The sequence below is a fragment of the Balaenoptera musculus genome, chromosome 6 (genome assembly GCF_009873245.2).
Source record: "Balaenoptera musculus isolate JJ_BM4_2016_0621 chromosome 6, mBalMus1.pri.v3, whole genome shotgun sequence".
NCBI classification, from domain to species: Eukaryota; Metazoa; Chordata; class Mammalia; order Artiodactyla; family Balaenopteridae; genus Balaenoptera; species Balaenoptera musculus.
The window spans coordinates 33,518,766-33,590,854 of record NC_045790.1 but is presented as its reverse complement, the minus strand read 5'-3'; the positions used below and the strand labels follow the sequence as shown (position 1 = coordinate 33,590,854).

The 72,089-nt window shown below is 37.8% G+C and overlaps 3 protein-coding genes and 1 pseudogene across 15 annotated transcripts in view; 1 reads left to right on the top strand and 3 right to left on the bottom strand.

The window, feature by feature from the left end:
* C6H9orf64 (chromosome 6 C9orf64 homolog) overlaps positions 1-7,241 on the bottom strand; it is a 13,550-nt gene extending 6,309 nt beyond the window's left edge. The window contains exons 1-2 of one of the 2 annotated variants that reach the window (XM_036856756.1): positions 6,441-7,241; positions 5,641-5,900 (exon numbers count right to left, since the gene is read on the bottom strand). In XM_036856756.1, the coding sequence (XP_036712651.1) occupies positions 5,641-5,900; positions 6,441-6,777 (597 nt within the window). In that variant the 5' untranslated portion in view covers positions 6,778-7,241. The remainder of the gene's footprint in view (positions 1-5,640; positions 5,901-6,440) is intronic. The other variant, XM_036856757.1, reaches the window with a different exon arrangement.
* A 6,865-nt stretch (positions 7,242-14,106) lies between these two features.
* On the bottom strand, positions 14,107-18,065 carry LOC118896339 (annotated as a pseudogene).
* A 3,802-nt stretch (positions 18,066-21,867) lies between these two features.
* On the bottom strand, positions 21,868-34,213 carry HNRNPK (heterogeneous nuclear ribonucleoprotein K). Of its 12 annotated transcripts, none has more exons than XM_036854106.1 (17): positions 34,075-34,213; positions 32,065-32,143; positions 31,873-31,976; positions 31,332-31,429; positions 30,601-30,657; positions 29,097-29,140; positions 28,149-28,221; positions 27,543-27,614; positions 26,926-27,039; positions 26,446-26,574; positions 25,522-25,829; positions 25,350-25,404; positions 24,961-25,044; positions 24,668-24,683; positions 24,509-24,591; positions 23,940-24,109; positions 21,868-23,225 (listed from the first exon to the last, which is right to left on the bottom strand). In XM_036854106.1, exons 3-17 carry the CDS (start codon positions 31,928-31,930, stop codon positions 23,192-23,194), a joined length of 1,395 nt encoding a protein of 464 aa, XP_036710001.1. In that variant the 5' UTR covers positions 31,931-31,976; positions 32,065-32,143; positions 34,075-34,213; the 3' UTR covers positions 21,868-23,191. The 12 variants fall into 12 exon arrangements, with proteins under 12 accessions (XP_036710001.1, XP_036709997.1, XP_036710004.1 ...); XM_036854102.1 differs by having other exon boundaries at positions 31,873-31,957; XM_036854109.1 differs by having other exon boundaries at positions 21,868-23,165; positions 31,873-31,957.
* A 35-nt stretch (positions 34,214-34,248) lies between these two features.
* On the top strand, positions 34,249-50,827 carry RMI1 (RecQ mediated genome instability 1). The gene is made up of 4 exons (XM_036854101.1): positions 34,249-34,453; positions 39,489-39,549; positions 47,858-47,954; positions 48,727-50,827. The coding sequence occupies exon 4, from the start codon at positions 48,763-48,765 to the stop codon at positions 50,644-50,646; it is 1,884 nt and encodes a 627-aa protein (XP_036709996.1). The 5' UTR covers positions 34,249-34,453; positions 39,489-39,549; positions 47,858-47,954; positions 48,727-48,762; the 3' UTR covers positions 50,647-50,827.
* Positions 50,828-72,089: the final 21,262 nt, after the last annotated feature.

Below are 72,089 nucleotides of genomic sequence, written 5' to 3'. Positions count from 1 at the left end.
TCCTAAATTCACCTCTGAAGAGAATTACAACATCCATTTTTTTTTTTTAATGCTATTCTTGTCTGCTTACATTCTTTTTATGTATGTATGTATGTATGTATGTATGGCTTTGTTGGGTCTTCGTTTCTGTGCGAGGGCTTTCTCTAGTTGTGGCAAGCGGGGGCCACTCTTCATCGCGGTGCGCGGGCCTCTCACTATCGCGGCCTCTCGGTTGCCGAGCACAGGCTCCAGACGCGCAGGCTCAGTAATTGTGGCTCACGGGCCGAGTTGCTCCGCGGCATGTGGGATCTTCCCAGACCAGGGCTCGAACCCGCGTCCCCTGCATTGGCAGGCAGATTCTCAACCACTGCGCCACCAGGGAAGCCCACAACATCCATTTTTTAACTGTTTCCTTTCAGATAAAATGATTAACTTATTTCAGAGATAAAGACAAAACTGATCAACAGCTAGAATTTATCAAGTCTACCCTTTTTGGAAATGGTCCAAGTTAATATGTAAGTTCATATAACAAAATTAGTTACCAATTATATTTATACATGGAAGAAACAAATTTAACCAGACATTATAAGAGAATGGGTCATAATTTAACTCAAAAATTCTCTATAGGGACTTCCCCTGGTGGTCCAGGGGTTAAGACTCCATGCTCCCAATGCAGGGGGCCTGGGTTCAATCCCTGGTCAGGGAACTAGATCCCACGTGCCACAACTAAGACCCCGGTGCAGCCAAATAAATAAATAAATAAATATATATTTTAAAACTCTCTATAAAACTACAAATGCTCATTAGCTTTCACTATGGAAGAACAAAGATAATTACAGTCTACTCCTAGTCCTAACACCACTGCTAATAACCTCAAATCATCTTTTATAACTGCTAGTCTGTTAAATGTGAATAATCAGTATCACTGGCTCCCAAAATATATTCTGATCACCTCGGAGAATGTTTTAATAAGTAAATGACATAAAGAAGTAAATTAAAAATGAAATTAAATTCTTCAGGGAAAGACTCCATATAAAAATTCTTTAAGATGATAATATAGATTCCTATATTTACTAAAAACAACTCCAATGCTACACTGTCCTAATGAGAAATAACCTAATATTGCTTAACCTTAAGGTATACCTCTTACAATCAATCCAGACTTACTTTTACTAAATAAACTAAATTTCATTTTTTTTTTTTTAAACTAAATTTTCTAAGGCCACCACTAAAAAAGCAGGTATCTTGTTTTCTCGGGCAAACACATACACTCATTTTTTGACATAGTGCAAAGACTAAATTATACTGAGTGCTGGGGGAACAAATCACCACTAAGAAATATCCCTATATCATTTGGGAATAATCTATATTCTCAAACCTATCAAAATATGACAACCTGGCAGCTGTTCCTCTATATACGCTGGACTTATATATGGTAACTAGGTTTCTAATTCAAGTCTACTTTATTAAACAGCAAGGCATAAAACTTAATTTGCAAAATAAAACTGTTTCAAACAAAATTATTACATCATAATATTTACTATGATAGAAGCTATTGTCTCCTATTTCTAACAAGATTCATAGAGCAAACTGGAAAAATCTAGGAACCAGACTTATATAACAAAATCAGTGCTAGTATCTAACAAAACACAAATTGTCACATCATGAGCACTGTTTCCATGGTAGCCAACTAGTATCACAAAGATTAGATTATAATACCCTAAAATGAAAACAAAAACAAAAACAAATTCAAGTGAGGAATCTAAAAATAAACTCAAATCACCTATAAAACATTTTCTTAACAAGCTGATATGGTTTTTAGTAATGAAATAATTTTAGTAATAAAATTCTACGTCTCTAAAATATTAACTGATATCACTGAAAATACCAGTAAATCCCCAAATAACAATTACCATATATGTTCCATAATATTGCTTTGTGAATAAAATATTTTCAAAATAGTACCTTTATAAAATAATTATCAGTGTAAAACTCTATAACCATGAGTTGATTTTCTGCAACAAACTTATTATGAACAAACTGGAAAGGTCAAAAATTACAAATGCTTAAGAGTAACATAAAATGTTATCAATTAAAATATCAGAAAAGCTCATGCTTTTCATGTATATTTATCAGTACATCAGCGTAAAGAAGCCAATCTATTAATTAGAACTTTTATATAGCTACTGAATAGTCTAAATCAGAGTCACTTGAAGAGCTTAAAAAAAATAGTTCTTTTACCCATAGATCAGAATCTTTGAGGATGCTGCTTTGGAAATGTATCTGAATTCTGAAGCTTCCTAACTGATTCTGGGGCATAGCCAGGTTGGGAAATCACTGATCTAAAACTGTCTCATTTAGACAAATTTTCTAATTTCATTTATTTGTTCATAATGTCTAAAAATGAATGATAATCTCAGTAACTAAATAAACATTAAAAACAATTGTAACTATTTTTATGTAACTTGCTGAAGATTTAAAAATACAGCAACCAATACCATGACCATATTACGAAGGAGCAGGGAAAAGGGCATTCCAATATGCTGCGGCTGATCATCTTTCTGGAGAAGAGTTACCATTTTTATGTATCACAAGCCTGAAAATCCTGGCCATGCTCTGACTCAGTAATCCCATTATTAGGAATCCATCCTAAGAAAATATTATGGGTGTGAACTGTTGTCAGTATTGCTTATTATTATATAAAACTGAAAACAATAAGATACAAAATTCAATTTAAAAACTACAACTGTGTATCACAATTATTGTGGTAAAATAGTTCGGGCAAATAATTATGGTAATGTACATCCATAATGTACATCCATACATCCATTAATGACTTTTAATGTGAAGTCATTAAAAATAGTAGTATGAAAAAAAAGTGTGCTGTGAAGAATTTTTATTGACATAGATGCTCATAATATGTTAAATTTTAAAACAGTTTATATAGCATAACTCTCCCCCGCTCATATGTATACACGTTCACACACACAGAGAAAAAGACCAAATTGTGAACAGTGGTTACCTCTTGGCAGAATAAAGACTGCTCCTCTGTACCTTCCAAATTCTGTATTAATTTGTTTTACTTCTGCAATTAGAAAATTTTTAAATATGGATTAAAAGACATTTGATTTTAGCACTTTCTGAATTCAGAAGCAGCGCCAAAACTTCATTAGAATTCCTTTAGACTTGGAATTAATTGAGCAAAGTGCTTTAACTATTTATATATCTTTTAAATGAATATGCAAAGGTAACTGTAAATTAACTAATCAAAGGGTTAAGTGAGCACCCACTACATGCTCAATGTTATGTCAGGAATCATATGGCTTTCAGAAATATAGTGCTTTTGAGTAACAATAATGATAAACTTATGAAAAAATATAATACTCCTTTAGGAAAGTGTTAAAAGGTTTAGGTTTGATTTTTGTTACATTTTGGGGATATTTCTGTAAGAATGTATTTTAGAAATAAATACTGATGGGAAATGGTTCAGATACTAATCTGCATTTAAAATGTATCAGCCTTAAAATTAATCTATATCCTGGTACAGTTTTTAACTGAACTTTTCAGCATACATAGCAAATCAAAAGAAAGCACTATGCTGTAAATAAAAGAGAAATTCAACAAATGCTTACTAAATCAATATCATAATCTACCCAAAAAATCACTGCTTTCTTTCACAAAGACAAAAATTCAGAACAACTTGAAAGTAAATAAACTACATGGTGTCCTGAATTCATTCCATCCTGAAGTCATGTTAGATTTAATCTTAGCCCTCCTTCTACAACAACCATGTCATTTCTGGAATACACAGATTCTTAGCCACATTAATGGCAGTTTGATTTATTTTATACACTGTTTAATATATTTATAAATGGTCGGAATGATGGACCAAGGAACTTGATCCAAATTTCCTGAAAACAAGGTTGAAATGACATACTTTGAAGACAAAGATAAATCTCAAAGTACCCTCTGCATTAGTAAAATGGTTCCTCAGAAGAGAATAAAGTTCAACAGTGGCCTAGGGCCTCTTTTCTAAGAACTGCCTCTGTCCGGTCCATTCAGTCCTCGCCCAGGAGTTTCAGAACCGAGAGGAAGTTTCTCCCTCTCTCCCTGATGGCTGAAGCGATAAAATGCAAAATTCATGGACCTTTTCTACTTCATGGAGAAAGCTGGTCTGCAGTAGGGAAAAATGGAGTCAACAGAAACAAAGAAGAGAAACTGAATCCTGATGGCACTGAGTCCCTGATCCTGGATGTCTATCCCCAGTACCTATCCCCAAATTCTTTTTGCTTAAGTTTTTTCTTGTTTTGTGTCTGTCAGTTGCAATTAAAAGAATCTTAACATACATAATCAGGCATCTCTCACTTTACAGCAGAATTGAAAAGCTAGCTATTTCTTGACTAAATGACCTAAGACACACTAGTTAACCTTTCTTTTTTTCAGACTTTGGTTCTTGGTCTGCAAACAGGACTGTAATGTTCCTTGTCCCTAGGCCCCACAGAGTTGTTCTGTGGATCAAATGAGAGTGTCTGTGCAAACACCTTGTAAATCATAAAGAATGATTTGAACAATATTACTGGTAATTTTAGTTGTTGAATTGTGATTACAAAAGGGTAGCTTCAAAATTTTAAGTTGACACAAGTATTCATTAACTTAGTCAATAGATTTACATTATATGATCCCCCTGAAGTTGCTTTCAATTCTACATCACAGTTAAAATAAACAGTGATAACGAATTCTAAAAGAATTATACAAAAGCAAAATCCAGGTGTACACTGGGAGAGTACACAAAATGTTCACCATTTTAAAAGAACGCCTATTTAAACTTCTTTGTACCATAAAACAAATAATACTGTTAAAGTACCCTGTGCATGAAAAAGAAAACACATAGTATATATACATTAGAACTCTGCAAGAAATATTTTTTATTAGAGAGAATTTAGTATACATCCTGATTTTCATCCAATGAAGTAAATTTTTTGAAGTACTAAAAGGACCTCACTATCCCTAAGTGACAACATCATGTTGAAGGTCTAGTGTTAATTCAGGTTTGAAACATTTTAAAGGACAGAAGAATAAAGAGAATACACTGATTAGAAAACAATAAGAAAAGTAATATCTCTGAAACACTACTTAATAATTTTGTTATTGTTCCTTTGTTCCACATGGAAAAAAATTCCAAAATTAAAATTTTTATTCTCAAAAGGAATTCTGGAAGTAAAAGAGTTAACTATGAGAAGATAATTAAAGAACTCTAAAATGGCCAACAGGGGCTTCCCTGGTGGCACAGTGGTTAAGAATCCGCCTGCCAATGCAGGGGACACGGGTTCGAGCCCTGGTCCGGGAAGATCCTACATGCCGCAGAGCAAGTAAGCCCGTGTGCCACAACTACTGAGCCTGCGCTCTAGAGCCTGTGAGCCACAACTACTGAGCCTGTGTGCCACAACTACTGAAGCCCGCGCGCCTAGAGCCAGTGCTCCGCAACAAGAGAAGCCACTGCAACGAGAAGCCCGCGCACCGCAACAAAGAGTAGCCCCCGCTCTCCGCAACTAGAGAAAGCCTGCGCGCAGCAACAAAGACCCAATGCAGCCAAAAAATAAATAAGTATATTTTAAAAAATAAAAACTAAAAAAAATAAAATGGCCAACAGAAGCAACTCACCTCAAACTGACTCACATCTCTATAAGAAGGAAAGCTTTCAACTACTAGGTGCAATAACTTCTGAGCACTTTTATCACTTTTTCGGACACAATTAAGAAAAGAGCCTTCAAATTTCTCAAGCAGAATTTTCCCGGTTTCATTGAGAATCCGATGCCTCTCTTCTATCAAAGGCATGGGAACATCTGTGTCAGAACGGAGTATATGCCGAACCTCATCCAGGGTCACTGTGGCATAGTACGAAGCACTAGTCATTGGTATCCCTTGGGGAGAAAAGAAAAGGCATTGGAACAATGTCATACTTGTATATTCATTAGGCCCTTGCTATTGCAACACAATTAAAATGAAACCACATAATTGTTAAAGGAATGCATAATTGTTACAGGAATGCAGTAAAAGTGGACGAGTAATTAAAAATCAGAAGCAGATCCCTCATTCTCTATTTGCTTGTCTGTATTTATTCATCCACTTCTAACAATTGTAATATTACATCAGATGTATTTTGACCGTGTAAAATGTGTTATAATTTCTGCCCTTTGTTCCTCAGATGCCATCAAAGTGGCATTCCTTAGAAAACTGACTTTGACTTAGCTGTGACAATGATAAATATTAGAATCATTTCCCACTGAATAAAGATTTCATGCCAGCCTCTTCTCATACTTTTAAGCAGAGGTACCGGCAGTGAAGATCTTCAATTTCGCCTTATCAACACATTATTCCATCTCCCAACCCGCTCTGTGGGACCCTCCCACTAAACTGAAACCTCAAAGCTGCTGGGTCTGACCGGAAGAAGGGGCACCAACCTTCATCCAGGGCTCTGTTGACCGCGGCGCACAGGGACCAGTACCCACTGTACGTCTTCCCCCCGTACCCGACCAGACATTTGTGCTCGTCACTCTCCGACCAAAAGGAGAAGTTGAGCGTGTCTGTCACGAACACCCAGTTAACGGCGGCCTCGTCGGCCGCCTTGGGGTTCAGCTCGTGAAAGGCCTTCCAGGCCCCCACGCGCAGCTCCGGCCCCGCGGCCTTGGCCAGCAGAAGCTCGGCCACCCTCCGCACGCCTCCGCCGTCAATGAACACATCTCGACTGTTCTCGGCAATGAATTTTGCGGACTCCCTGGGAGTCAGAAGCCCGTCCATCCGCCCCTCCCCTGTGGAAAGGGAACCGACGCTTTCGCCCGCGGGCTGGCCAAACTCTCTTCCCTCTCTAGCTGGGTCAAGGGTCAGGGTCCCCTACGACTCCCCCTCCCTTCCCACCGCGGTATCGCTGCCCTAAAAAGCTCCCGCCCTCTCAGAGAGGCTAGCAAAACCGACTGGGCCCAGCCCCGACAGCCGCAGCCGTACCACTGGGGAACTGTGCAGACTGCTGCGCTGCGTCGCGCGCCGGCCGGAGGCCACAGGCATTTCCGGGAGGGCGGCTCCGCCCACTTGTGCCGGGGCGCACTCCCGGGACCCGCTTCCGCTTTTGGAGGTCTGGAAACCGCCTCGAAGCGTCCGGCGCGCCCTTGCTGGGAGTTGCCCACTCCGAGACGTGGGGCTCGGCCGTTTTGCCCGTGCTCCCCACCGCCTCCCGCGGGCACGTGGGCCTGCGTCCGCCGCCGTGGCCCGAGTCGCGATGATTCCAACCGGTGTACTGCGTTGCCCTCCCTCGGCTCCCGCCCTCCCCTCTCCACGGAGGGCGAAGTCTGGGCAAGATACCATTGGCGACGCCCTGCATCCGGGTTCCTGGAACGCGAGCTTTCTGGCCGCGGGTCTCGGTGCGGGGGGCCGAGCCACCCCTAGACTACGACACGGGTTGGCGGTCCCGCCACCCCCACCCCCATGTCCCAGGCAGGCCACTTCTTCATTTTGCTGAATCCTGGCCCATTTGGAGGTTTAGGATTAGTTGGAATGTTTGGAGAAATGGATGAGGAAACAAGTGTATTAAATCGTTAAATTAATATTATGTGCCTGGGTTTGTGCTTAGATACCGAATCCAGTTTAGTCTACGGCCGTGTCAAAAGCAGCAACCGTAATCCCCATTTGTGCAAGAGAAGCTGAGTGGTTCAGTGCTTACTTCCTGGTCACAGCAGTGGTCTGGGCTGAGATTCCATCTCCAAGTTAAAGGCACTTTCTTCGAACCAAGCTCACCAGTGCCAACCATCCTGGTCAAGTAAGGGACTATGTCAGTGGCTCTAATCAACTGAAGAGACATTAGTATAAAATATAAGTATCACCTTACAGCCCCAAACTTAAAAAAACAAAACAAAACAAACGCACACAAACCTTCTAGTAGTATAAGGAGAGAGGTTTAGGAGTCAATTTAGTGATGATCCAAGTTTGCCTCTTGATGAAATTTTAGTATAGAGGCATGTATTTTTTTCTCCTTCAGAGACTTAAATCTCCATGGATCATATAAAACGTTCACATCTTTGAAAATCACCTATTAAAAATAATCATCAGCAGTCATCTCTAGTTATTGAATTTGGGGAGTATTTGGAACTTTAAGTCTGACAACTGTGCCTTTAGAGAAGCAGAACACCTTCATCCCTGCAGTTTCTTCATTTGGATAAGAAAAAGGAACTTTAAAAGCTTGACTACGATTTGCTCTCCCAGAAAAAGTCACTAGTACAGTAATACGGTTGTTGAATAAATGTCAACCTGTTGACTACCCCAGCAGTTGTAAGTCTTGGGAGTCAAAGAAGTTGATTAGTAGGGAGTTCCCTGGCAGTCCAGTGGTTAGGACTTGGTGCTTTCACTGCCACGGCCCCAGGTTCAATCCCTGGTCCGGAGCTAACATACTGCAAGCCATGTGGCCAAAGGAAAAAAAGAAGTTGATTGATTAGCAAGAAAATTTAGCAATCTACAAAAGAATCCAAGAGGTTAAATAATTTAGGCCATTTTCTTATACTGAGGCTTGTTGACAAAAAAAAAAATCAAAATTCGACTATGTTCAGGCTATTGAGTGAGACATAAGGGTAGTATAAACAAAAGTAAAACATGCTTCCTTCTCTCAAGGAACTTAAGATAAAGCATAAACTTTTCGTGTATAGGAGGAGTTTTTTTTTTTAAGTATGTTTGCAAGATGCTAGGAATAGAAAAAGTGAGTTCTTCACCTACTCAACATCCTTTCCCTCTTTCTTCCTTCTCAGCAGAATTTTTTTTTAACATCTTTATTGGAGTATAATTGCTTTACAATGGTGTGTTAGTTTCTGCTTTATAACAAAGTGAATCAGCTATACATAAACATATGTCCCCATATCTCCTCCCTCTTGTGTCTCCCTCCCACCCCTCTAGGTGGTCACAAAGCACGGAGCTGATCTCCCTGTCCAGCGGAATTCTGATGTTGTTCAGGAATCCCTCTCTCTTACCCATAGTTGGTGTAGCACAGCATCCTCAGCTCCAGAGGTGGTCTGGACTGGTCTAAGGGTAATATTACCCTCTTGCCAGGGATTGGATTAGGATCATGCATGTTCCCCAGTTCACCTCAATGAGTTGCAAGGATAGGTTTGCAGGATGCTTCCAGAAAAGCTTTTCCAGGAGAAGTGATTCATGCTCCTTCTGGACATGGTTGTTCTTGGATATGAGGCTTGAAATTGCTACAGTCCTTTTGATGGCAACCTGAGCATGAAGTTTACACATGGCGGAAGCCAAAAGAATAGCAGAGAAATGGAACTGAAGCTGAATCTGGCCTCTGTACCCTGACACTGCATTAAATCTCAGAGACAGAGTTTTGGATGAAGTAGAAAAGAATAGCTTTGTTGCTTTGCCAGGCAGAGAGGGCCACAGTGGGCTAATGCCCTCAAAACTGTGTGTCCCAGCTTGGAGAGGGTAGTGAGAAGTTTTATCGTAATGGTTCAAAGAGGGCGTGATCATCTCTTGGACGTTCTTCTGATTGGTTGGTGGTGAGGTAGGTGGGAGTCAGCATCATCAACCTTCTGGTTCCAGCTGGTCTGGGGTCTACAGTGCTTGTGGGCAGCACACCATACCCACCTGGTGAGGGTTTCAGTATCTGCAAAACAGCTCAAAGATATTGTTATGTGTATCCATTGGTGGGGAACCAGGACCTTGCCGCAAGGCTGTACTATTGTTTCTCTTGACTGTTTCTCCCTTGTCTCACATCCCCTCACTTCTCTAATTAACAACTTCTTGAATCTGCCCCGTTGGAACTCAGGGAAGGTCATGGAAGCTGAATGAAGTCTGTTTCCTGTAATCAAAGAAATGGGGGACAGGCTTTTGTGCTCAGGAGCCCCACAGGGCGCTCCTCAGTATCAGAACTGGAGTCATGGGATTATGTCAACTCTTAAATTTGTCTTACTTTTGGATTCCAGTTATCTGAGTTAATAAACTTCCTTATAGTTAAAGCAGTTTTGAGTTGGGTTTTCTATTATTTGCTATGAAAGCTTCCTATCTTAAGTAGCAAATACAGGCATGCTACCTGACATCTTATGATCTAGTGGGGAAGGCAGACAGTCAAATGTCTGGGTAGAATTATGCTTCAAGCAACAGAAAACCAGATTCTAGTGACTAAACAAAAAGGGGATTTTTATTCTCATAAAATAAGAAGTCCAGAGGTAGGCACTCCAGGGCTGGTGCAACTATTTGAGAATGCCAGCAAGGAGCTAGGCTCCTCGCTTTCTGTCTCACTATCACTAGTATGTGGCTTTATGGTTGTAAGATGGCTCTACCCTTACAAGGCATTGTGTCCACAAAAAGAAGGAGGAAAGTAAAGGGGGCAAAGGGCAAAGGAAACATGCCAACTGAGTATGTTTCTTTTGAAAACCTTTGCCAGAAGCTCTACCACATAGGCATAGGCTTTTGAAGAGATCAAGGGAGGGAGGCATCATCAATGATGTTGTGTCCCTATCATTTTCCACCCCCCGAACAGTAATCAAGTTAGATTATTCCAGTTATCAAGAGAGCCATCATTCTGAATAGCTAAATTAAATGTCAAGCATTGGCAACAATCATTGCTACATCTGCTGTTTTCTGTCATGATCCGCTACGGCAGGTACTTAAAGAAAGTGGGTTAAAATGTATTCTTGAGCAAAATTTGCAAAAGTTGGCTAGAGCAATGGATGGACAGTAGACATTGCTAGAGAGCAGTAGTTTCTGATATATGCAGAAGGAAGAAATCAAAGAAGTAAAATGGATTTTGTGAAGGTAGGATATCTGTTATTTTCATTTCTCCTGACTCTCCCGAAGTGACCAATATACTAAAGCCCCAAGAAGGCTTAACAGAAAAGAGATATGGTTCACTACTATGTAATTTTTCTGTTCATTTTCTCCTTGATTTATCCATATATAGCATTTAAAATTGATCACTTCCTTAAATTCACTCTTGGCTTCTAGGGCATTATATTATATTATCCTAGTTTTCTTAGTACCATTGAAGGCTCCTTCTCTTCCTCCTCTCTTCTTATTGTATGTAAAATGTCCCATCTACAGGCTTGGCTTAGGGACAGAATGGACTCTTTTTAGTGAAAACTCTGACTCTTAAATACTTCAATTTCTATTTAAAAATATGCAGCTATAATGGAATAAATATATCATTTCCATTATATATCATTAACATTCTCACTACAGTTCAAAACCAATTTGAATTTTTTTGAACCATAGTTTGCTTTTAACTAGTGAAATATTAATATTAACATTTCCTACTTTGGAGGAAGAACTAAGTATTATTAAAAAAACAGTACAGAGCTTCCAGACTGGTGAGATTCGGGGAGAGTAACATGCTGGGAGAGCATGGACACTCCACGCCCCTTCCCACATACCTTGCCCTATGTGTCTCTTTCATCTGGCTGTTCCTGAGTTTTATCCTTTTACAGTAAACTGATAATCTATTTGTTTTCCTTCCTGTCTAAAAAACACAACAAAGTTCTGGAACAAGCCAGACAGTCCTTGAGAGGTTTGCTGAGTTCCAGGGATGTTCCTTTAGCAGATTACAAACAAGACTTAAATGTCATTGAAGAAGTGATTTGAATGATATTAGAGATCATCAGTTCCTGCCTGCCAACTTCTCTTCACCACCCTCCAAACTTGGTGTATGCACTGCTTTACACATGAGATCTCTTTGAACAATTTTGAACTCACCCTTCATTTCAGGATATAACACAAAATATTGATCTGGTAATCACCTTCTTTAGCTCAAGGATGCTACAAGCTGGAGCTGAGCTGTCAGTGGAATGGGTTCTGGAAATCATCAAGCAAGGGGTTGTTGCACTGCCCAAAGACAAGCTAAAGAAATTTCCATAACTGACATTTAAATATGTGGAAGCAGGGCAGGGGAAGGGGGAATTGGATGAAGGCAGTCAAAAGATACAAATTTCCAGTTATAAGAGAAATAAGTACTAGGGATGTAATGTGCCACGTGATAAATATAATTAACATTGCCAGATGTTATATATGCAAGTTGTTAAGAGAGTAAATCCTAAGAGTTCTCATCACAAGAGAAATAAATTTTTTTCCTATTTCTTTAATTTTGTACCTATATGAGATTATGGATGTTCACTGAATTTATTATGATAATCACTTCATAATAAAATTGATGTATGTAAATCAAATCATTATGCTGGGGACTTCCCTGATGGTGCAGTGGTTAAGAATCCACCTGTCAATGCACGGGACATGGGTTCCATCCCTGGTCCAGGAAGATCCCACATGCTGTGGAGCAACTAAGCCCCTGCACCACAACTACTGAGCCCACGTGCCACAACTACTGAAGCCCATGCGCCTAGAGCCCGTGCTCCACAACAAGAGAAGCCACCACAATGAGAAGTCCGTGCACTGCAACGAAGAGCCCCCGCTTGCCACAACTAGAGAAAACCTGCGCACAGCAATAAAGACCAAAAACAACAACAAAAAAAAGTAGCCAAAAAATAAAAAAATCATTATGCTGTACATCTTAAACTTATACAGTGCTGTATGTCAATTATATCTCAATAAAACTGGAAGAAAACAACAAACGAACCAAAAAAACGCAAATGTGGGAGAGGTTCTGGGGAACAGAGGTAGACAGATTGCCTGGTGTACCTTCTAGTAAAGAGGATCACATGATCATGTTTGCAATGCACACTTTGATTTGCAGAATTGGTGCCAGTTGGCAGTAGATCACTTAGTAGTGAAAAAAAAGGTGTGGGTGGAGTGGGGATTCACAGTAACATATGTAAAAACCCTACTTTTAAAAAGTGCAAAAATAAACAGACACAAAGGAATATTTATCATGACAGAACCTGAGGCAGGGATTAAGTGCTGATGTTTTATCTGTGAGGTGCAATCTGAGGGCATCGACAGTGAGGGAGAGGAAAAGAGGAAGTTCGGTTGGCAAGTAACACAGGGGGACATAGTATGTGTGCTGGCTACTGCTTCATGATGAGCCTGGAAGAGACACAGCTAATCACTGTGTAGAAGCGTTGGCACAGCCTGCACTACCCTGGACAAACTATGTGAAGAAACTGTGCCTCAGAGCAGTCTGTGGTGGGAGAAAAGAAAGGAAATCCTCCTCTCTCTCTGTCTCTCTCTTTTTTTAGATGTTTTAGGATTTTAATGTTCTTCACCTATTCAACATAAAATACTGACAATGTATAAACAATAAGGGAAAAGACTCTTCAGCAAAGATCTTCCAGAACTCACAGTTTCCCTCTGGTCAAACACTATAAAGAGAACATTCAAGTGAACAAAGGATAAGGGAGTTTAACAGAGAATTTTTAGTTCAACCGCATAACCAAAAAAGAGCCAATCAACCAACCTTCTCTTCTACTCTTTGAAAGGAAAGCAAAAGTGAACCTGAGAACTTCTAAATCTTTTTTGTAAAGCAGCTTTAAAAGGGAGGGAGGGTGGAAGTGGGGAGCGCAACTGTGGCTAATGTAATGCTATAATGCAGGAAGTGAAGGATTCTAACAAATTCTAGAAGTCTCTATGTGTATTACTGAGAACCACATCATTGGAAATATAAGCGCATAGAGATATAAACTATTTGGTACTAAAAACAGACCTTGCTATATAAACATGTAGTATGTCACTTTTATCTCTTTATGAGAATAACAGTATAAAGAAAGATCTCCAGTTTGCCCTTTAGTCTGGAACTTCTGAACACTCAGCACACGGTCAGTGCAGACCTGAATTAACAGCTGCGGAACCCAGAGACCCCACTGCTGTCACTTTGTAAAGGATCAAGAATCGAGTTTCTAGAGGACACCATCCACCCTCCTCACTGTGTGTTTGTGTGCCTCTAGAAACAACTGCAGTTTGCATAATTAAGTCCACAATCAAGTGTGAATACTGAGATCTAGCTAGAAAAAGTAGCAGCAAAGGCAACATAAGCTAGTTTTTGTTAGAAAAGCAAAGAGGAAGATTTTTAAAATGCTTCCAGTTCAAGTCAGAATTAAGGTGTCTAAGTCCCACCAGCTGTGAATGTTTTGCTATTGTTCCTTGAAAAAAAGAAGAGTCTATAATAAATATGTCCATTCGAGAAAAATGCCATGTTTGTTAAGTTTTTGGTAGCCATTCCCAAGTTACTTTAAATTGTGTCCGATGTTCAAGGACAGAGTACGTATTGGTTAGGATGTGTTCAGAGATTATCTCCAAATAATTTTTCATGAAGGCTGCCAGCTTCTGAACATCTTATCTCCTGTTGGCATTGTACAGAGAAGCCATGATGCCTGCCACAGACCCACGCCCTTTCAAGGAGATTATATTGATTTCAAGAGCTTTATTGAGAAATCTTTTAGTCTAAAGCATCATCTCCTTTGGCATTGCCAATGCAGAATGGAATATTCGTCTTGCTTCTATTCTGGGCTTCACTGGATATACATAGGATCCTTGAGAATTATCAATAATATCATAAATCATTTGAAATTTGACAGAGCTAAGCTTCATGGTTGCTTCACCACTGTTAGTCTTTTTTTTTTTTTTTTGCAGAACTTCCCCGACCAGGGAACAAACCCTCTCCCCCTGCAGTGGAAGCATGGAGTCTTAACCACTGGGCCACCAGGGAAGTCCTTCACCACTGTTATTCTTAATATACTCCAAGACCAAGCCAATGCCATAGAAGCTGAAACAGGGAGCTGTGTTGAATAGAGCTGTTTCTGGCTTGCACTTTGTATTCCAGGATGGAGGGGAACTTTCTGAGGGTGAACCCTTGCAGGATATCTTGAAAGATCACCACTGTGACCCCTGCAGAGCCAGCATTCTGCTGGGCACCATCAAAAATCACACCAAACTTGTTTATATGGGAAATTTGAGGACGTGTCAAAAAACAGCAGTGCTCCCCTGACATCAGGGATAAAGTAAAATTCTACTCTGGACCTGGTCTCACTTGTGCAGTAATACATAGAGGAAGTGACCTGATTGAAGTTCCAGGGGCTTGGATCCAGAATTTTCCTACAACTTCTAAGTTTAGAATGGATGACATTCACAGTTCCCAAACTTCTGGGCTTCTGGGGGTTTTCACGTCAATCAGGTTTAAGGGGACAGCACTGAACAGGCCCAACCAACCCTCCTCTTTGCATAAAAATCATTATCTGGAATGGCTAACAATTTCCGCATGAGATTCTATGTGTCGTTAATAATCTCATCTAAAGCTGATGGCCTGTGGCTCATTTCAAGAACACTAATGCCAACTCCTTTGTGGTCTAGTAGTTCTTTTTGTATCTCTAACAACACAGAGCTAGGCAGCTTGGTGGCCTGAGCTAAAACTGACTGCCTACCTCCAATTGTTCGCAGTGCATCCCGAGCGGCATGGGTGGAGCTGGCCGGAGAGGATCCATCACGGGACAGTGCACATCTCTCTCCTGTCTCTTATTTCCCTTTAGTCAGAGTTTTCCCCACTGGGAGTTAACTCCTCCATCATCCCAGATTGCATCACCCAGCCCCTTTGGTGGCTGTTAGGGAAGTCAGATTCCTTGCGTGTGAGGTGTGGCATTTTATCGCAGTCTGAAAGTGGAAGAAAAAGCCAGAAACTCGGGGCACATTGCTAGTTGCTCTGGATGTTCAGTGGCAGCCTTGAGATAGGGCCTGGCACTCTCCTATAAAATGACTGATTTATGCCCCAGATGGCATAGCTGTGAAGGCCCAACTGACATTGGTTGCAGCAATGGCTGCTGAGGTGGAGCAGGAAGCTCTCACCGATACTTTGTGGCTCTCCTCACTGAAATTAGCCATGCTGCCTGTACAAGAAAAGCCTCTTCTTGCAACAACATGGATGGACTTGGAGGGTATTATGCTTAGTGAAATAAGCTGTGCAGCGAAAGACAAATACTGTATGATATCACTCATGTGGAATCTAAAAAATACAACAAACTAGTGAATATAACAAAACAGAAGCAGACTCACCAGATATAGAGAACAAACTAGTGGTTACCAGTGGGAAGAGGGAAGGGCGGAGGGGCAAGATCAGGGTAGGGGATTAAGAGGTACAAACTACTATGTGTAAGATAAAACAAGGAATATAGTACACACAGGGAATGTAGCAAATATTTTTATAATAACTATAATGAAGTATAACCTTTAAAAATTGTGACTCACTATGTTGTACACCTGCAACGTATATAATATTGTACATCAACTATACCTCAATATAAATAAATAAATAGAAAAGCCTCTTCATTTGATGGGCTGCATATAATAGCAACTAGCTAGCTAATTAAGGAAAACGAATTTTTAAAAAAGTTATGAAAAAGCTCTCAGGATGGAAGGGAAGGCTGGGGAATGAAACGTGTAAACAGAAATCAGGCAGTCCTAGAGTACTGAGAGCAGAAACTACCCAAAGTTCTCTTCTACTGGTGCTGCTGACAAAACTATGATAATTTTAACTTGCTTCCGTTATTTTGTTCAAGGTTCAAAGTCCCAGGACAAAGTGTCTGGTTGGGCAAGGCTGGGTCAAATGCCCACTCTTTTGGATGATAAGGAGTCTCTAATGACCAAGATTTCTATCTCATCAAGTCTACGTACAACCAGGAGAGAAAAATTCTAAAAGGAAAACTGGGTTCTGTTAGAAAGGAAAAACTGATGCTGTGTTGTTTAACAAAATTCACCCCTATGGCTGTTCAGCATCCAAACAATTTTATTCCCATATATATACTTTCAAAAATACTCCTGACTAACAGAATGCAGCTATGCCTCATAAAGTAAAAAAATTCTCACTCCTTCCTCAGAAGGAGATAATTCAATGTATCATTATTTACTGCATCAAAGTCTATGTCAAGGGTGTCTAGGTGAAATAAATTTCTGCTCTAGCTCCAGCTCAGCTGTCTTAGATCAAGTGCCTAGAAGCAGAGCCCAGCCCAGGGATTCTTGTGCAAATGATTTGCTGGGGAAATGCTCTCAGGTGAAAGGGAGTGAGGGAAGCAGGATAGGGCAGGGAATCAGTCAAGCCATGATTTGATCTCAGCTGAAGATTAGTGTCAGCCTCATCCCACAGAATTATGGAGTCTGGACCGTACACAGAATTGGTGCCAGTTTGAAACACAGGTATGAATAAATGATCTAGATAAAAAAGGCCACGTGATTTACCAAATGAAGGCCCCAACCCAACTGGGGCCACCTCCACCTGGAACATATAGTTTGGTAGTATTAGCCTTACCTCTCTTGATTTTATTTATTTATTTTTTATTTTTGGCTGCATTGGGTCTTCGTTGCTGCGTGTGGGTTTTTCTCTAGTTGTGGCGAGCGGGGGCTACTCTTCATTGTGGTGGCTTCTCTTGTTGCGGAGCATGGGCTCTAGGCACACGGGCTTTAGTAGTTGTGGCTCAGCAGGCTCAGTAGTTGTGGCACATAGGCTTAGTTGCTCCGCAGCATGTGGGACCTTCCCCGACCAGGGCTCGAACCCGTGTTCCCTGCATTGGCAGGCAGATTCTTAACCACTGCACCACCAGGGAAGCCCCTCTCCTGCTTTTAAAATGGGAACTTCTAGAGGTCCCAAATTCCCTTATACCCTCCTTCTCATTAAGTTTCCATTTTCCATTGAGGTTAGAAAAAACACATAAACTTGCCAAGTAAAAGTAAGTTGATCTCTTCCAGTTTAAAATGATCTAATTCAAGGTAGATAACTATTCAGTTAACTTAAAGGTCAGACCTATTATTAGGGCTGTTTGTTTTCGCTAAAAGCTCTTTCATTTCCACCTTTCCAAGACTTTCCAAGGTCTGGGTAAGCTCTTTCATTTCCACCTTTCCAAGACTTTCCAAGGTCTGGGTGCAAAGGGTTTAGGTGTTCTGATAATGGAAGGAAAGGGCCTTTGTTAGTAAACTCTGACCTCTGAGGCGTAGTCTGTCTGGTGTCTGAATTTTGGCATCTACTCTCCCTATAGTTACCACTGAATGACCAAAGCTAGAGTTAACTGCTGGTCTGATTTCTCAGCACTCTGCCCAGTGGTCTTCCTTGACCAACTTGATCTCACTTTGGCTTTCACTGGTATTGACAACCCTTTGAAATTCTGCTGTGTCTCCATCCAGTCCCTGGGTGGGCTGTCTACCTTATAGCTCCTGTTATGCAGTAACCACCCCCTTCATCACAGTGGCCCCGTGGCAAGCCCCTTAGCACTTAACTAATGTTCCTCTTATGCCATATAGGAATCAAAGGGAATTGAGGAGAGAACAAGAGCGAAATCTCAGGTTCTCTCTGTGCCCAAACGTGATATGTCTCAATGCTGCTGTGCTTTACTAGCTTATGTGGTCATAGGGACACTTTGCAGTGTTTCAAATAGGTGTCTTGAGCCTTGCTTCTGTTTTTGGCTTCTTATTCAACCTACCTGGAATTTCTGCTCTCACTTGCCCAGCCCCATGCTGAACCCTAGGTCAGTCTCTGAGGGACTTAGCTGGCACTTTCTACACTATTTCTGCCAAATCTGTCTCATTACTATCAAAATCACTTCTCCCACTTTTGGTCTGATAAGCAGGTATCATATGCTTTCCCTTGCTACTCTATAGACTTTCTTCATACTAGGTGAACAAGGTGGCCCTTCCTTTCCAATGAAGCCTGTCCTTAATCGTAGAAAGACTTTAGGGAAAAAAGGGGCAAAGGGAATAAGATGTCCAAAAGGGGAAAATGGAGAATTCCCTGGCAGTCCAGTGGTTAGGACACTGCGTTTCCAATGCCAGGGGAATGGGTTTGATCCCTGGTCCGGGAGCTAAGATCCCGCAAGCCGTGTGGTGTGGCCAAAAAAAAAAGGGGAAGTGGGGAGAATGTTTGAGATTTCGAAAAGTGTGAGGTTTTGGTGACCAAATGTTTATTTCCTTCACAATTACAGGTTTGGGGGTTACAGGTCTAAGTTCGGGGGAGGAGGGAGAAATAGGGGGAGATCTGTAGAGAGGGAGGATAGGAAATTCTTATGGGTTCTGGACAGAGTGAGGTGGATAGAAAGCTTTGAGGTCATAGGATACCTGGCATATCATTTTACCCCAACACTGTTGCTAGTGCCTGTTGCTCAGTTAGCAAACAGGGAAGCCCAACCCTACAAAACACTTGCCATTTTACATTTTTCAATGTGTATTTGCACATTCAACCACCTTGACTCAGCAGATGAGCTCCCCATTTTTAATATAGACAAATGGATAACTGCTTGGGCTTTAATTTTTCAGGTATTCCCTTCTCTCCTTTTCCTCAGGTCAGATTTCTTCCCTGACTGGAAGTGTTGAGGCCTGGCTTGGGTAAATGATGTTAATCTGTGTATATATGCCCCATGTCTTTATTTTTTCATCTGCTAAGAGGAGCAGAAGGCAGAATTTTAGTCAACACACTGGGATTTTCCTAGTGCAGTTTTGTTTCAAGCAATATGCTTGTGAATGACTATACATACGTGTACACACATGTATGCTGGTTTCTGCTTTCTTAAACACATCTCACAGTACTATGAAGTTTCTTTTTCAGTATCAGCTTGTTTTAATTATTGGTCTCTCCAAATACTTTTTGCTAACTACTGCCTCTTCAGGGCCTACCACTGTACACCTAGGAACTAAGTATGTATTTGATGAATGAAAAAATATGGAAACTTGTGGTCCTCTTAACTACATGTTGCTATATTACAGGTCTTCAAAACTATTTTAACTCGAGGAATTTGTTAAATATGCAGATTCCTGGCACCTCTCTCTAGAGATTCTGGTTCAGTAGAGCTGAAGTATGGTCCAGAAATTCTCATTTTTAACCAGCACTGTTGATTTTGAAGGTGGTCCTAAGAACAGTTTGAGAAACACTGCAATATTGCTTCCCAAGAGTTCAATGCCACCATCAAGAAGTTGGGTTGGGACTTCCCTGGCTGTCCAATAGTTAAGACTCCACGCTTCCACTGCAGGGGGCACAGGTTTGATTCCTTCTTGGGGAACTGTGATCCTGCAGGCCACAAGGCGCGGCAAAAAAAAAAAAAAAAAGCTGGATCAGTTTCATTTCAAACTTGCCAACAATGGGCAAACCTTGGTAAGTGGGAGATGTAAAATGTAGCATTCAAGGTTACTTTTACGTTCAGCCATCATCGAGTCCCTTTTCAATAAACATTTTGATGGCACTCAACACCTATTAACAGAAAAGTTTCCACTGGTCTAAAGAGACAAAATACAGGTCTCTTTATCTAACAGCAGTCTTAAGCAAACCACAACCTATCATTTGTTTGTGGAACAGTAATTCCATTTTGAGTACCAACAACATAAGGCATTTTAATACAAAACCACTAATATGGTTAAGAGAAAAATTACTGTCCATTTTCCTAAAAGATTCAGTCTCTATGTGTTGCAGTGGTTATCAGTGATTAGATTTAAGAGTAACTGACAGATCATTCAATAAAATTCAAGTACTTTATTATCAGTTTCATTATGCAAACTATTAACATTTTAATAGTAGAGAAAAGATTTAAATTCCTTTCCTCGCTCCTGAAAACACTTTGGTGCAATCTGGTTTCCACCATTGTTTGCCTATCAGTTGATTTTCAAAAAGTTAAGCTAAAAACATTTTTGAAACTACATTTAAACTTTTAAAACTTCAATAAATCAGCCTAGTATTTACTTTTTACAAAATAGGTTCAAAATTCCATTTGTTCAGTGAATTTTAAGCTTACTTCAGAAAATTTTCTCAAATTGCCAGCCTATGTTCAGACACCATTTACCAGGTAAGAGTGGAAATGAAAAAGGCCCCTCCCTCCAAAGTTGTATCCCCAATTTACCAACGTCAGATAGTTTTTTTTTTAGTACGTTGCTTCAAGGTCTGATTTTTAAAAGGCAAAAATAAAAACTTTCAGCCAAGAGTCTATTTACGTAACTAATTTTTTAAAGATTTTTTTTGATGTGGACCATTTTAAAGTCTTTATTGAACTTGTTACAATAATGCTTTTGCTTTTTGGTTCTCTGGCTGCAGGGCATGTGGGATCCCAGCTCCCCCCGACCAGGGATGGAACCCGCACCTCCTGCATTGGAATGGGGAGTCTTCACCACTGGACCCCCAGGGAAGTCCCTACACAACTAATTTTTGAATGACAAACGAAAACTTTGAAAGCCAGTGTTCTCTCCAGGGATACTTTCCTCCAACAGAAGTTAACAATTTGACTAAAATGTCATTACCAACAGTTTTTCTCTAGGGGAGGGGCACATTTCAGCATGAGTACACTATACTGACACTATGCAACCCAAACTTACCCATACTTAAAATACCCAAGAGGGAAACCAACACCCAAGTGGCAATTCAGACTAATTTCACCTTTGGGGAAACCTTATCACAGATAGCATTTTAAGTGATGCTGTGATATCACTGTCACTTATCAAGAGAACACCCCAGCTCCCTCCCTAAACTAAAAGGGGTATCACTGAAATGTTAAACACCTTTGCGTGCACTAGTCATACATAGTTCAGAAAATTCTGTTCACTTCACGTTCTCCTATCATACACAAGTCTCTTTTCTAAACTTAAAATTGCATCCATGAATTCTCTTCCATGTAATTGCTGAGTTGTTCTCAGGCTTTCTGAACAGTTGGAAGTTAACAGGTAGCATTTTAAGGATTTACGAGCCAAGAACCAGAAAAAAATAGTTTACATTTATCTATGAACACTCTCACAACAAACTGGAACTATTTTAAAGTTAAACCTAAGAAACTCAAAGCAGCTCACAGGTTAATGTGAGAATACGAGGACTTGTAGAATTGGAATGACTCAGCTCTCATTATGCTGGACTTCCCTTTAAAACTAAGAGCCCAACTACTGTAATTTTTAACTTAACACCCCTATCATATCTGATTTATAAATGCTAGAAAAACACTTCACACGAAAAATACATAATTTAAGATTATTGTATTTCCTTACAAGAGGAATGTTTTAACAAATTTTACAGGTGTCAATCAACCTTTGTTCGAATTGGGCACACATCAAATCTAGCATTTTGGGAGTTTTATTTGGAAGTGAACTTTTAACTATCAATACAAATGCCAAGATACTACACAAAACATCCACAGGAACTTTTTTCATCTTTTTTGAATTGTTCACAAACATTTCCTACATAATCCAACATACAACAGAGAAATGGTACATCTTTTTCTTTCAATTTGCATACAATGGAAAAACAAGAATATATATATATATATTTTACAGTTTAACTAATAGATACTACCAAGCTGACAGTTTAGTCTATAGGTGAGAAATTATCTAATAAAAAATAATCAATTTATTTAGCATCAGTCACTTCCATAACCAAGTATTATTCTGATTAATAAAACTTGCTGCCATTAAGCTTCTGGTATATACTTATACCAACTACTCCATCTGTTGTATTGCTCCCCACCTTGGTTCTTCACAATTACAAACAGAAAATCGTTGCAAAGTAGGGGCAAGCATTTGCAAAAACAAACAAAAATCCCCAGCTTATTATAAGCATGAATGTGTGGTGGAATTTCCTCCCAAGCAATGGACTTTCAAATCACTTAAGAAATCACCAGAACTGAATGTGTTAAGATATTTCGCCTAAGTCCAAGAAGAGATGCATTTATTTATATCCAACAGAGGACTGAAAATTAAACTTAGTGTTTAGTTTGGGGGCAGGTTGGGGGGAATTCAGCCATTTGAAAAATGACCGTCTTAAAAAAAAAAATGACCACCAAAAATAGGTTCACTAAATTTATTTTAAAAATCATAAAACGTTTCTTACAAAAGAGCATTACATTCTGCACACTGCTCTGAATAGATGCCAGGGACATATGGACTATTGTTACTTTTCCTCCCTGTCCCACCCCCCCAAATGTTACAGTGATCACAAAGTAAAGTGTTCACAATAATTACATGGGGGGATTTTTTTTTTAAACCACCAACAATGAACAAAAATTAAAATTCACTCACTCTGCTGCTGTTTCAAAATTTCAATGTTAGTTTTTGCACACCCCCCAGCTCCCCGCCCCTGTTTGTAAGGAACTAAAACATTACATCTGGTGAACAGCAAAGATTTCACTACACCTCAAATGCAGAACACCTATGAAGCAGAGGAATGTTGGCTTTTTAAACAGAAGCAGATAAAAAAAAAAAGATGCAGGACTCCTTCAGTTCTTCACTAGTCTTAGAAAAACTTTCCAGAATACTGCTTCACACTATAAAAAAGAAAAAATATCTTGCATTAGAATCCTTCAACATCTGCATACTGCTTCACACTATAAAAGAAAAGAAAAAAAAGTACGAATTAGAATTTTTGTTCGTAACATCTTAATCAACATTAAGACAATTTCAATGCTAAATTAAAATGATAAACATGTCCATTACACAGAGATAAGAATTAAAACATTAGCAATTACAAATTAGAGCAATGTAAAACCCAAGAAAAAAGATTAACAGTAAATCAGACATTAGTGGAGCAGAATTAAGAAAATCAAAAGTTGTTAATATTTGGTAGAAAAGACAAAGAAATGTCAGTTAAGGTGTGAAATGCTGCATTTTACAGCACCAATCATTTGTCCTGTAGAGGCATGGCCTGTGCCATATGGCAGACTGTGATTTGTTGTCGATTTAGTTATCTAAAAACAACAAAATCACTAGTCTTCCACACAGAACTAGACCAACATCCATTGAATCTTCTATATTTTCTACAGGCTCTGTATAATTTATAACAAGTGGTTTTGGCAGCAGTTTTCACCAGAGAAATGAGAAGTTTGCTTGGTTAAGGCTTCTTCCAGCAAGATTAGTATTGAATGTCTTCTTTTTTTAGTAAGAAAGCAGAAGAAAATTAAAGCAAAGCTATTAGAATGTTTAGAAGTTAGGTCCCCAAAAGGTTGAGACACCATGGCTTCTAAAAAGAAAAATCAGTTGAGAAGAGAAGCTTTTTAAGGTTTTAGTATGTTTAGGCTAACATGAAAGCTAAACAAACTGACCTGTTCTGCAGCAAGTACTGTGCATTCTGTATCTGGTCCTGTGTTCCTGTAATGGTAATGATCCGGTCTTCGGACCCTTCTAAAGGCTCATCAATTTTGATCGACGCTCCTGACTCATGACGGATTTGTTTAATCCGCTGACCACCTTTGCCAATAATAGATCCAGCCAGCTGAAAAGAATTTTAAAAAACAAGTGTTTATTACATACTTTCAAAGTATTATCCTGTATGTTCAGTGACCATCAAGAGTATTTACTTTGTACAACTTATTGACTATGCTGTGCTAATTTAATGCCCCCCACTAGTCAAGGTTTGAATTACAATGTAGCTACATCAGCCATTGACATTTCCTTTAATAAATGAACCAGGGGCTCAGAACCCTCCTAACTGCTTTTTAATGGTACTGAACATCTTTTGACAAGGCTTAAACTGGAGAATGACACCTCAGCTGAAGTCCTTGAAACACAATTTTAATCCTAAAATGGAATATTTTTGTTAAAACCTTTTATTAAAAGCCAGGGAACTTATAATGACTCATTAAATGTCCCTTATAATATTAAAGATACTTACATCTTTGGGAATAGTTACTTGTGTAGTAATAATAGGTCCACCAAGATCACCATATGAGCCACGACCCCCTGCGTAGGAATAATCTGATTTAAATAATGAGTATTAAGTTCATTTACAAAGCATGAAATAATATTTGATTTCACAAAGAAGAAAACTTACCATATCCAGAGCCACCCTAAAAACAGAACAGAAAAAAATAGAAAATTACTTCGCCTTCAAAACTTCAGGTACTTTAACATTAAATCCCCCAGAGTTTAGGAAACCAAAGTCCTCCCCTATCTTCCCTAGTAAGTAAATTTCAAAGACAATCCTCAGGGGAAGAAACCATTCAGGTACACAGCATCCCAAGAAACAAAAATGTTATATAGGGGGAAATAAAACACTTATCGATGAGTAAATGAGAATCTTAAAATTATCAGTGACATGAATAATAAACACCCATGATACTCAACCTGTGGTTCATAAGCCATCTGCCACTCTGATGGGCTCCATGTATCTATGGCAGAGTCCCAGGTTTCATCAGCACTGAAACCAACCTGTGTTAGAGATAAAACTATTAACATGAACCTGCACTATATTTGTCTGAGCCATCATTTTTATATGACCAATTACTATTTCACATCTCTATATAAACTGGCAGTAATCATGTATTTTGGGGGAAAAAAAGATGCAACAAGTCTTAAATATCCCAGCAAACACCCGAAACAATGATTTAAGTGGCTATCTACAAAAGCCCGTTTGTAAGACAAAACTCCTGTTAATAATCTTGAACAAAATGTTAGCTATCTGAAGACCCCTTTTAGCACTCATAAATACACTGAAGAAATATCAAAGTTCTTACCATGCCATCGTAACGGTCTCCAGGTCTTCCTCTTCTGTCATAGGCCATTAGATCTCTGCAAGCATAGTACTTGTTGTAATCTCAGCTGGTCACACTATCAAATAAAAACCTACCCCCTCTACCCATAAAGTGTAGCTTCTTGTACATTAATGTGTGGATGAAAGAAACTTACCCCCCTCTAGGTGGTGGTGGTGGAGGAAGAGGAAGATTCCGAGCTCTGCTACCACCCCGGCCACCTCGTCCAGGAGGAGGTGGAGGAGGTCCTCGACGAGGGCTCATATCATCATAATCTCTTCTGGATGGAGGCATGGGACGCCCACCCCGACCAGGAGGCATTCTGTCAAAACCACCTCTTCCCCGCATGGGAAATCCCACAGGACGTCCACGGCGGTCATCAAACATCATTGTAAAACCACCATAATCATAGGTTTCATCGTAAAAATTGGGATCATAAGGCTGAGCACGTCCTTTGATGGGAGACTGAAACAAAAACATAGCAACTTTATAGACTAAGGAAAAAGCCTTAGTTCACACCAACCATTCTTTTAACAAACAGAACATTTCAAGCCCTTTGTATTTATCCTGGGAGGTACTCGAGATAGGGATAGGGATATATGCAAAGATAGGAAGGATTTAAAAAACGCATTTCTGGTGAGTTTCAAACAAAAAAAAAATTGAGTTTTACTGCTTGCGAGGTAAGGATTAACAGCTTAATTTTACCCTTAGAGCTTAAGTAACAGACTACAAACTCCTTTCACATTTCACAATGGGGATTTTATGAAGAAGTGACCACCCCAAGGGCTGAGGGGATCAGTATCCTGGGTATGCAGTGTAGTACTATAGAGGAACCATAGGAACTTCTTTTGAAAGACCAAAAGCTATTAAAAACCTCACCAACAATGTAAAGACAACTCTCCAGATTCTCCCAAAGTATTTCTAAGTTAAAGTGATAGCTAAAAGCAGGGTGACAGAAAATTGTTAGGTGAAGGAAAAGGAAAAGTAAAAGCCATTTGTCTAAACATTCTCAAAGTACTTTTGAACAAGACATCTGTTTTACAAAATTAAACGCAAGTAAAATAAAGAGTTCTGAAGGTACCTCTGATATAAGATCAAGGATGATCTTTATGCACTCTACAACCCTATCAGGTTTTCCTCCAATAAGAACGACTCTGTCAGTGGATTGAGGACAACATTCCTGGAAAAGCTTGATTGTTGTCTGAGTGTTCTGTAATAGGTTTACAAAAAAAGCATTAATCAATCAGAAAAAAGGAAATGCAGTACAAAAAATTTTCCAGGTTTAGACATATTTAATTTGTATTTCAGTAAAATTTTCCCCCATATAAAAAGCTTGTTAGTAACACTAGGACTTTGCATGATAAATTTTTGGCAAAATATCTTGTCTAGCATGGCCAGGCCTTTCTGTTTTATTTTCATTAGCAAACTAGATAAACTTAAGGGAGGAAACTCAAAAAGGGGAATGAGAGAAGCCCACGGAACCAAGTCCACATAAAAAGCTATTTTCTAAAGCTATTTTCTAGTAATACGGCAGGAGGAGAAAACAGAACTATCACTTTACCTCTCGAAGTTCTTTGATTTTAGCACCTTTGACCCCAATAATTCCTCCTGCCAGACTCTGATGAATCAACAGTCTCAACTCGCAGTCAAAGTCGCTTCCTTTATAGTGTTGGTACTGCGGAGGGAGAGTTATAAAATTTTAGTCCCAAATCAAGGATTCCCCAAGAATACACACTTATCTGCTATAAGCATACCAATATACTGTTGCAGTCAGCAACCTGAATTTATATTTCAATAACTTTACCAGTTATGTGCTTATTATCCTCAATAGCCAGGCCCAAAAAGGACATTCTGCACCACCTTAAAAAACTATTTTATTTTCAGGTCCTGCAACACCATACCCACACTGCAGCCATTTAGCATGTCGCTGTTACCACAAAATTATTATTAACATTCAAATAACACCATAATAAAAATGACTGCAAAGCACTTTGCAAATGTAGTTAATTCCCACTGCAGCATGGAGCAGGGTCAACAGTGAGTTGTAAGACCATTCATTTATCATGTTTTTAAGCCTTTTTTCTATAGAGATGGGAAAAGTACGCTATGTTGAAAATAAAATTGATCCTATGGGCCAGGCTCCATACTTCAGTGGGGTTCAATGGCACTATGACATACATTTAAGCATTCCACAGCATCAGATTCGAGCGGGAGCTGGCTGGTTGCAGTGGGTGATGGCAACTGCAGGCCCTGAAAGTAGAAAAATAAGAGTAATAGGTTAAGTGTCTAGTGTGATCAGGCTATTGTCGCATATATTGGTAAAGCTACTACAACATATTTCACATCTATATCGTTAAATAACAAGAAACTGCTTATCTACATTAAGAATCAACATACATTGCTTTTCTCTGTACACGTAGTAAATAAATGATTACATAAAATTTAAAAATCCTTGAACTAGATCAAACACAGTCCTTTCTGACACAGTCCCACAATCAATATTCTAACTCAAAACCTCCTCTAAAACTAAAGCCCATAAAATATATGCTAAACCTCATGAAAGTGCATGGCCACAGGTAGTTCCTATCTACTCCAGTGGCTAGACTACATTTTCAAACAAGTAATATCGGTTAATAACCCTGCACATTAAGTGGCAGAGTGTAACAACACATTGCTGCTACAAAACTGTTATAGCCAATGTCTCTCCGCCTCCCAAATTTTGCCTCATTAAAACATCCTTTAAGCACCCCCCAACTGCCAAATACATTTTAAAAATGAGCCTACCTCTTCCAAGGTAGGGATGATTTTCTTCAGAATTTCTCCAATTGTTTCAATGTCAGCACTGATACTCAATATGCTGTCAAACATCACAAATATCAGATAGTACAAAAAAAGGTGGAAAAGAAAAATGAGTTTTGTGGTCATCACCAGTAGTCAAACAACTTTTACAGAGAAGAACATACAATTATTTAATCCTCCCCATTTAAAGTAGCCTATTTATACATTTTCACATGCATTTTGTTTTATGCCCAATACAAACATGGTAACATTATTAGGAGACTTGCAGAGAGACAGAGAATGGGCTCTTGGAAGGGCTCAGATTAAGTGGGCAATAAACTGACCAGAACTGAAGCAGAGTTGAATACTTATGTTCCCCGCCACCACTAAGTTAATTAAGGATACCCTCGCTGTTACATTGGTAAAACTGGCACACCTTCTCTTAGGCAAAGTGGGGGAATATGCAAGTGGTGAACATTATATTTGGAGTAAGGTTATGGATACCAGTTAGAAATTAGATCACTAATGGGCTCTGCAAGAAAACAAATACAAATGCGAGACAAAAACAAAGACAACACAAATGAGAAGTGAAGGAAAGTGAACCAGAGTTAGCATTTCATCAGAAAAAATTATGAACAGGCAATGTTGGGAAGCAAGGTGGGCCACAAAGACAGAGCGAGAGACTATTTCGGTAACAATTTGATTTACAATGCAGCAAATATGCAACACTTGAAGCTGTGCTCCTTCCATCGAAATAAAATTAGTGGATCGTTTGGGTGGGCAACTCACGGTAAAAGTTCAGTGACAAAAAGACTTAATGGGGAAAATAAGACAGAAACTTGAAAAACAATACACCGTCTAAAGGGGATACTATTTAATTATATAAAAGGCAGGTAATAAAATACATTTCTCTCTTTCTAATCAGGCAGTGAGGCATAAACTGTTGGGACATACCGCTCGGGGCCACTGCTGTCTGGGACTGAAACACTGGCATTGTACTGCATTGGTCATTGGCGTTCGTGGATGTTGGCATTGGGCATGGGCATTCAATCAGAAGTTGTCAAGTATGGTACCCGTTTGGCAACGAGCACATTTTTGGGCATAGCCAACCAGGGTTTTCACATGGGCGTTCAGGGGCGGATGGGCCAACGTCATGGTGGGCAACGCAGGGGTAAGTCGATCCAGTACATGGGCAACGGAGATATATGGCCAAAAAAACAAGGAGAGGGAAAAGGGGGAAAAGCAATAAATTTTAATTTAATACAAACTATACTCATACTCTCAATTAATGAAACAAGCTTAAGTTGTTCTGAAGACTAACACAATAATGGACTTCTCTATATCTGACTGTGGCTTAACATTTAAGGACCTTTAATGATGGTACTTTTTTTTTTTTTTTTTTTTTTAAAAACAAACAATGTTTCAGTAGCAGGCTGGCTCATGAGGGTAGACACAAAACCTGTCATGACTCGAATTCTTGAGGAAATGGGGAAATTATTAACCCAGATAATTATACAGAACATCTGGATTAAAAGGAAAGAGGTTTATAAAAGACAAAACAAAAATTCCCACACCATCAAAAACCCTAACTCTTAAAAGACTGTTTGGTTTCCCGGAGATTTAAAAACGCACTCCTAGATCCTAACAGGCAAGTTTGTAAAATTTAAACAAATTTTCAAGTTCAGTTTACAGTAATCAAGAGGAACATACAAAGATCTGTGACCAAGAGAGAAATGAAAAAATACCAAATAAGTATTCAACACAGTTATTATTTGCCTCAACTTTAGCAAGGAAACATCAAGAGTGTGTACATGAGAAAAAAAATTTAGGAAATTTGGTGTACCCAAGTCCTATAAATATGCTCACTTCTGGTGATACTAACATTTAATGTGTCTAATCACAAGAGTCAACCCACTATAAAATATGAAGACTCAAACAAATCATTGGCATTGACAAACAGCTTCCCAGTTGTAAGATTAAGTGCCTACTCTATTCTTTACCCGTATCTTAATCATGCAACCTTAATTTCTTTGTGCTCCATGTGCAAGCTGTTAAAGAACAGATGGGCAAATTGGGAAAAAAAAAGGAATAAAAATTTTGGAGTTTTATCAGCCACCTGCAATTGTTTTCAGTAATACTGTACTTGATTCATACACAGGAAATGGTACAATTAAGGAATTTTATATTGTTATTTCTAATTAAGATGTTATCTTGCTTGAAGTGAATAATTTGGTGTAAAGTTATTAGAAAGTGAGGTGGTTTAATATAGAACCCCCCCCAACTCAATATGGGCTTTGTTAAATCAGGAATGTCAAACCTTGAAAATCATCTATGTAACCAATTATTATAAAAGGCTTGAATCTAGACTATTAAATGATTTCTATGATGCAATTCTTTAATCCTACAAACACATAAACTGAAGCTTCCTGTGTAGTAGTTTAAACTCTTTAATACTTACGTCTGTACGGAGAGCCTTAATATTCTTGCCTCCTTTTCCAATCACTGCCCCAGCATTCTGGAGAAAATAAAAAGAAACTTATTTTGTCTTTTCCTAGAATTAATGTGTCTTCCTACGCTCTTAAGCTTTTAGCCAAAAACAAACACCACACGTCTAACCTCTTTTTTGGTTATAGAGCTGAAAATCTATTTGGGGATATCAAGACCATCAGGTTACCAAAAATTAAAGAGTCTATGTGCTTTGGGGACTAAACACCAAGGCAGAGCTTTGAAATACTGAGAATGCCAGAAATATACTGAGTCTAAAACTTAAGCAATAGCACTAACTTTACAACGCTTTTCTGCAAGCCAATTAAATAATTTAAACGCTAATAGATACTTTCACGTTGTGAGGTGTATTATCAGTCGGGTAAGCTGCCAACCAGGATGTTTCCTAATGAACTCACAATGTAATCAGACACAATCTTTAATCCGTTAATGCTTTAAGGATCATCCACACCCATCTCCTAGTTCAGCCCTGTAGTAGGCTCACTATGTTCAGGGCTTTCTTTTTAATTGCTGGCAAAATAACACAATTACCATAGCTTAAAAAGTCTGTTTAGGAAAAGCCACACAAATCTTTTATATTCTGCAGCCTGTAAGGTTTTGCAAGCTTCCCAGAAGGCTCAATCAGAACTTTTCTTAATTCCTACTTAAGAACCACTTTCAAAGTTTCAAGAATAAAATTTATACCTTGCTCTGAAGCAGAATGCGTAATTCAACCATCTCATCAGTGTTTCTAGATCTTTTAAAAGCTTGTTCCTCTTCCATATCTTCAGCAGGGCGCTTACCTAAAAATTAACAGTTCAGATTTCAGAAAGCACCAGCATCTTCAAGAAAAGTTATGTTTAATTACATTTCAGTTTTAACCTACAGATCAGAGAAACTTTAACTCCACTGTTTAAAGGGATTTGTTGCTAATCTTAAGTATGTTTTAAAAAGGCCAAAAGGCACTGGTTCTTGGACTAAATTTAAGCACTCCATTCCAAATGGTTTTCCAAACAAGATATTGTGACAACACTTCAAAAGATAAGAAACTTCAAAATGCAAGAAAAAAATTAGGTTTACATTTACTGGCTTTCTTTTAATCACTTTACAGTTACCTATGCAAATGACAGTTACTTCTGGTTCATAAATAAACGCTCAAATGTAACTGACAGGGATCTCAAATTAAACAAAGTAATAATGAAATTAACAGAACAAAAAAAATGAAATTGTTAAAATGTCTTCTCACCAAATTCGCCATTGGTTTCGGTGTTGGGAAAGGTTTCCTCTGGCTGTTCAGTTTCCATTTTCTTGTATTAAAGGGACACACCAATCTGTTGAAAAATAAAGAGACTAGTACAATTGGTTTATTGGAAAGTAAGCTGTGCATCTTGCTAAATGTTAAAAACAAGGGAAAGTAATGACTGTTTCTAGAACGTACCAGTTATTAAATATATCCTTGCAGGGCAGAACTGAAGTGTTCTGGGCGGGACCAACTGACACCCTAGTGCTGCAGTAGCCTATAAAAACCAACACAAATCAGTTTTGCTTTTTTGGTTATTACTGAATACTAATCAACACCAATTGAACACAACGAACAAAAGACCTATTTCTAAAACTTGCTTCTTTGTTTTAGGGTCTTAAACTTCCAAACGATTGCCTTCAAACACAAAAACACAAACCAAAAGACCGTATCTGATGCTTTTGTAAAAGGAAAAACACATTTTTAGCCTTTGGATCAAGCCCCACCACAGCAATTAGTAATATTATATGATAAATACAAACAAAACTAGACACATGTAGGGCATATCAATAAACCCACGAGTCTCACTATTGTTACCGAAAAATATAAATTTATAAAAAGATACACAAAATTATTTTCACATTGGGATTTTAAACCGCTTTTGGGGTTCCTTCCATTGGTGACTTGAAAAACTACCTTCTGAAATCTTTAAAGTTTACAAATACAAAAGCGAATTCAAGCCATACCCAACCGTCAGGTCAATCTACTGGAGCGATAAACCTGCAAAGCTGATACAGGAGCACACCCAAACTGCCAATACTAGTAATCCAACAGAACCCCTGAACACCAACACCATCACTAGTGAGGTATTTTACATTACGTTAAAAGCGATATAACCTCACAATTATACCTCCAACACCACACTAGCGACAGGACTGCAAACAGCCTTTTAGCTCGCCTCTCATGACTGGCAAAAAGCGGCGACCTGCGGCCCCCAAGAAGAGCTAAACAGCTTAGAGCTAAAAATCAAGGCCATATTTACGCCTTCCACTCTTCCAATGACCAACTGAAACGCTAACGTGGTTTAAAGACCGCAAGCTCTATTTACGAAAATAAACAAGTATCCTTCAGGTCCTTTAGTCACCGTTTCTCAGACCATGAAAATCGCTAAGTACATGCGTGTCCAGCCGAGCGCAAACATGCCGTTCTCTCTCCAACGCCCGGGATACCGGGATCGGCAACGGCCCAGCAACAGGAGTTGAAAAAGCTCCCGAGGCGAGAGCACCAGCGCCGCACCTCTCCTCACCCGGATCCGACAGGAAATGGCGGCCCGCGTAATGGCGACTACGTGCTACTAGGCGGAGCCGAGCGCGGACCCCCTCCCCCACCCACCACGCGGTCCCGAGACCTCGTCCCCCGCGCCCTCCCCCCACCGCGGGAGAGACAAAGCAACGGTGGCAACCCCGACCCTTCCAGCTCGCCCGCTCCCGCGTCGGGCCCAGGCCGGGAGCGCCCAAGTGCGCCGGGCCCCACACAAAGAGAGCGGCGGCGTTCTCTACCGCCCTCGGGGCCCGCCCGCCGACCCCCTCTCCTTCCCACAAAACCTAGTTCCCAACACTACAAAACTGCAGCTCATCCCACCGTCACAAGCCTCGCGACTTCCCGAAGCTTCCAGTACCGCAGCGCAGACTGCAGATATACGCTCAGGGAAATGGCGGAGGTGGGGGGAGGGGAAACCCGGCAACGTTCCCTCCCAGAACAGGCCAACCACCAAGCAGCCCCAACCGCCTCCCTCAAGTGGAGAAACTGGTCTCCGGCTCTCGCCCCCACGCGCCGTTCGCCCAGCCCCATTCCTCACCGGGCAAGGCTACCGTCCCTAAGCCGCCGAGCCGCCTCAGCCGCTCACAGCTAGACAGAGAACGAGCGTAGGCCCCCACCACCCTCCCCGCGCTCTCCTACCCCGCCGCCGGGCCCGATTGGCTGCCCTAGCTACAGCGGTGGCGCGAGAACGAAGCGATTGGCCCAAGGCCGCGTCAATCAAGGCGTTGGAGGAGGCGACAGCCCCGCCTCCCGCCGGCGCCTCCCTTCAGGCTGTAAGGCCGCTAAGGGCCCGAGAAAAACCAGACTTGGAAAAAGTCAGCGCAGCCTTTAGGGAGGCCAAACCCCTGCCCGAACCCATAATACTCAAGCCCCAATAACCCTAATTACCTATAGGCCGCAAATAACCGGGAAGTAGGCAAGACGTCGAAGTTGGTGCACTAGAGAAACAGAGGATAATGGCGCCTGCAGTGCTTTCGCCTGGAGAGCCCTCCTCCTTTCTCGTTCACGCACTCACTAGCTGGGGGAGGGGGAAAACCTCTCGCGAGAACTAAAGGCTGTCCAGTTCACGCGCACAGGGAGGGGGCGGATGAAGAGGCGTCCTCTGGGCCCTGAGGAGTCTTCAGGGTTTGGAGGAGGGGCATGAGTGCGCGGCAAAACGGGCGGGAAGGAGCAAAAAAGGATTAGGGCGCGCGCCGTGGCTGTTCCTGTTCTCACAGTCGCGAGGCCCAGGAACCAGTGTTGCACGAGGGGAAGGCGGGACGCCCAGGTCGGTGTTAGGCCCAGACGAATGCCCCCGTTTCCACAGCCCGCATTCGCGTCTCCTTTCTTCCCCCGTGCTCCCCTCTCGCCCGGGCTGCGGGGCGAGCTGTGTGTAACGGCCCGCAGCGCCCGTCAGGCGTGGCCCGGGCCGGGGGCGCAGCCGGAGGGTCGCGGCCCGCTGTCCGCTGGGCTCGGGGTTCCGGGAGATGTTGGCCGTCCCGCTGGGCTGTGGCGGCCGAGCCTCGGAGTCCGGGGGAGCTCAGTCCCTTTGCTTCCGGCGCTGAGCCTGTACTCCCGGGGTCTTTACAGGGCTCTCCGTTCTGACGAAACCTTTTGTTTTTCCTTTCTTTCTTTTTTGTTAATGGGACCTGAGGTACGAGTATTTTGTAGTGTCGGTGCTGCCGCTACGTGTGAAAAATTTCTGGAAGTATTGCTTTCATATCCTACAATGAATGCAAATCGCAAAATGCGTTGTAGACATCCGCTTTGCGTTTGTTCACCTCTTTAAAGCGCCCACCGTGTGTCAAGGTATTCGGCAGTGATTAAAACAGACTAAAACCCTCGCCCTCAGATATGTTACCGTTCTAGCGTGTTCAGTTTATACTTGCTTTGTGTGCGGTTACTTCTAAGGCCCCTGTGTCAGGCTTTGATGGTTTCTTTTGTGAAGGCACTTAAGGTCACTCTGAATCGGTGACAAACCTGGGAAATTGCCAGTAAGTAGTACCCAGTATCCACATCCTGACTCTTAGCCCTCCAACTCTCACCCACAACCCCAAACTTGTGTTGAAGCATAAAAATGTTATAATTTACATGGGACGCTAAACCCACCGTTAGAATACACTTTTTTTTTTTTTTTGTAATGATGAATTTGTGCTGATTCATTCCGCTGTAACTTGATTTTCCTCTTGAATACTTTGCAAATTAGATGTAACCAGCATTTTTAAAAAATGTCTGATTTCCGTCATCTTTTATCTTTTACTTGCTTAATCCGGAAGAGAACTCTTTAGGAGGAACTGAGAACTTCATGAAGCACCAACATTTACTGGCTGGGAGGATAGTTAACAAATACTGTTAGAGCATAGTGTTTGGGATTGTGGAGTTTTTAAAAGGCTCTTTGAGTTGTAATATAATTTTTTAATGGCCCCACCATGAAGAATATTATAGTCTTGTTGGGAGGTAAAACTTAACTTGCATTTGGTTTTACAATACATAGTTTGGATTTTTATTTAATGTTCAGCCAAGAAAATTGAGTGTATGAAGGGGCTGGGGATACTTGGATTATAGAGATTTAATCTGTCAGTCAGGATTTGCAGCATTTAATTGAATCTGTCATTTAAAACCTGGGACACTTCACTAACAGAAATAGGTACATATAGGGGTACTGTACTAATGATGTTTTCTTTCAAGCTAGTATTTCTGTTGCAACCATTGTTTTCTGCCTTGATAAACAGTGATGATTGATGGGCAGGAATGCAAAGTAAGCAGCTTTATCTTAAGAACTTATTCCCAGTTTCACTGTCTTCTGACTGGACCCTAACTGCTGAAAGGTCTTATTCCTCTTTTTTAGATGCCATTGTCAGATTTTTTTTTTTTTTTTTTTTTTGCTTTTTTCTTTTTCTACTTGTTTACTTCCTTACCTCTTTTAATTTGCTTTATAGGTTTACTCTTTAAATAACAAGAAGGTCTGTTTTTTCCACCATCCTCATTCAGGGACTTGCTAGCTTGAGGAAAGTCTCTCTTTTCACCATCCTTTCATTCTCTATTGTTTTCAGCCAAACTATGTTACATCTGTGCTCATTCAAGGACTTACCAACTTGGTTGATACATTGTGGCTCCTGTCTTGAGTAAATAATTGTATGATTATTTGGACTCCTGATGAATTTAGAGCTAGTATTACTTAGCTGTGGGATTTACTTTTGATAAACTAATATAATTGAGATTGTACACTAGCGAGCTGGATGATTACTTAAAATTTTATAACTACCATTTTCTGAGTTTGTGCCAGACCTTGTGCTGGCAGTTTTAATGCTTATCACAGTTCTGCGAGTAAATTGTGGTTAAGACAAAGTTAAGGAACACGTCTAAGGTCACATAGCAGAAATGGGATTCAGACTCCTAAACCTATTCTCTGTCTTTTCCTTACATTAGGTTATAGAGGATCCACAAACAGCTCCACTAATTACTTCTTTCTGATTTCAGTCATTAAATATAAATTTTTTTCCCATAATTTTCAGAGTGCCTTCTCAAAATTCTGGGGTTACCTTAAAGTCATCCCCAAGGAGTTAAAACACAGACTCACCTGTATTTTTTAGATGAAGACAGTGGAAACATGGACTGGTTATAACTTGAGTATTTGTTAGTGCTTTTAAGTCTTAGCTATTGATTGAATGCCACATACAGTGTCCAAAAGGATGGCATCAGTACTTCTGCCTCTTTTTCTATTTTTTAAAAAATTGAAATATGTGAGGCTGACTGAAAATTAACTTATAAATCAAATTTGCCTAAGTCTTAGTGGCGAATGATAGAATTTTCTTACTCTATTCTCTTCTGCTCAGTTCCTGCAGTCAAGATCTAGAATGTAGATTAGTGTGGTCAGCCAAGTTTAGCAAGCGCAAGATGTAAATCAATTTTTAAAAAACATTTTTTTCATGATTATAAAATTAATGGAGATTAAGATGTATGTAGTTTTACATCTGGCCTTTTCTCCTAACAGAATAAAATATGAACATATTTTCATGTCATTAAATAGTACTTAAAAATGTTTTTTCAGAAGACTATTTCATGGATCCAATGTAATATATTTAATTTTGTTTTTTTACTGTTGCTGAACATTTAGATTGTTTCTGTTTTTTTTCCACACTGTAAAAGCACAATGATAAACACTCTGGCACATAAAATCTTTATCTTCATTTCTGATTATTTTCTTAAGATTAAGTTTTGAAATCATACGGTGTGAACATTTCTTAATGTACAATTTCAACACCGTATACTTTTTCATATTTTTTTCTTGGACAGTGATGTTCTGGAGGATCAGGGGCTGTTCTTTATGTATGAACAGATGAGAAGTTGTGCTGCTCTAGCTAACACCTCCCCTCTGAGTTGCTTCTACCTGCGGTGACTATGGTTACTCAGTTTCTCAAGAAAGGGAGGAACAAAAACCTTAGGAATTCTCTTGAAGGAGTAGATGCAAGTAATACAATTTACTAAATTATTAAGGGGCTCGGTTATTGAAACCCAGTCTAGACTTTATAATCCCACATGATAATACTTTTTCCATTTAATTAAAAAATTTAATAAGCTTTTCTTTTTTACCTGTAGGAAAAAAAAATCCTATTATATGTAGAAATATCTTCTTATTAAAATTGTTTTAACATGCAGTTGTGGGGAGTAAACCATGTTTCAGATCAATATGCCCTCCGCTTTACTTACTTTGCTGTTAAATGAAGAATTCTATGTAGCAAATGTGCACTTAGTTATAACATTATTATAAAATTGTAGTATATCATGTAGCTCTTGAAGTGGAAATTTAAATCCTAGAAGGTAGTAGTTGGAGAAAATTATTAATTAGAACTGCCACGTGTTAATAGAACAATTTCACTGTGGTTCATTGAGCACTGTTTCTCAGAATTTGTCCCAACTATCATCTGAAAGGAGTTTTGTCACTTGCCGTATTCAACAACACAAACAAGGAAGTGCGTGTTTGAAATAACTACAAAATTAAAAAAATAAAATAAATGAATACATAAGCTTTAAAATGTCAGTTTGTAATATTTAAAAATTAAAAAAACTTTTATGTCATTTTAGTAGAGTTATAGCAAAAGGAAAAGTACTTAATGATAACACTGTTTTGAAGCTGTTACAAAGATAGATGCAGTAGGTGATGTTGTGTTTCTTTGATTTGACTTTGTAAAGGAAATAATTTAGAATATACTAGGTGAGCTTGTCGTTTAAATGAGATCTGAGAAAAGTCTGTTCATTGTAATAGTGTAGTGCTCTTATAGAATGGCCATTTATGAATGAGTTTTATAGTTTGTATGCAAGTGGGTATATGTAAATGAGGGACTGGTTTTACTTTCTCTTTTAAGTCAAACAGGGTCTAGAAAATGATATAGAAATGGAGGTTAGCAGAATTTCGTTATGCGTCTGCTACTATGTATGATCTGTATGTCTTAATCTTCATGCCTGTTTCATTCTCACCCAAATAGATGACAATCCCTACCCTTTCTATCATAAATGACTATTTTGAGGTTTAGATAATATTACAGATGTAAAAGTATGTATTTTGAAAAAGTTTAAAATCTTACAAATAAGAGGTTTTAATTTTTATTAAACCTTTTTCTTCAGTTCTCTGTTTAAACAGCTGTACTGCTGAGATATAGAATTAACACCACTGAAATTCCTTTCTTTCATTTTCTATCCAGCCTTGACCTTTTCAGTTCACAATCAATCAGTCTTTCTTTTTTATTGGTTCCTTCCTCCTCCTAGAAGTACTAACAGTATTAACTCCTACTATTTAACAGGTTCAGGTAGAAAATAACACTTGTGTTAAATGGCTGCATATAATAATTTAGGGGTATATACTGTATACACCGAGTAATTTATAGTATAAAACATTCTGCAAACAACTTAATTAATTGTGGCATTTATACTTGATAATTCATTTAAATAATTATAACTCTACTGAAAGTACACTGTCTTGATTTCAGTTTACTTAATGACTGTCATCTCATTACTACAACACCTCTGCCAGTTAGACTAGGCCCATTTGCCAGTGCTGTGGTGTTTAAATTTTAGTGGAGGAAATAAGGTAACTTATAATTGAATGAGCACACCTAAGAGCCTTGGATCTTGCTTAATTTTTGAGGTTAAAAAAATGACAACAGATACGATAAAGTAGCACTTGGGAATCTTAGGTTATACAAGTACAGACCTCTGTCTTGAGGATAAGATGTCACTCAACTGTGGCCTCATAATGTCATGCTTGGAGATTTTAACATGCCTTATTTTAATTAATTTCATGCTTCGATGTTATTTTGTTTTAGGGTCATCTTTTAAGCATGCAGCTGAACTTGGTTTTTTCAATTTGAGAGTATCTTTTAACAGGTGAGTTAATCTATGTTCATTATGATTGCTGATATATTTAGACTTATTTCTACCACCTTGTTTATTCTTTCTATTTATAGTGCTTGCCAGTTCCTTTTGTGCCTTATTTTGGATTGTTTTCTTTATTCTGTGTTTTCCTCAGCAAGTTTGAAAATTAGTTATTAAATATCTATCCTTTTGGTGTTTGTCTTCAGTATTTTTATTGAGGATATAATTTACATTCAGTAAAATTCATGTTCTTTTTTGTATATAGTTCTATGAGTTTTGACAAACATTAGTCACATCATCGCTGCCACCTGTTTCTATAGTGTTGCCTTTTCCATAATGCCATCTAAATGGACTTATACAGTGTTTGTCTGGCTTCTTTTACTTAGCTTGATGCATTTAACATTTGTCTTAGTCTATTTGGGCTATTGTGACAAAATAGCATAAACTGGGTGGTTGATAAACAACAGAGATTTATTTCTTTGGAGACTGGGAAGTCCAAGGTCAAGGTGATGGCAGATTTAGTGGGTGTCTGATGAGGACATGCTTCTTGGTTCTTAGATGACAGTCTTTTTACAGTGATCTCCCATGGCAGAAGGGGTAAGTAGCTGTGTGGAGACGTCTCTACTGTTTATTTATTTTTTTGTTATTGGGTTGTAAGTTTTTTTTTTAATTAATATCTTTGCAGAATTCTGACTTTATTTTTATTTATTGATTTATTGATTTATTTTGGCCATGCTGCACGGCATGTGGGATCTTAGTTCCCCAACCAGGGATCGAACCCGTGCTCCCTGCAGTGGAAGCACAGAGTCTTAACCACTGGACTGCCAGGGAAGTCCCATGAGGGCTTCATTCTCATAATGTAAGCACTTCGCAAAGGCCCCACCTCCTAATACCATCACATTGGGCATTAGGATTTCAACATATGAATTTTCTGAGTGATATCATCTGTAGCAATATTCATCCATGTTATTGCGTCTATTAGTTTATTCCTTTTTATTACTGAATAGTATTCCATTGTAATGATGTACAACAATTTGTTAATCCATTCACCAGTTGAAGGACATGTGGGTTGTTTCCAGTTTTTTGGTGATTATGAAAAAAGCTGCTATAAATGTTCACAAAGAGATTTTTAATGAGTATACGTTTTCATTTTTCTTGAGTTAATACCTAGTAATGCTGGGTTGTATGGTGAGTTTAACTTTGTAAGAAAATGCTAAACTGTTTTTCTTCCTAAGAAACTGCTAAACTGTTTTTTAAAGTGGCTGTGTCATTTTGCTTTCCCACCAGCAATGTATGAGAATTCCAGTAGTGGGTATTGTCAGTTATTTTTTATTTTAGCTATGCCAATAGATGTGTAATATCACACTGTGATTTCAATTTTGCATTTCCCTAATGTCTTACTTGTTATCTGCATATCTTTTGGTGAAATGTCTATTCAAATCTTTTGTTCCTTTTAAAATTAGTTTGTTTTCCTATTGAATTTTAGAATTCTTTATATAGCCTGGATATAAGTCTTTTGTCAATTATGTGTTTCTCCCAGTCTGTGGCTTGTCTTTGTGTGTGTTTGGCTTGTCTTTATACTCTTAACAGTGTCTTTCACAGAGCAGAATTTTAAAATTTTGGGGAAGCTCAGTTTATTAATTTCTTTCTTTTATGGATTATGCTTCTGGTGTTGTATCTAAGAACACTGTTAAGAAACCAAGATCACAAAGATTTTTCTCCTAACTTTTCTTCCCCTTTAAAAAAAATTGAGGTATAATTGACATATAACCTTTTAGTTTCAGGTATACCACATAATAATTTGATATTTGTACACATTGCAAAATGATCACCACAGTAAATCCACTTAACATCCATCACCACACTTAGTAACAAAAAATTTTTTTTTCTTGTGATGAGAACTTTTAAGATCTACTCTCTTAGCAACTTCTAGATATGCAATATAGTATTTTAACTACAGTGACCATGCTGTACATTACATTTCCATGACTTACTGATTTTATAACTGGAAGTTTGTACCTTGTGACCCCCTGCACCCATTTTGCCCACCCCCACCCCTTACCTCTTGCAGCTACCAGTCTGTTCTCTCTTATCTATGAGCTTGGTTTTTTTTTCTCCTAACTTTTCTTATAGATGTTTTATAGTTTTAGTTTTCACATTTAGGTCTGTGGTCCATTTAATTTTTATATATGATGTGAGGTATTGATGGAGGTTCATAGTTTTGCATATGGATGTCCAATTGTTGTAGCATCATTTGTTCAAAAGACTATCCTGTTAACTTTGAATTGCCTTTGCAACTTTGTAGAAAATCAATTGACTATATATGAATGGGTCTGTTTTCTAGGCTGTCTTCCCATTGACCGATATGTTAATCCTTTTGCCAGTACTTCACTGTCTTGATTACTGTAGTTTATACTAAGTCTTGAACTCAGTGTGAGTCTCCAACTTTTTTTTTTGAAATTACCTTGGCTATTCTAGTTTCTTTGCCTTTCCATGTAAATCTTAGAATCAGCTTGCCATTCTTTAAAAAAAAAAAAAAGAATGCTGGGATTTTGAATGGAATTGCATTGAACCTATATATCTGTTTGGGGAGAACTGAAACTTGATCATAGAGTCTTCAACACAGCATGTCTGTTCATTTGTTTAGGTTGTCTTTGATTTCTTTCACCAGTGGTTTGTAGTTTTCAGCATATACATCCTGCACATATTTTGTTAGATTTAAGTTTTGAGGGCTACTGTAAATTGTACTCTTTGTTCATTGCTCGTACAGTCAAGTCTCATTATTCCTGGTAGTTATGTTCTGTATAAAGTCCCTGTGAACACTGAGTTAGGGAATACTGAACTATTGTTCCTAGAGAAAAGACAAGGTTAGGTTCCTGTGAGCCTCTGGTCATGACATTTCACCACTGATTAGTACATAACCTTGTTTTATTTGTGTTTCTGTTTAAAGACACTTTATTCACTATATGTTGTTGATTCATTAACTGAAGTTATGACCAGTGGCACTATAACTAATGCCTGAATGAAGCTTAATCTAACACACAGATTTTACATATGACACATCACACACAGTTTTCTTATGGTTTGGAACACTAGACAGCGCTTCAGCAGTATGCTACGGGGCCGTTTTAAATAGTGAAATCATCAACAAAAAGCACAAAAGTGTGAAAATGTGGCACTAAATAGAGCACAAAAAAGACGCATCTCGCTGACTCATTTATCAGGTGATATAGCTTCTTTGTACATTCTTTGGCATTTTTTCATAAACATTCGTGTCATCTGCAAATAGAGGTAATTTTATTTTTTCCTTTTTTTCCTCCTCTACTTCCCTCTTGATTTTTCTCTCTTTCTAAAAAATTATGGTAAAAAACATATAACATAAATTTACCCTCTTAACAGTTTTGAAGTGTACGTTATGTATCTTCCTGATGTGGGATAGGGATGCCACAGTCTTAAATGTCTTAAAGAATCGTCTAATCAATCTTGTTTTTAGAGTACCCTTTACTTCCAGGCATACTTAGTATTGCCTTTTGTGGGTTCCGGGTTTTTATATCAGCCATTCTTCATACCACCTTAGAATTCAACTTTCTAGTGTCTGCTAAATCATGTACTAATCTGTTTGCTTTCCAGTTTCCAAAATTTGTTGCCATTGTTTCTTCTCCCATTTTCTTTGTTCTTAGAATTTTATGGCTTTTTAAAAATCTATTATCTGAGTTTCGCGGGGATTATAAGAATGTTTTTTCAATCTTTCATTTTTACCCTTAAACACATAATTTTTATATTTTTCTTATAAAATAGTAAACATAATCAGAATCTCTATTATCCTCCTTGACAAAACATAATACCTTAACTTCCCTCTGAATTCTTTTTGTATTTTCTACATTTTTGTTACCTCAAATTTTAGATCCAGCTTGTTGAATCTTAAGATTTAAAATAAAAAAGATTTTTTTTTTCTTTGTCCTTGATGTTTTACAGTTTACCATGCTATGTTTAGAGGTGGATTTTTACACGTGTTGCTTAGCAATATTGAGCTTTTACACCCTACAGAATCATATCTTTTTGAATTTTAGAAAAATTTCAACCATTATTCTTTATTTTTTTATTATGAAAAAATTTCACTTTTATTTATATATTTTTTTCTAGTTTTATTGAGAAATAATTGGCATATATCACCATATAAGTTTAAGGTGTATAACATTTACATATACTGTGAAATGATTACCACAACAGATTAAGCTAACATCCATCATCTCATATAGATAAAAAGATAATTGGGCTTCCCTGGTGGTGCAGTGGTTAAGAATCCACCTGCCAATGCAGGGGACATGGGTTCGAGCCCTGGTCCGGGGAGATCCCACATGCCACGGAGCAACTAAGCCCGTGTGCCACAACTACTGAGCCTGCGCTCTAGAGCCCGCGAGCCACAACTACTGAGCCCACGTGCCACAACTACTGAAACCCACACACCCAGAGCCTGTGCTCCGAAACAAGAGAAGCCACCGGCGATGAGAAGCCCGCGCACTGCAAGGAAGAGTAGCCCCCGCTCACTGCAACTAGAGAAGGCCTGCAGGCAGCAACAAAGACCCAACGCAGCCAAAAAAAAAAAAAAAAGAAAAAGAAAAAAAAAATTCTCCTTGTGATGAGAACTGTTAGGATCTACTCTCTTAACAACTTTCGTATATATCGTACAGCAGTGTTAACTACAGTCATCATGTTGTGCCTTACATCCCTATGACTTGTTTATCTTATAATTGGAAATTTGTTCCTTTTGACCACCTTCAGCCATTATCTTAAAAAAAAACAAAACTGTTTCCTTCACCTCTTCTATTTTCTTCTGAAACTGTGATTACTTCAGTGTAGGAGCCTATTTTCCCTACTTACCTTTTTTTCCCCTTCTTTGCTTAATTTCTTAAATCTTCATACTCTGTTCTATGTAATTTCCAAAGTGTAAGTTCTTTCTTCATTTGTTTTTAGCCTTTTGTTTATCCCATCTACTGAGTTTTAAATTTCTGAGGCTGTTTCCCATTTCCAAGATGTCCAATTGATACTTTTCATAAATGTCTGTTACTGTTTAATTATCTTCTATTCTTCTTTAAGGATTAGTCCTACTTTTAAAGTGTATTTAGTATGCTCAGAGACATTTTAAAAATATTTAAGATTCTTCATTTAAAAACAGATTTCTCCAGGTTTAAATTCTCCTGTTTGTTGTGTCTGCTGATGTGGCTTATGGTGGTGATTTTCCTTAAATATGTTATAATTTTGGTTTGAGAGCTTATGTTGGATAGAGGTTTTTCCCATGTGTGTTTTTCCCTTTTGTGTGTTTTTGGAGTTGCTTCAACCTGACCCTCTGGCTGGCATAGCTCTAAATCAGCTGTGTCATTAGAGACTTGGGTTTTTATGTGAATAGCCTAGTTCTGGACCATGCTATATGTACTATACAAGTTATGTAGGCCCCATTTCCATTCTTAGGTTATCCCTGTTCCCTCCATAGGCCATAGGTAGGTATTGAGTGGAAGATTTTTTTGGCCCAGTTCTAGCAAGTAGTCTGTTCTGGTCTTCTGACCTATAATTGGCACACTGGACCCTTAAACTTAAAGCCTTGGAGCTTTAGCCTGAAGTCCCCTTTTCCTGGTGGCTTTATATCAGCACTAAAACTCTAGGTTTCTCCTCTGTTCCTGGCCCACAAGACTTTTTTTTTTTTTAAATTAATTAATTATTTTTTATTTTTGGCTGCGTTGGTTCTTCGTTGTTGTGTGCGGGCTTTTCTCTAGTTGCAGCGAGCGGGGGCTACTCTTCACTGAGGTGCACAGGCTTCTCATTCCGGTGGCTTCTCTTGTTGTGGAGCACGGGCTCTAGGCACGTGGGCTTCAGTAGTTGTGGCACACGGGCTCAGTAGTTGTGGCTTGCAGGCTCTAGAGCACAGGCTCAGCAGTTGTGGCCCACGGGGTTAGTTGCTCCGTGGCATGTGGGATCTTCCCGGACTAGGGCTCAAACCCGTGTCTCCTGCATTGGCAGGCAGAGTCTTAACCACTGTGCCACCAGGGAAGCCCTGGCCCACAAGATTTTACTCTTTGTTATTGAGTGTAGCTATGTATTTAAAGTTTTATCTAGTTTCTTGTATATCCTTCTAGAAGTCCTTTATGTATAAAGTAAAGAAGAATGTGCGGGCTTCCCTGGTGGCGCAGTGGTTGAGAATCTGCCTGCCAATGCAGGGGACACGGGTTCGAGCCCTGGTCTGGGAAGATCCCACATGCCGCGGAGCAACTAAGCCCGTGAGCCACAATTACTGAGCCTGCGCATCTGGAGCCTGTGCTCCGCAACAAGAGAGGCCGCGACAGTGAGAGGCCCGCGCACCACGATGAAGAGTGGCCTCCGCTTGCTGCAACTGGAGAAAGCCCTTGCACAGAAACGAAGACCCAACACAGCCATAAATAAATAAATGAATAAATAAAATTAAAAAAAAAAAAAAGTAGGATGAAATGTCACTATGTTTAAAAAAAAAAAAAAAGAAGAATGTGCTTATTTTCCTTTCTTTTTTACACAAAAGTTAGCACACTGTGTTTTGCTTTTTTTTAGCCAGAAGGTAGAAAATATTTCCATTTGATAAATCAGAGGGCTCATGTAGAGATTGTTGGTTTCTTTGTTAAAGAGACATGCCGATTTGACTCTGCATGGTTTATTTTTATCACTATGGGCAGGGACCTCTCCTACCTTTGGATTTTTACATTGTTTTTCACATGTAATTTAAAAATTATATATCTGTACTCTAAATTATTTTCTTCAGTGTAAAGATTCATCAGTTTGGTAGTTATGACCTTCTTAATTCCTCCTTTAAAATGTTATTCTTGTATTCCTCACAATAACTGTAACTCTTCCTTTAAATTTTAACCATTTCTTAAATTAATAATGTGACCACTGGTTTAGGGTCACAGAGTTTGTAAGTGAAAGATAATTTGGCATCACATTTGCACGCTGAACCGCTAGATTATATACTGGCTCTCCTTTGTTTTTTTATTTCTTTTTTTTTTTTTTACACGATAAGCGGGTTTTACTTTTAAATGATTATCGGTACACCAAATAACAACATGTAACAAATTCTTGATTTCTGTCTTCTAGTAATTTTTATTAAAAGATATTAAAAGCAGCCCAAACAATTATACTAGTATTCATTGTTCTAACCTATAGCCAGAAAAGACTGTTTTAAGGCTGGATGCTGCTTAGTACAGGTTACAAATAACTATTTACTATTTTTTCATAGATAAATCCCCTGACCTTCACAAAGCTTTAGGGGAAAAAAATTAATCCCTTTTTTTCTTAAAAATTAAAAAAAAAACCCTACATCTACAAAAGAAGAAGTCAGTATTGATATATACATATATGTTGCTTTAGCTAAAAGATGTGGGAAACCAGACAATATATGCCTATTAAATTTTCTAAGAAATGCAAGGTTAAAAAAATGAAATATTTGGCTTAGCTTTAAGTTTTTACAAGGAAGCTAGATTTGCTATTTTCCAAAAAGTGAGAGAACCTACTATATAATATACAGAGATAATTTAATGCCTTTTCACAAGAATGTAACTTGAGCTTTGTTAAAATTTCATTTTCCATGAAGTCATCTAAAATGCCAGTCCGTGGAACAGAGCTTCTTCCCCTGTGCATTTATGCAGTAGTTTTCATGGATCTCTGGCTAGATGTAGCAGACAAAGGCCAAGAGGTTATCTAGCACTTCATCCCTGTTTTGCCAGAGGTAGATCTGGAGAATGGTCATCACCTGGGTCTCTTTTTCCACCCCAGTGATGCCCCGGCCATGGAATCCCAGAGCTCCAGCTTCTCTGGCTTTGAACCTTTTCTCCCTCTGCAGTTGGTACTGTTCAATTTCACTTTCAGCTGCTTTGGTCTGCTTCAGCCTCAGGTTGCTTGCGGACCTCGGACGCCTTTTGGGTGGCCTGCTTCTGGCCTGCAACCATTGCTGGGGCCTAAGTGAGCAGCCTAAATGATTGGATTGCCACCTCGGGTCAGCTGATTTGTGCCTATGCTGGTGCTCTGCCCGCCATCTTCTCCTATCCTTTAATTTTCACAGTAGCCCTATGAAGTAAGTATATAGGGAAGGAAACAAGCTAAGGTAGAGTGAGTTTCTCGTGGTAACTTGCTTTTGTTTATTTCATTCCAAACCTCATGTTTTTATTCTGTACTACCTCTACTCTACCCTGATTGATAATAGGAAACTTCAAACCATACCATCAAACTTTGCACTTATGAAAATAGGCCAGTGATTCTTTCTGCAGCTTCCTCTTATAATCCTTACTGCTTCTTGTCTTAGCTCTCAGGGCCATTTCTGAGCAATAGAGGTTACAAGTACTCCACTGAACAACCAGTTCCAAATCCCGTCCTCAAATCCTGTGCTCCTGTTCCAAATGGTAAGTTTTCTTATGGGCATGTTAAAACTTTTATAAATTCGAACTCTTAGATATCTTCATCTGTAGAAGGAAAAAAATACTTTTGTGAAAAAAGGTTAGTCTTTAGTGTTTGGCTACGTTTTTTTATCATACTGAGAAAATCAGAAGTATATTTACCTGATAGGACTGTTGAGAATTATTTACCCAAACAAATAAGATGCTTTACATCAGCTCAGAATCTATTGTTACTTGTTATAATTTCATGGAATACAATGGTATAAGTTTTAATAGAGTATGAATTATAGATATAGAAAGAACCTTAGTAAATATTGTTTCTTAGCTAAATTTTAAATTATTAGAATCTGATTATTATATTAACATAATAACTACTAATTACTACATGTATTTTGTAGGTCTGACATTATGCTTTACAAATGTTAATCATGTAATCCTCACAACAACTGTGTTAGATAGGAGGTGGTACTGACATTTTATAGATGAAAAAATTAGGCTAGAGAAGTTAAGAAATTTATACTAGGTCACAGAACTTATAATTTGAAGAGCTAGTCTTCAAACCTAGGTATATCTTGTCTCAAACCTTTTGCTTTTCTTATTTTACCATCTGATTACTTGTGGCATTTGAAGTTTTGCCATGTAGAAAGTCAAAGAATTATAAAGGTGCTGAAGAGAGAAAAATCTAAAAGTTTGATTACTCCTGTTTGTGCATTGTAGAGAATTATAGAAACTGTATTTAGATACTGAATTACCATAATTTTTTTTTGTTTGTTTTCAGGTAATAGATGCCTAATATTTCTTTTATATAAAAGAAATGAGTATAGCTAGTATTGCATTAAGAGTTGAAACCTGGCTTTTAGCTACATGGCATGTTAAAGTGCCTTTAATGTGGCTGGAAGCTTGTATTAACTGGATCCAAGAAGAAAATGATAATGTTAATTTGAGTCAGGCACAAATGAATAAACAAGTGTTTGAGCAATGGCTCCTTACTGATCTGAGAGATTTGGAGCATCGTCTTTTACCTGATGGCATTTTAGAAGTTCCAAAAGGAGAACTGAATGGATTTTTTGCTCTGCAGATTAATTCATTGGTTGATGTAAGTCAACCTGCGTATGCCCAGATACAAAAGTTGAGAGGAAAGAATACAACCAATGACTTAATTACAGCTGAAACACAAGTAACCCCAAAACCTTGGGAAGCAAAGCCTTCACGAATGTTGATGCTACAGCTAACTGATGGAATTGTACAAATACAGGGGATGGAATATCAGTCTATTCCAGCTCTTCATAGTGATCTTCCTCCAGGTACAAAAATTTTGATTTATGGAAACATTTCTTTCCGTCTTGGTGTTCTCTTATTGAAACCAGAAAATGTGAAGGTGTTGGGAGGAGAAGTAGATGCTCTTTTAGAGGAATATGCCCAAGAAAAAGTTCTTGCAAGATTAATTGGGGAACCTGATCCTATAGTTCCAGTCATACCAAATAATTCTAACCAAAGCATCCCCAGAATTACAGATGTTGTACAGCCTGCGTTAGGACCTTCTGATGAAGAACTCTTGGCAAGTCTTGATGAAAACAATGAGCTTGCAGCAAATAATAACACCTCTTTGGAAAGAAGTTGTTTCAGCACTGGTAGTTCTTCAAATACTTCAAATACCATCAGACAGTCAGATTTTGAACCAGGACTTGTTATTTCTCCAAGACCAAAGGAGAAACCACGAAACCAGTCTATGCTTTTTACTGATGAGGAATTAGATGACTTTTCATTGGAGGAGGCCTTGCTTTTAGAAGAAGCTGTCCAGAAAGAACAAACAGAGACCAAAGAATTACAGCCACTGACTTTGAACAGAACTACAGATGAAAGTATAGAGAGATTTTCACGCAGATCTAATACTCTGAATAATTTTTCTTTGATTTGCAAAACTGGAAATAATAATTGGAGTGAAAAAAATTTATCTGAGCAAATAACTAATGAAGACAAATCTTTTAGTTGTCCATCTGCTAGAGACCAAAACAGTAGTATTGTTTCAGTTAATCATAATGTACCCGTACCCCATAATTTTACAAATAAAGATAAGAACGCAGAGACATATAATAAAATAAAACAAACCAGCAGTTCAGAGGGACATTCCTTAAATAATAAAATATTAAACGGAGAGCTGGTCAATTATGTACCAAGAAGTTGTTCACACATTTCTAATAAAAATGAGCAACACTTACAGACTTGTTCTTCAAGATCATCAGAGAATAGCACTAATCTTTCTATCAGCATGGATTTATATTCTCCACCTTTTATCTATTTGTCTCTTCTAATGGCCAGCAAACCAAAGGAAGTTACAACAGTGAAAGTCAAAGCATTTATTGTAACCTTAACTGGAAATCTCTCAAGTTCTGGTGGCATTTGGAGTATAACAGCAAAAATTTCTGATGGTACTGCATATCTAGATGTAGACTTTGTAGATGAAATACTTACTGGTCTGATAGGGTTTTCAGTGCTACAAATGAAACAGTTAAAAAAGGATCCTTGTAAATACCAAAAGTTCCTGGAAGGTTTGCAGAAATGTCAGAGAGATCTAATAGATTTGTGCTGTCTAATGACTATTTCATTCAATCCTTCCTTGTCTAAGGCAACGGTACTGGCATTACAAGATGTTAATGTGGAACACCTTGAGAACCTAAAGAGGCGAGTAAAGAAATAATTTACTAGCAAGCAATTTAAAAAAACAAGGAAATATTTAGAATTAAGTTTGTCCTTTTACTTTTGCAACTTTCTTTTTGTAAAAGGGGAAAAGGAAGTTTCATAACTGATTTCAGTCTAATTTTAAAATGTTTAATTATGTTTGTGTGTGTAAGTTTTTTTAATAAATTTTTTTATAGTAACTGCTGAAGCAATTTGATGACCCACTGTTGTTGAGAAATTTTGTTTTCCGCTTGTTATTTCACATAAGGTGACTGCTAAAGTACTGTATTGGTGTTTACTGATGAATCATACTGTTGAAAGTTAACAATTACAAATAGGTAGTTGAGTACTTCTAATATGTAGAGTACCCCAAAAGATTTGTTTATATTATTTTTCTTAGGAAAAAATGTAAATCCAGTGGATTAGAATGTCAGACTCTCAGATGCAAGTTGTTGTGCTGGTTTTTGTTTTGCTGATTGGAAATATTTGTCTGGTATATTTAAAACAAATATTATCTTAACTAGATACCATTTCAGAGATTATATTGAATAGTTAAAAACCTTATTTTCAATGATAATCTATTATTATTAAGAAGATCCAGTAAGTATTTCATTTTTTTTTTCTGGATTAAAATAAGGTATTTATGCATGTCTTTAGTTATCTCCTTTCTTTTTTTTTTTTTTTTTAATTTATTTTATTTTATTTTTGGCTGTGTTGGGTCTTTGTTGCTGCACGCGGGCTTTCTCTAGTTGCGGCAAGCGGGGGCTACTCTTCATCGTGGTGCACAGGCTTCTCATTGCGGTGGCTTCTCTTGTTGCGGAGCATGGGCTCTAGGTGCGTGGGCTTCAGTAGTTGTGGCACGTAGGCTCAGTAGTTGTGGCGCATGGGCTTAGTTGCTCCGCGGCATGTGGGATCTTCCTGGCCCAGGGCTCGAACCCATGTCCCCTGCATTGACAGGCAGATGCTTAACCACTGCACCACCAGGGAAGTCCCAGTTGTCTCCTTTCTGAATTAGGTGTACATGTAAGTTCTTCCTTTAGTTTTGTTGGAAGTGCTGTTCTTTTTTAAGGGAGATTGTTCCCCCTGGCCCCCCACCCCCCCCCAAAAAAAATCATAAGGAGGACTGTTTCCCACTTTTCCACTTTGCTGTTAAAAAGTCACATTTGAAAGGTAAAATTATTTTTATTATTCTTTTGTCTTAAAAAAAATCTAAATTAAAGTATCTTGAATTTTAAAACATTAAACAAATACTTAAATAATAAAATGAAGACATTGTGTTTTTAGTTAAAATAATGTAATAGGAAAATATCTGGAAGTAAGATAAATACATATATAAAAATATGGTATGGATATAGTAGAAAAATATTCTAAAAGTCTTTTGTCATTATTGGTTGAAGGATGATAATGAGAGTTCAAGGCACAATTCAGATTTTGCTGCTATATCCTCTGATAATAACCGCTTCTATATACTTGCATAGCTCTTTTACTGCAAGAGATCTAAATGGATGGTGTTATCTTTCATTATCTTTCTTGTAAATGTTCTCCTGTACTCTATCTCTTTGAGTAGTGCTGGAAAGCTGGGATTAAACCTTATTTTCTCTTCATATTCCGTCACTAAAGACTGGGTATAGTACTTTACTATTATCAGTCCATCCTTCTAATTGGTGCTTTAATTCTGGCTCTAGTCTTCTCTGGCCTTAAGTATTCCAGTAGGTTTACTAATTGGCCTGTGCCTTATTTTGCCCTTAAGCCTTTTCCCGTAATTCTTCCTGAATGATCTTTCTTGAATAAATTTCTTGTTTTCTCTTTGTTACCCTTTAATATCAACCTCCTCCTATCCACTTACCTACAGGGTGAAGTCCAAACTCTTCATGTATAGTATGTAAGGCCTTTTGCAATCTGCCTCTTGCCTGCCTTTTCAGCCTCATCTTGCCTCCTTATTCTTCACCTACCTGGTCTGCCACTAAATTTTAGTCATAGTTGTTCTCCAGATGTGGGGAATATACCTCATGCATGGCTCATAGTAATACCCCTACCTCCTATATTCATTTGTATTTCCACTCAGCTTAAGCTTTGGATGCCCATTGAAGTGTTTCATGAATTTCCCTGCCCACTTTCATGCCCCTCTATACATTGTACAGACTAATATTATATGTTTTATTGTACTTATTTGCTTCCCTTACTTTACTGCTATATTTTGGGCAGAATAATTCTTTGTTGTAGAGAGCTGTCATGGGCTCCCTTTAGCAACATGCTGGCCTCTACCCATGTGATGTCAGTAGAATCCTTCCAGTTGTGACAACCAGAAAATATTCCCTGGGAGACAAAGCTGCCCTTGGTTGAGAACCATTGCTTTAGTGGAATATAAGCTGCTTGGGGGTATGGCTAAGTGATTTACCTTTGTAATCCCAGTAAGTATTTATTGTTATTACAAATGAATCAACCTATCTGATCATCTGTGTTCCCTTGCTTAATATCTTTTAGTGATTTCTCATCATCTGTTCAATAGCATGGTACTTAAAGCCCTGAAACCTCTGCATACATGGCACCTCAAGTATCTTCTTCAGTGAAAGAGTAAATTAGAAAAATCTGCCCAATAGCAAAGGGAGACTATAAGAAAACTTGGTTGACTTCGCCTAGATTCTAGTAGAGGGGTAAAAAGTTTTCCCTGAGAATTTGTAGCCATAGGTCTGCTCTTGTGCGAGGCTAAGCAGACACTCAAGTTACCTGCGTGATAATCTCCAACTGAGAATTCAAAAAAGAATGACGCTGTGGGAGGCTGGCAGAAGCAAATGGGAAGGGGAAAAAATGGGCATATTCAGATCATCTTTGTGTTCCTCTTAGGAGTGAATCTGCTTTCAGAGAGTACATGTTCTTTGCTCCTCCATTCTGTATATCTTACATGTATTGGCCCCTGCCCTAGTCCACCACTGCTTGTGACTGGGTGGGTACATCTGCTCAGTTCTGGGGTTAGCAGGCACTACAAGAAATGCTCAGACACTCATGGACAACTGTGTAATATGCGCAAGAGGAAAACGAAAAAAGTTTGAAAATATCAATAGGGAATTGGGAATTTAAAAAAACTAAAAGACTATAATAGCTAAAAATAAAAAATCAGTGAATGAGTTTAACTCCAGATGAAACACAGCTGAGGATACAGTGAATTAAATTTGGTCAGAAGAAAAAAATTCAGATTAATGTATAGAGAGACAAAAGCATGGAAAAGAACCAGAAAACAATATAACACCAAGAAGGGCTAACATTAATGTAACTGTAGTCCCCAAAAGAGAGGAAATAGAGAACACTTAGAGTTAATGCTTAAGAAATTTATAAAGTTTATGGAAATCAAGCTACAGGTTTCAGAAGTCCCACAAACCCCAAGCAAAATATATTCAGAGAAAATCATACCTGTGCAAATATTATCAATACCATTGAAAGCTAAAAAAAGAAAAAAAATCTAGAGCAGTGAAAGAAGGCATATTTCAAAGGACCAAAAACATGACAACTGACTAAATAAAGACAGTGGGAATCATGATGGTGTGCTCCTGAAACTTATATGCCAGTTTTACCTCAATTTAAAAATTTGGGGATCAGAAGACAATGGGATGGCATCTTCAAAGTGATGGAAAAAATAAGTACCAACCTAGAGTTCTATACAAACCAAAAATGCCCTTAACAGTAAGGGTGCAATTGGTAAAATTAAGAAAATTTCACACACAAAAATAATTTTTTCCCTAACAAACTACACAAAAAGGTTGTCTTTTTCTTTTTTTTTTTAAAGATTTATTGATTGATTAATTGATTGCTATGTTGGGTCTTCGTTTCTGTGCGAGGGCTTTCTCTAATTGCGGCAAGCGGGGGCCACTCTTCATCGCTGTGCACGGGCCTCTCACTATCGCGGCCTCTCTTGTTGCGGAGCACAGGCTCCAGACGCGCAGGCTCAGTAGTTGTGACTCACGGGCCTAGTTGCTCCGTGGCATGTGGGATCTTCCCAGACCAGGGCTCGAACCCGTGTCCCCTGCATTGGCAGGCAGATTCTCAACCACTGCGCCACCAGGGAAGCCCAAGGTTGTCTTTAAGCAGAAGGAAAAGGATAACCAGATGGAAGCTTGGAGACGCAGGAAGGAATGATGAACAACTGAAAGGGTAAATAAATATATGGGTTAAATGAATAGTGATTTTGAATGAAAATAATGTCTTGAGGGTTAAAAAAAACCAAAGGACTAAACTACATGAAAACAATGGCAGTTAAGTTGAGTGAGGGATAAAGAAAAGTATTTTAAGGTCCTTATGTCAGAGAAAAGGTTAAAGCTGCTGTTTTATATTGGACTTGAATATTCAAAGTTGCATGTTATAATATTTAGAGTATAGACACTAAAAGATTTGAAAAGTAGTCTATCACTATATACTAATGGGAATAAAAAGAATAACAACAGCAAAAAAATGTACTCAACCCAAAAGAAAGCAAGAAAGAGAAAAGAACAGAGAAAAAATGGTATATAGGAAAAACGGTGAGGTGGTAAATTTAAATCCAAATGGATCACCCAGAGATAAACCCACACACATATGGTCACCTTATCTTTGATAAAAGAGGAAAGAATATACAGTGGGGAAGACAGCCTCTTCAATAAGTGGTGCTGGGAAAACTGGATAGCTACATGTAAAAGAATGAAATTGGAACACTCCCTAACACCATACACAAAAATAAACTCAAAATGGATTAAAGACCTAAATATAAGGCCAGACACTATAAAACTCTTAGAGGAAAACATAGAACACTCTATGACATAAATCATAGCAAGATCCTTTCTGACCCACCTCCTAGAGAAATGGAAATAAAAACAAAAACAGATGGGACCTAATGAAACTTAAATCTTTTGCACAGCAAAGGAAACCATAAAAAAGACGAAAAGACAACCCTCAGAATGGGAGAAAATATTTGCAAATGAATCAATGGACAAAGGATTAATCTCCAAAATATATAAGCAGCTCATGCAGCTCAATATTAAAAAAAAAAACAACCCAATCCCAAAATGGGCAGAAGACGTAAATAGACATTTCTACAAAGAAGACATACAGATGGCCAAGAGACACATGAAAAGCTGCTCAACATCACTAATCATTAGAGAAATGCAAATCAAAACTACAATGAGGTATCACCTCACACCAGTTAGAATGGGCATCATCAGAAAATCTACAAACAAATGCTGGAGAGGGTGTGGAGAAAAGGGAACCTTCTTCCAGTGTTGGTGGGAATGTAAATTGATACAGCCACTATGGAGAGCAGTATGGAGGTTCCTTAAAAAACTAAAAATAGAACTACCATATTACCCAGCAATCCCTCTACGGGGCATATACCCTGGGAAAACCATAATTCAAAAGGAGTCATGTACCACAATGTTCATTGCAGCCCTGTTTACAATAGCCAGGACATGGAAGCAACCTAAGTGTTCATTGACAGACGAATGGTTAAAGAAGATGTAGCACATATATACAATGGAATATTACTCAGCCATAGAAAATGAAATTGAGTTATTTGTAGTGAGGTGGATGGACCTAGAGTCTGTCATACAGAGTGAAGAAAGTCAGAAAAACAAATACCATATGCTAACACATATATATGGAATCTAAAAAAAAAAAAAGTTCTGATGAACCTAGGGGCAGGACAGGAATAAAGACGCAGATGTAGAGAATGGACTTGAGGACATGGGGAGGGGGAAGGGTAAGCTGGGACAAAGTGAGAGAGTAACATTGATGTATATACACTACCAAATGTAAAATAGATAGTGGGAAGCAGCTGCATAGCACAGGGGGATCAGCTCGATGCTTTGTGACCACCTAGAGGGGTGGGAAAGGGAGGGTGGGAGGGAGATGCAAGAGGGAGAGGATATGGGGATATATGTATACATGTAGCTGATTCACTTTGTTATACAGCAGAAACTAACAACATTGTAAAGTGATTATACTCTAATAAAGATGTTAAAAAAATCCAAATGGATCAGAAATTCCATTAAATGTAAATAAGCTAATTCTTCCAATAAAAGACAAACATTGTCAGTTAACAACACAATCCAATTGACAGGCATACCTTGTGCTTTGCTTTACTGTGCTTTGCTTTATTGTGATTTTTATAAATTGAAGGTTTGTGGTAACCCTGTGTCAAGCAAGTCTTTTGGCACCATTTTCCCAACAGTGTTATTTTTAAATTAAGGTATGTACATTTTTTTAGACATAATGCTAGTGCACACTTAATAGTCTATAGTGTAAACATAACTTTTATATGCACTGGGAAAGCAAAAAAATTAGTGTGATTCACTTTATTGTGATAATCGCTTTATTGTGGAGGTCTGGAACTGAACCCACAATATCTCTGAGGTATGCTTGTTTATACAAGAGAGACAAAATGTAATGATACAGAAAAATTTATATAAAAAATATATAAACACTAACCAAAAGAAAGCTGCTATATTATATTAATATCAAACAGAATTTTAGGCAAAAGACTTACTAGTAGTAAAGAGACTTACTACTAGTAAAGACTTACTAGTAGTTGATAATGATAAAAGAACTAAGTCATTAGGAAGATTTTGCAATTCTAAATTTATAGAATTCAATATATTGCTTCTAAGTTTATCAGAGGACTACAAGGAGAAATAGAGAAATCTACAATCATAGAGGAAGATCACACACTCAGTAATCAAAAGTTAGTAGGGATGTAGAAAGTACAGTTGACCTAATAACCATGTGTATGTAGGTTATCGTACTCAACAAATGGATAATACAGTTTTTCATGGACATGTGGGACATTTACAAAAACTGTCCATTTTCCATACCAGGAAGCAAATCTAAACAAGATTTAAAGAATTGTAACCAGAGTATATTCTCTGACCATAATTAAAATGAGATACAAAAAAAAAAAAACAAAAAAAAAACGGGGTTTAGAAAATCTCATATATTTAGAAACTACAAAACATACTCCAAAGTAACCTTGGGTTAAGAAAGAATCCACAATGAAAATTAGAAAGTATTTCATTTAAAAAATAAAGTATCAATTCATGAGGTGTAGGTAAAGCTGTGCTTAGAGGGGACTTTATATCTTTAATTTAGTAGAAAAGATGGCTAAAAGTCGATGAGTGGAGCATTTATCCCAGTAAGTTATAAAAACTGCAAATTAAGCACGAAGGGGGAAGAAAAAGAGCTTAATTTATTGAAATAGGGATCAAACATAATAAAACTAAAGCTCAGAGTTGCTTCTTTGAGATTAAAGTGAAGGGAAAAGTGTGAAGACAAAAATATCAAATGAAATGGAGACATCACTTATTGTTTCTATATATATTAAAAATCTAAGAAGATATTATGAATAACTTAATGCTGAGGCATTAAACAATTTAGATGAAGTGGTCAAATACCTGAAAAGCTACAGATAGAAGAAGAAAGAGAAAAATCTAAATCGCTCTATATTTGCTAAAGTAGTTGAATTTATTTTTGACAAGGGGAAATAATAGTCTTTTCAATTAATGGTGTTGGTACAACTGCATAGCCACATGCAAAAGAATGAAGTTGAACCTATAGCTCACATCATATACAAAAATTAACTCAGAGTGGATTGAATACCCAAATGTAAGAGCTGTAACTATAAAACTCTTTGGAAGAAAACATAGTTGTAAGTTTTTGTGACCTTGGATGGGGCAATGGTTTCTTACACATGGCAACCAAAGAAGAAACAGATAAATTGGACTTCATAAAAATTAAAAAAAAAATTGTGCTTCCAAAGGCTATCAAGAAAATGAAAAAACAACCCTCAGACTGGGAGAATATATTTGTAAGTTATATATCTGATAAGAGATTAGTATCTAAAATCCTACAACTCAACAATAAAAAGACAAATAACCCAATTTAAAAATGGGCAAAGTGTTTGAATAGATATTTCTTCAAAGAAGATCTATGAATGGCCAATAAGTACATAAAATGCTCAAGATCATGAGTCACTAGGGAAATGCAAATGAACACCACAGTGAGGTACTATATACTCACTAGGATAGCTATAATCAAAAAGGCAATGATAGTTACGACAAGGATGTGGAGAAATTGGAACCTTCATATGTTGATGGGGCTGTAAAATGGTACAGCCTCTTTGGAAAACAGTCTGACATTTCCTAAATATAGAGTTACCGTATGACTTTGCAATTCCATTCTTACCCAAGAAATTGAAAGTGTATGTTCACACAGAAACATATATGAATATTCATAGCTGCATTACTCATAATAACCAAAATGTGGAAACAACCCAAATGTTCATCAACTGATGAAACAAAATGTATACATATGTAAAAGGGAATACTATTCATCCATAAAAAGGAATGAATTATTGATAAATGGAACAACATGGATGAATCTTGAAAAGCATTATTCTAAGTGTAAAAAGTAACACAAAAGACCACACAGTGTATGATCCCACTTATATGAAATATCCATAATATTTAAATCCATAGAGACAGAAAGTGATTCTTGGTTGCCCAGAGCAGGAGGGAGGATAATCAGTGAACGACTGCTAATGGATATGGGCTTTTTTGGGGGATGACTTACACGCTCTGAAATTAACAAATCCAGACCTAGATGGCATCCCCAGTGAGTTCTTCCAAATATTAAAAATTAACACCACTCTACATAAATTCTTCCAGAGATTAGGCAGCAAGAGGATATTTCCCAATTCTTTTTACTAGGCTGACATAACTTTGAACGTGCATAGGAGATTGAAAAAAAGAATTACAGATTAATCCTCTCTTGAATATAATTTCAAAATATAAATTCATCCTAAATATAATATTAGCAATTAAACCTAAAAATATAAAAAGAATACATCATGACAAAGTGGGGTTATTTCAGGAATGCAAGGATATTTTAACCAGTCAATGTAATTCACATTAAGAGATAAAAACTATAAGGCCATTCCAGTAGATGCAGAAGAAGCATTTGATAAAATTTATGTATTCATAATAAAAGCAAACTACTAAGAGGTAGTTTTCTTATTCTAATGAAGGCTATCTACATAAAACCTATCGTAGACATCATACTTGGGATTGGGATTAAGACCAGGATATCTGCTATTACTACCTCTGTTCAACTCTGTTCTGGAGGTCCTAGCCAGAGTAATAAGGCTAGAAAAAAGAAAACCAAACAAGTGTTGGAGAGAAAGAAATAAACTTCTTTATTTCTTTGCCAATGACTTGTGTATGTAGGAAATCCAAAATCTATAAACTATTAGTGGTGCGTTGTACTTGGCAATGTTACTGTGTATAGGACAATAGAAAAAAACACTTGATTATATTTTCATGTATCAGGAACAAATATAAAATGAAAAGAGAAACTGCAATTTACTAGCATAAGCATCGGATACTTTGCAGTGAATGTAATGAAAGATGTATAAGACTTCTACACTAAAACCCACAAAATATTAAAGATTTAAGTAAATTCAGTTCATAGATTAGAATACTCAATATTTTAAAGATGTCAGTGCTCCCCAAATTGATCTATGGATTCAATGCAGTATCACATTTTCAGTAGAACATGTTAGTGTAAACCGAGCTGATTCTAAAATTTATATGAAAATGCAAACTTAAGCTGTGTCACCCCCAAATACTTCAGCAAGTATTTCCTATAAACGCTTACAATATATGTAATCAGAATAGGAAACACACAAATTCATATGATGTAAAGGGATGTTGAAATTAATGTACAAATGGAGGCAAAACTGGTCTTTCCACAGAGAGGACAGGAACTTAGCTGATCCTCTGTCAGATAAGACAACTTGCATGTCTATAGACAATTGTTTTGCATTGCTATCAGGTATCTACAACTTACAGAGTTGTAAAATAGCTCCCTTAGGATCAGAATTAGATAACTTGGAGGAGAGTTATCTACACAAGATGTAGTTTTCTGTTGTAGCACACATTTCCCCCTACATCTTTAATTTGACTTTAATCCTTCTTGGGTTGGTGGAAAGCTCAACCACAGATAATAGTTGGGTTCCATTACTCAGATTCGTGTGAAGTTTCCAGAGGGCTTTACAAGCAGCTGAACATTAGATGAGGCCCCACTGGTCCCTAGTCCATGACGTTTACAGCTGATATTTATGGTATAAGCCCAAATGACTCCTTTTGTGCCATGTGGGGTACATTCAACTTTGCCAAGGACAGAACCTCCAGAATAGCCTAGAGAATATAAATATACATGCAGGGGGACTTCCCTGGTGGTTCAGTGGTTAAGAATCCACCTGCCAAAGCAGGGACACGGGTTTGATCCCTGGTCTGGGAAGATCCCACATACCGTGGAGCAACTAAGCCTGTGCACCACAACTACTGAAGCCTGTGTGCCTAGAGACCGTGCTCCACAACAAGAGAAGCCACGGCAATGAGAAGCCCACGCAGCAACGAACACCCAACACAGTCAAAAAAAAAAAAAAAATATATATATATATATATATATATGGGAGAAGATGAGGGATAATGTAAGGGTTTTTTGGTCTCATCAGAATTGGCAAAGATTTACTTCTCTTCAGCTTCCCCATATATTGGCCATAAGACTGTTTGACTCTTTCTTTAGGTTCTTGAGCCCCGGTGCTAAGCCCAACTTTCCTAGGTACACCAATAGCCATTCCCCTTTGAGGCCTGTCACCTATTAGGGCACTGACAGGCTGGGGTGGGGTGGGGTGGGGAATGGGTTTTATTATTGGAGGTCCCACACTCCGCCATCTGCTTTCCAGTTTTGGAGGATTCTCCCTTTCCAAATTCCTCATTTTTCTCCTCTTTACCTCCCTCTAACCTAATTCCCTGGGTGATTCCAGGCACACTTTTTTTTTTTTTTTTATTGAAATATAGTTGATTGTATATGTATATATATTATATATACATAACATGTTTTGTATATATAATATATATATACGGTCCCCTGGCCATCTGTATGTCTTTGGGAAAATGTCTATTCAGATCCTCTGCCCATTTTTAAATTGGATTTTTTTTGTTGTTGTTATTGAGCTATATGAGTTCTTTATATATTTGGATATGCTTACTGGATATATGATTTGCAAATATCTTCTCCCATTCACTAGGTTGTTTTTTTGTTTTGTTGACGGTTTCCTTCGCAGTGCAAAAGCTTTTTAGTTTAATGTCGGCCCATTTGTTTATTTTTGCTTTAGTTGCCATTGCCTTTGGAGTCAGATCCAAAAAAAATATTGCCAAGAGTGATGTCAAGGAGCTTATTGTCAATATTTTTTTCCTGGAGTTTTATGGTTTCTGGTCTTAACATTCAAGTTTTTAATCCATTTTGAGTTAATTTTTTTGTATGGTGTACAATAATGGTCTAGTTTCATTCTTTTTCATGTGGCTTTCCAGTTTTCTCAACACCATATATTGAAGAGATTGTCCTTTCTCCATTTTATATTCTTGGCTCCTTTGTTGTAAATTAATTGACTATATATATGGGTTTATTTCTGGGCTCTCTATTCTGTTTCATTGATCTGTTTTTATGCCAATACTGTTTTGATTATTACAGCTTTGTAGTATAGCTTGAAATCAGGGAGCATGATGCCTCCAGCTTTGTTCTTTCTCCAGATTGCTTTGGCTATATGGCAGCTTCTGTGATTCCATACAGATTTTAGGATTGTTCTATTTCTGTGAAAAATGTCATTGGAATTTTGATAGGGATTGCACTGAATCTATAGATTGCTTTGGGTAAAATGGACATTTTAACAATATTAATTCTTCCAAACCATGTGCATGGAATATCTTTCCATTAATTTGTGTCTTCTTCAGTTTCTTTGATCAGTGTCTTATAGTTTGCATTCTGCAGGTCTTTCACCTCCTTTGTTGTGAAAGTTAACCAAAACAAAACAAAATATGCAGTATTCATGGTTAAGAACATGCTTTCTACTGTCTACCACTTCCCGCATTATTATTATTTTTTGCCCCAAAGATAATCACCTGTCTGATGGCTATTTTGCTTCCTGGTTCTTGGCAGGAGAGTGAGTGCTTTCCATATACAGGCCTTAATTAATTCCCCTGCTTTCAGACCCAGCTCCTGTTGTCCATCCTAGTCAGAATTTCCTGGCTCTTAAGCATTTTGGGGTTCTTCAGGTAATATTGGTGCACTCCTCCATTACATTCTTTTCCACTCATATTCTAAGTAGTGGTTCCTCCTGCCCTGCTTTATTAGTCATCGGTCTTTCATCCTCTTTCTGTTTCCCAAAAATTTGTTAAAATAATGTGTTTTCTAATGGCTTTCCTTCCTTTCTCTTAAATGTTGTGGGTTTATACCCTGAAAATAACTTTCAGGGTTATTTAAATAAGGTTTTCAGAGAGATTAACAAAAAGCATTTGGCTCTTCATCATCTTGAAGAGGAACAAATTATTTAATTCTCAGAACAACCTTATACAATTCTATTTTACAGATTTGGAAACATTGGCACAAGGAGGTTAAATAGATTTTTCTAACACAAATAAGCTATTTGATGATGTAGTGGGAATTAAATCCCAGAAGCTCTACTCCAGAGCTTCATATTCTTGTTTTCTCTCTAAATTCACTACTAAGAAATTCTAAGAGATTTAGAAATACCCTAGGAGACAGCAGACATATTATATCTTGGACTATTTCATTTTCAAAAACTCAGAATACACCTGGTTAAGTATGTGATTCCTAATTATGTTTGGCAGATGATACATTCTAAAATGTATCAGCTTATGTTTGTTCTGTATTATTCCACTTTGCATCTCCTTAATCAGTCATTAGTTGCTTCATATTATTTGATTTATTTAGAACTGTTTCGTCTGTTGAAAAATATTTTTTTTAATCAGAGAAGTGCAATGGAAAAGAATAGATATCATTTGGAGAAATGAACAATAACAGAAAAGGGGCAGTGGGGTGGCTTAAAGTGGCATACATAAAACATAAGTTTGTTCCTATATCTTTTTCCCTGAAGGCTTATTCTTAAGGGACATCTATAAAACAGAAATGTACCAGGTGGCCATGTTGAGATCTGGTTAACACTTGCCAGCAAATACTGCTTTATAAACTCTAGAAGAGACCTGTATATTTAAACATAGTAATCTGTATATCGAATGCCAGAAACCTGGTTTTAAATATTCAGTTTATATCCTGGCACTGATCACTGAGTTGACTCCTTGATTTTCTATTCAGTTTTACCATTGAGAATGAGCAAGTCTTGTTTCTCAGAACCTCAGTTTCCTCATGTATACAGTGAAGAGGCTGGACCAGATGATTTCAAAGATCTTATCCTCCCACAGAATTCTGATTCTATTATTCAGCTCTACTTATTTTTTTTTTTGGTGGTTCTTAATATACCTTTTGGTCAATACTTTATTGATGTATAATTTACATATGGTTGAATACACAAATTTAAAATAGATTGCTTGATGACAGAAAAACCCCAGATTTACTGAGCTATAATTAATATATTATGAAATTCAACTGTTTAATGTGTACAATTCAATGGTTCTAGTCTGTTTACAGATTTTTCAATCATTACCATAATTTAAGTTTAGAAAAATTTCATTGCCCCCCCAAAAAACCTCATACACATTAGCAGTCATTGCCCATTCTCCTTGTCCCTCTTCCCCCTCAGGCCTTGGCAATTACTAGTCTACTTTCTATCTTTTTATATTTGCCTATTCTGGACCTTTCATATAAATGGAATCTTACAATATGCAGTCTTTTGTGACTGGCTTCTTTCATTTTGCATAATGTTTTTGAGGTTCATTCATGTTGTAGCAAGTGTCAGTACTTCATTCCTTTTTGTTGCTAAATACTGTTCCATTTTATGTATATACCACATTTTGTTTATCTATTCATTAGATGATGGACATTTAAGCTGTTTCCACTTTTTTGCTACAGTGAATCATGCCACTGTGAACATTTGTGTGGACATATATTTCTCTTGGGTAGAGACCTAGGCGAATTACTAAGTCATATGGTAGCTTTATGTTCAACATTTTGAGGCACTGCCAAACTATTTTCCAAAGTGGTTGTAATATTTTACATTTCTACCAGCAATGTATGAGGGTTTCTGCTGCATTACATCTTTGCTACCATTTACTAGTCTCTTTTATTATAACAATTCTATTATGTGTGAAGTGGCATCTCATTGTTCAATGACTTTTTATACATCTACACCTTTGTGACCCCCACCCAGATAAAGATATGTGACATTTTCATTGCCCCGAAAGTTTTTTTGTGCCTTTTCTCAGTAAACACCAGTTGCTTGCCCCTAGGTAACCACTCTTCTGACTTCTACCACCATAAATTAGTTTTGCCTGTTCTTTTTTTTTTTTTTAATTATATTTATTTGGCTGTATTGGGTCTTAGTTGCGGCACATGGGATCTTTTTGTTGTGGCATGCAGGATCTATTGTTGTGGCGCATGGGCTCTTCCTTGTGGCACATGGGCTTCTCTAGTTGTATGTGGGCTTCTCTCTAGTTGTGGCTCAGGCTCAGTAGTTGCGGTGCATGGGCTTAGTTGCCCCGAGGCATGTGAAGTCTTAGTTCCCTGACCAGGGATTGAACCTTCATCCCCTGCATTGATAGGGGGATTCTTAACCACTGGACCACCAGGGAAGTCCCAGTTTTGCCTGTTCTTGAGCATTATATAAATGGAATCAGACAGTATGTTTTATTTATACATCAAAATACATGAATATTATAGCAGTGTTATTCATAATAACCAATAGTGGAAGCCACTCAAATCTCCATTAACTGATGAATGGATAGACAACATACAGTATATCTATAAAATGGAATACTATTTGTCAACAAAAAGGAAAGAAATACTGATGCACTCTTTTTTTTTTTTTCTGATGCACTCTTTAGTGTGTGGCTTCTTTTACTCAGTGTAATGATTTTGAGATTTTGTTGTTGTGTATCAGTAATTCATTCCTTTTTATTGCTGAGCAGTATTCCATTTCAAGTAGCATAAAATCTCAGATCCTTCACAGTTCTTTTTTTAAAAAATTTTATTTATTTTTATACAGCAGTTTCTTATTATCAATTTTATACATATTAGTGTATATATGTCAATCCCAATCTCCCAATTCATCCCACCCCCACCCCTCACTTTCCCCCCTTGGTGTCCATACGTTTGTTCTCTAAATCTGTGTCTCTATTTCTGCCTTGCAAACCAGTTCATCTGTACAATTCTTCTAGATTCCACATATATGTGTTAATATACGATATTTGTTTTTCTCTTTCTGACTTACTTCACTCTGTATGACAGTCTCTAGGTCCATCCAAGTCTCTACAAATGACCCAATTTTGTTCCTTTTTATGGCAGAGTAATATTCCATTGCATATATATACCACATCTTCTTTATCCATTTGTCTGTCGATGGGCATTTAGGTTGCTTCCGTGACCTGCCTATTGTAAATAGTGCTGCAATGAACATTGGGGTGTATGTGTCTTTTTGAATTATGGTTTTCTCTGGGTATATGCTCAGTAGTGGTATTGCTGGGTCATATGGTAATTCTATTTTTAGTTTTTTAAGGAACCTCCATACTGTTCTCCATAGTGGCTGTATCAATTTACATTCCCACCAACAGTGCAAGAGGATTCCCTTTTCTCCACACCCTCTCCAGAATTTATTGTTTGTAGATTTTTTGATGATGGCCATTCTGACTGGTATGAGGTGATACCTCATTGTAGTTTTGATTTGCATTTCTTTAATAATTAGAGATGTTGAGCAGCTTTTCATGTGTCTCTTGGCCATCTGTATGTCTTCTTTGTAGAAATGTCTATTTAGGTCTTCTGCCCATTTTTGGATTGGGTTGTTTGTTTTTTTAATATTGAGCTGCATGAGCTGTTTATATATTTTGGAGATTAATCCTTTGCTGATTCGTTTGCAAAGATATTCTCCCATTATGAGAGTTGTTTTTTTGTCTTGTTTATGGTTTCCTTTGCTGTGCAAAAACTTTTAAGTTTCATTAGGTCCCATTTGTTTTTGTTTTTTTTTCTGTTTCTCTAGGAGGTGGGTCAAAAAAGATCTTGCTGTGATTTATGTCATAGAGTGTTCTTCCTATGTTTTCCTCTAAGAGTTTTATAGTGTCCAGTCTTACACTTAGGTCTCTAATCCATTTTAGTCTATTTTTGTGTATGGTGTTAGGGAGTGTTCTAATTTCATTCTTTTACATGTAGCTGTCCAGTTTTCCCAGCACCACTTATTGAAGAGACTATCTTTTCTCCATTGTATATCCTTGCCTCCTTTGTCGTAGATTAGTTGACTGTAGGTGTGTGGGTTTATCTCTGGGCTTTCTATCCTGTACCATTGATCTATACTTCTGTTTTTGTGCCAGTACCATACTGTCTTGATTACTGTAGCTTTGTAGTATAGTCTGAAGTCAGGGAGTCTGATTCCTCCAGCTACGTTTTTTTCCCTCAAGATTGTTTTGGCTATTTGGGGTCTTTGTGTCTCCATACAAATTTTAAGATTTTTTGTTCTAGTTCTGTAAAAAATGCCATTGGTAATTTGATAGGGATTGCATTGAATCTGTAAATGGCTTTGGGCAGTATAGTCATTTTCACAATGCTGATTCTTCCAATCCAAGAATACAGTATATCTTTCCATCTGTTTGTGTTATCTTTGATTTCTTTCATCAGTGTCATAGTTTTCTGAGTACAGGTCTTTTACCTCCTTAGGTAGGTTTATTCCTAAGTATTTTATTCTTTTTGTTGCAATGGTGACTGGGATTGTTTCCTTAATTTCTCTTTCTGATCTTTCATTGTTAGTGTATAGGAATGCAAGAGATTTCGGTGCATTAATTTTGTATCCTGCAACTTTACCAAATTCATTGATTAGCTCTAGTAGTTTTCTGGTGGCATCTTTAGGATTATCTATGTATAGTATCATGTCATCTGTAAACAGTGACAGTTTTACTTCTTCTTTTCCAATTTGTATTCCTTTTATTTCTTTTTCTTGTCTGATTGCCATGGCTAGGACTTCAAAACTATGTTGAATAATAGTGGCAAGAGTGGACATCCTTGTCTGGTTCCTGATCTCAGAGGCAATGGTTTCAGTTTTTCACCATTGAGAATGATGTTTGCTGTGGGTTTGTTGTATATGGCCTTTATTATGTTGAGGTAGCTTCCCTCTGTGCCCACTTTCTGGAGAGTTTTTATCATAAATGGGTGTTGAATTTTGTCAAAAGCTTTTTCTGCATCTATTGAGATGATCATATGGTTTTTATTCTTCAATTTGTTAATATGGTGTATCACATTGATTGATTTGCGTATATTGAAGAATCCTTGCATCCCTGGGATAAATCCCACTTGATCATGGTGTATGATCCTTTTAATGTGTTGGTGGATTCTGTTTGAAGTATTTTATTGAGGATTTTTACATCTATATTCATCAGTGATATTGGTCTGTAATTTTCTTTTTTTGTAGTGTCTTTGTCTGGTTTTGGTATCAGGGTGATTTTGGCCTTGTAGAATGAGTTTGGGAGTGTTCCTTCTTCTGGAATTTTTTGGAAAAGTTTGAGAAGGATGGGTTTTAGGTCTTCTCTAAATGTTTGGTAGAATTCATGTGTGAAGCCATCTGGTCCTGGACTTTTGTTTGTTGGAAGATTTTTAATCACAGCTTCAATTTCATTACTTGTGATTGGTCTGTTCATATTTTCTATTTCTTCCTGGTTCAGTCTTGGAAGGTTATACCTTTCTAAGAATTTGTCCATTTCTTCCAGGTTGTCCATTTTATTGGCATAGAGTTGCTTGTGGTAGTCTCTTATGATGCTTTGTATTTCTGCGGTGTCCGTTGTAACTTCTCCTTTTTCATTTCTAATTTTATTGATTTGAGTCCTCTCCCTCTTTCTCGTGATGAGTCTGGCTGAAGGTTATCAATTTTGTTTATCTTCTCAAAGAACCAGCTTTTAGTTTTATTGATCTTTCCTATTGTTTTTTTTCTATTTCATTTATTTCTGCTCTTATCTTTATTTCTTTCCTTCTACTAACTTTGGGTTTTGTTTGTTCTTCTTTGTCTAGTTCCTTCAGGTGTAAGGTTAGATTATTTGAGATTTTTCTTGTTTCTTGAAGTAGGATTGTATTGCTTTAAAATTCCCTCTTAGAACTGCTCTTGCTGCATCCTATAAGTTTTGGATCATCATGTTTTCGTTGTCATTTGTCTCTAGGTATTTTCTGATTTCCTCTTTGATTTCTTCAATGCGCTCTTGGTTATTTAGGAACGTATTGTTTATCCTCCATGTGTTTGCGTTTTTTACGTTTTATTCCCTGTAATTTATTTCTAATCTCATAGCGCTGTGGCCAGAAAAGATGCTTGAAATGATTTCAGTTTTCTTAAATTTACCAAGGCTTGATTTGTGACCCAAGATGTGATCTATCCTGGAGAATGTTCCGTGTGCACTTGAGAAGAAAGTGTAATCTGCTGTTTTCAGATGGAATGTCCTATAAATATCAATTAAATCTCTCTGGTCTATTATGTCATTTAAAGCTTGTGTTTCCTTATTAATCTTCTGTCTGGATGATCTGTCCATTGGTATGAGTGAGGTGCTAAAGTCCCCCACTATTATTGCGTTACTGTTGATTTCCTCTTTAATAGCTGTTAGCATTTGCCTTATGTATTGAGGTTCTCCTATGTTGGGTGCATAAATATTTATAATTGATATATCTTCTTCTTGGTTTGATCACTTGATCATTATGTAGTGTCCTTCCTTGTCTCTTGTAACATTCTTTATTTTAAAGCCTATTTTATCTGATATGAGTATTGCTACTCCAGCTTTCTTTTGATTTCCATTTGCATGGAATATCTTTTTCCATCCCCTCACTTTCAGTCTGTATGTGTCCCTAGGTCTGAAGTGGGTCTCTTGTAGACAGCATATATATGGGTCTTGTTTTTGTATCCATTTAGTGAGCCTGTGTCTTTTGGTTGGAGCATTTAATCCATTCACATTTAAGGTAAATGAATGTTCCTATGACCATTTTCTTAATTGTTTTGGGCTTGTTTTTGTAGGTCCTTTTCTTTTTTTTTCTTAATATATATATATATTTGGCTGTGTTGGGTCTTCATTGCTGCATGTGGGTTTGTTTTTCTCTAGTTGTGGGGAACGGAGGCTACTCTTCATTGCGGTGCATGGGCTTCTCATTGTGGTGGCTTCTCTTGTTGTGGAGCATGGGCTCTAGGTGCACGGGCTTCAGTAGTTGTGGCATGTGGGCTCAGTAGTTGTGGCTCACGGGCTCTAGAGCACAGGCTCAGTAGTTGTGGGACATGGGCTTAGTTGCTCTGCAGCATGTGGGATCTTCCCAGACCAGGGCTCGATCCCATGTCCCCTGCATGACTTTTTAAAAAATGGAGATATAATTGATATATAACATTAGTTTCAGATATATAACAATGATTTGATATTTTATACACTGCAAAGTGGTGACTACAATAAGTCTAGTCACCATCCATACCTACACTATTTTTAATAAAGTTGTACTATATACACTACTCTGTATTTTGCTTTTTCCACTAAACATGGACTAGATTTCTATTTCAATAAGTATAGAGTTATACCATCATTTAAAATAGCCATATAGTATTCCATTGCTTCAATGCACAATACACTGAAACTAGCCATTTGGCTATTGTTGGAGCTTTAGGTTGTTGCCACTTCTCCTTTTTATAAATAATTTTAAGGTGGACATTGCTGTATAAATATAATTATATATTTCTCTAATTATTTCTTTATGATAAACTCCAAGAACTGCTGGCTCTAAAAATATACAAATTTTAAAGATGTTTAATATTCATTGCCAAATTGCATTCTAGCTCTGTTGTTGTTGTTTTCCACTATCTTTGTGTTCTTGGATATGTTACTTAACCCTTTTTGAGCATCATTTTCCTCATCCATAAAACAGAGATAATGTGAAAATATATTGTTTTAAAGTAGTTAGCACAGTGCCTAACACGTGGTGAGTACTCAGTGATAGCTACTTTACCCTTTTTTTTTTTTAGTTTTTCCAGTTCATATTCCTACCTGGAGTGTTCAAGAGTTTGTGGTTTCTCAACATCTCAAATACTTATAAGCTATTATCATTAAAAATTCATTGCCAATCTGATCATTTGTATTTCTTCTTTTGTGAATTGTCTTCCTTAATTATGGTCTTAAGTATTTCTTAAACGTTGGAATGAACAATAGGGCACCAACGTTTTAGAACAGTCTCTAACAATTAGGAGTGAAAGACAGGTGATTATCCCATGAGTAAATTCAATAAATTTGGTGTCTTATTTGTGAATTCATGCTGTTGGTATTCATTGTGGCTTTGAGATTCAGGGCAGCAGACTCAGAGTGTGTTTAAAAGGTTCAATATAAATCAACTTTAAATATGTATTTGACATTATTACTTTTCCATGTTTGCCTGTTTTTTTTTGTCAATTTTATGGGACCTCAATGCTAATGAAATGAAACAGAGCTGCATAAGCCCAAGTTTATTTAATCTGTTTTTTTCTCCATGTTCTTTTTATGGAAAAGAAGCAGAGAGCTAAGATGTTTTTGTTAGGTTACATTTCCGGGAAATACAGATTGACAGATTGTCCCTGGTAATTTTACATTATGAACATCACTAAATGTTATCAAGCTATTTACTCAAGAGTTTAAAAAATTTTTAACTTTTAACTCTGAGTGGAGGTAGGGGAAGAAGGAGTAGAAGGTGGAAGGAGAATGGAAGAGAAGTGTCTCAAGTGTTTCTGTTTTGGCTTTGTCCTTGGAACTCACAGATCTTCAGAAGGGAGAACAAATTCCCGACTCCTGCCTTTCTGTGATGGAGTGGAAGTGTAGCTAAGGGGCAACAGGAAGGTACCGCCTGACCAGCTTCTCCCTCCCAAATCATCATATATATGTCCCAAACAAAACAAAATGAAATCTTTCCCTCCCCTCCAACATTCTAGAGATTTAAGAAATTAATTTATTAAAATGCCTTTACTTCTTAATGTGAATTATGTTGATTGGACATACAATTTTCAACTCCTTTTATGGTTGTTCGCTGACTGATAACCCATAAATAATAATGGAGCTGTCGACTGAAAAAAAAAAGCGTAACTTAAAGTTGAGAGTTACGCTTTATTCAGAGGACAGTCTTAGGACTTCAAGCCTGGGAGTCAGTGTCTCAAATAACTCTGAGAGACTGCTCCAAAGAGGCAAGGGTGGGGAGCCAGAGTATATAGGAGTTTTTGCAACAAAAGATCAAGTAGTTGGAATATCAAAAGATTACTGTTAATAAAAGAAAACCAGATATCTCAAGGAATTTATTGCTTTTCTATGTATGGGAAGATGCAAGCATGTGGGCTCACTGAAATCATTCCTCTGCTATCATGCACCTCAGCTATCTGGAGCCAGTATCCTGTGTTTTCTCATCCTGAGTTTCCTCAGGCTGCACCGATGGGGGTGGCTGCAGCAGCTGACTGCTAGA

Bases quoted from the DNA above. Each gene is read 5' to 3' on its own strand.
- HNRNPK (XM_036854106.1), bottom strand. From the start codon at position 31,930: ATGGAAACTGAACAGCCAGAGGAAACCTTTCCCAACACCGAAACCAAT. The intron at 27,615-28,148 runs GTAGGCTCATTT...TTCTACTTTCAG, and splicing joins TCATCCCTACCTTGGAAGAG to GGCCTGCAGTTGCCATCACC. The intron at 27,040-27,542 runs GTATGTCATAGT...CTCCCTCCGCAG, and splicing joins ATGCTGTGGAATGCTTAAAT to TACCAACACTATAAAGGAAG.
- RMI1 (XM_036854101.1), top strand. From the start codon at position 48,763: ATGAGTATAGCTAGTATTGCATTAAGAGTTGAAACCTGGCTTTTAGCT.